The sequence below is a fragment of the Bufo bufo genome, chromosome 4, assembly GCF_905171765.1.
Source record: "Bufo bufo chromosome 4, aBufBuf1.1, whole genome shotgun sequence".
Classification (NCBI taxonomy): Eukaryota; Metazoa; Chordata; class Amphibia; order Anura; family Bufonidae; genus Bufo; species Bufo bufo.
Genome location: NC_053392.1, coordinates 14,369,881 through 14,441,969, shown reverse-complemented (window position 1 = coordinate 14,441,969; position 72,089 = coordinate 14,369,881). Strand labels below are relative to the sequence as shown.

Sequence of the window (72,089 nt, the reverse complement as noted above, 5' to 3'; positions counted from 1 at the left end):
TTTACTGTAAGAGCAGTGAATCTGTAGAATAGTCACCTCAGGAGCTAATTCTTTACTGTAAGAGCGGTGAATCTGTAGAATAGTCACCTCAGGAGCTAATTCTTTACTGTAAGAGCGGTGAATCTGTAGAATAGTCACCTCAGGAGCTAATTCTTTACTGTAAGAGCGGTGAATCTGTAGAATAGTCACCTCAGGAACTAATTCTTTACTGTAAGAGCGGTAAATCTGCAGAATAGTCACATCAGGAGCTAATTCTTTACTGTAAGAGCGGTGAATCTGTAGAATAGTCACCTCAGGAGCTAATTCTTTACTGTAAGAGCGGTGAATCTGTAGAATAGTCACCTCAGGAACTAATTCTTTACTGTAAGAGCGGTGAATCTGTAGAATAGTCACCTCAGGAGCTAATTCTTTACTGTAAGAGCGGTGAATCTGTAGAATAGTCACCTCAGGAGCTAATTCTTTACTGTAAGAGCAGTGAATCTGTAGAATAGTCACCTCAGGAGCTAATTCTTTACTGTAAGAGCGGTGAATCTGTAGAATAGTCACCTCAGGAGCTAATTCTTTACTGTAAGAGCGGTGAATTTGTAGAATAGTCACCTCAGGAGCTAATTCTTTACTGTAAGAGCGGTGAATCTGTAGAATAGTCACCTCAGGAACTAATTCTTTACTGTAAGAGCGGCGAATCTGTAGAATAGTCACCTCAGGAGCTAATTCTTTACTGTAAGAGCGGTGAATCTGTACAATAGTCACCTCAGGGGCTAATTCTTTACTGTAAGAGCGGTGAATCTGTAGAATAGTCACCTCAGGAGCTAATTCTTTACTGTAAGAGCGGTAAATCTGTAGAATAGTCACCTCAGGAACTAATTCTTTACTGTAAGAGCGGTGAATCTGTAGAATAGTCACCTCAGGAGCTAATTCTTTACTGTAAGAGCGGTGAATCTGTAGAATAGTCACCTCAGGAGCTAATTCTTTACTGTAAGAGCAGTGAATCTGTAGAATAGTCACCTCAGGAGCTAATTCTTTACTGTAATAGCGGTGAATCTGTAGAATAGTCACCTCAGGAGCTAATTCTTTACTGTAAGAGCGGTGAATCTGTAGAATAGTCACCTCAGGAGCTAATTCTTTACTGTAAGAGCGGTGAATCTGTAGAATAGTCACCTCAGGAACTAATTCTTTACTGTAAGAGCTGCGAATCTGTAGAATAGTCACCTCAGGAGCTAATTCTTTACTGTAAGAGCGGTGAATCTGTAGAATAGTCACCTCAGGGGCTAATTCTTTACTGTAAGAGCGGTGAATCTGTACAATAGTCACCTCAGGAGCTAATTCTTTACTGTAAGAGCAGTGAATCTGTAGAATAGTCACCTCAGGAGCTAATTCTTTACTGTAAGAGCGGTGAATCTGTAGAATAGTCACCTCAGGAGATAATTCTTTACTGTAAGAGCTGTGAATCTGTAGAATAGTCACCTCAGGAGCTAATTCTTTACTGTAAGAGCAGTGAATCTGTAGAATAGTCACCTCAGGAGCTAATTCTTTACTGTAAGTGCGGTGAATCTGTAGAATAGTCACCTCAGGAGCTAATTCTTTACTGTAAGAGCGGTGAATCTGTAGAATAGTCACCTCAGGAGCTAATTCTTTACTGTAAGAGCGGTGAATCTGTAGAATAGTCACCTCAGGAGCTAATTCTTTACTGTAAGAGCAGTGAATCTGTAGAATAGTCACCTCAGGAGCTAATTCTTTACTGTAAGAGCGGTGAATCTGTAGAATAGTCACCTCAGGAGCTAATTCTTTACTGTAAGAGCGGTGAATCTGTAGAATAGTCACCTCAGGAGCTAATTCTTTACTGTAAGAGCGGTGAATCTGTAGAATAGTCACCTCAGGAGCTAATTCTTTACTGTAAGAGCGGTGAATCTGTAGAATAGTCACCTCAGGAGCTAATTCTTTACTGTAAGAGCGGTGAATCTGTAGAATAGTCACCTCAGGAGCTAATTCTTTACTGTAAGAGCGGTGAATCTGTAGAATAGTCACCTCAGGAGCTAATTCTTTACTGTAAGAGCGGTGAATCTGTAGAATAGTCACCTCAGGAGCTAATTCTTTACTGTAAGAGCGGTGAATCTGTAGAATAGTCACCTCAGGAGCTAATTCTTTACTGTAAGAGCGGTGAATCTGTAGAATAGTCACCTCAGGAGCTAATTCTTTACTGTAAGAGCGGTGAATCTGTAGAATAGTCACCTCAGGACTAATTCTTTACTGTAAGAGCGGTGAATCTGTAGAATAGTCACCTCAGGAGCTAATTCTTTACTGTAAGAGCAGTGAATCTGTAGAATAGTCACCTCAGGAACTAATTCTTTACTGTAAGAGCGGTGAATCTGTAGAATAGTCACCTCAGGAGCTAATTCTTTACTGTAAGAGCTGTGAATCTGTAGAATAGTAACCTCAGGAGCTAATTCTTTACTGTAAGAGCGGCAAATCTGTAGAATAGTCACCTCAGGAGCTAATTCTTTACTGTAAGAGCGGTGAATCTGTAGAATAGTCACCTCAGGAGCTAATACTTTACTGTAAGAGCGGTGAATCTGTAGAATAGTCACCTCAGGAGCTAATTCTTTACTGTAAGAGCAGTGAATCTGTAGAATAGTCACCTCAGGAGCTAATTCTTTACTGTAAGAGCTGTGAATCTGTAGAATAGTCACCTCAGGAGCTAATTCTTTACTGTAAGAGCTGCGAATCTGTAGAATAGTCACCTCAGGAACTAATTCTTTACTGTAAGAGCGGTGAATCTGTAGAATAGTCACCTCAGGAGCTAATTCTTTACTGTAAGAGCGGTGAATCTGTAGAATAGTCACTTCAGGAGCTAATTCTTTACTGTAAGAGCGGTGAATCTGTAGAATAGTCACCTCAGGAGCTAATTCTTTACTGTAAGAGCGGTGAATCTGTAGAATAGTCACCTCAGGAGCTAATTCTTTACTGTAAGAGCAGTGAATCTGTACAATAGTCACCTCAGGAGCTAATCCTTTACTGTAAGAGCGGTGAATCTGTAGAATAGTCACCTCAGGAGCTAATTCTTTACTGTAAGAGCGGTGAATCTGTAGAATAGTCACCTCAGGAGCTAATTCTTTACTGTAAGAGCGGTGAATCTGTAGAATAGTCACCTCAGGAGCTAATTCTTTACTGTAAGAGCGGTGAATCTGTAGAATAGTCGCCTCAGGAGCTAATTCTTTACTGTAAGAGCGGTGAATCTGTAGAATAGTCACCTCAGGAGCTAATCCTTTACTGTAAGAGCGGTGAATCTGTAGAATAGTCACCTCAGGAGCTAATTCTTTACTGTAAGAGCGATGAATCTGTAGAATAGTCACCTCAGGAGCTAATTCTTTACTGTAAGAGCGGTGAATCTGTACAATAGTCACCTCAGGAGCTAATTCTTTACTGTAAGAGCGGTGAATCTGTAGAATAGTCACCTCAGGAGCTAATTCTTTACTGTAAGAGCGGTGAATCTGTAGAATAGTCACCTCAGGAACTAATTCTTTACTGTAAGAGCGGTGAATCTGTAGAATAGTCACCTCAGGAGCTAATTCTTTACTGTAAGAGCAGTGAATCTGTAGAATAGTCACCTCAGGAACTAATTCTTTACTGTAAGAGCGGTGAATCTGTAGAATAGTCACCTCAGGAGCTAATTCTTTACTGTAAGAGCTGTGAATCTGTAGAATAGTAACCTCAGGAGCTAATTCTTTACTGTAAGAGCGGCAAATCTGTAGAATAGTCACCTCAGGAGCTAATTCTTTACTGTAAGAGCGGTGAATCTGTAGAATAGTCACCTCAGGAGCTAATACTTTACTGTAAGAGCGGTGAATCTGTAGAATAGTCACCTCAGGAGCTAATTCTTTACTGTAAGAGCAGTGAATCTGTAGAATAGTCACCTCAGGAGCTAATTCTTTACTGTAAGAGCTGTGAATCTGTAGAACAGTCACCTCAGGAGCTAATTCTTTACTGTAAGAGCTGTGAATCTGTAGAATAGTCACCTCAGGAACTAATTCTTTACTGTAAGAGCGGTGAATCTGTAGAATAGTCACCTCAGGAGCTAATTCTTTACTGTAAGAGCGGTGAATCTGTAGAATAGTCACTTCAGGAGCTAATTCTTTACTGTAAGAGCGGTGAATCTGTAGAATAGTCACCTCAGGAGCTAATTCTTTACTGTAAGAGCGGTGAATCTGTAGAATAGTCACCTCAGGAGCTAATTCTTTACTGTAAGACCGGTGAATCTGTACAATAGTCACCTCAGGAGCTAATCCTTTACTGTAAGAGCGGTGAATCTGTAGAATAGTCACCTCAGGAGCTAATTCTTTACTGTAAGAGCGGTGAATCTGTACAATAGTCACCTCAGGAGCTAATTCTTTACTGTAAGAGCGGTGAATCTGTAGAATAGTCACCTCAGGAGCTAATTCTTTACTGTAAGAGCGGTGAATCTGTAGAATAGTCGCCTCAGTAGCTAATTCTTTACTGTAAGAGCGGTGAATCTGTAGAATAGTCACCTCAGGAGCTAATCCTTTACTGTAAGAGCGGTGAATCTGTAGAATAGTCACCTCAGGAGCTAATTCTTTACTGTAAGAGCGATGAATCTGTAGAATAGTCACCTCAGGAGCTAATTCTTTACTGTAAGAGCGGTGAATCTGTACAATAGTCACCTCAGGAGCTAATTCTTTACTGTAAGAGCGGTGAATCTGTAGAATAGTCACCTCAGGAGCTAATTCTTTACTGTAAGAGCGGTGAATCTGTAGAATAGTCACCTCAGGAGCTAACCCTTTACTGTAAGAGCGGTGAATCTGTAGAATAGTCTCCTCAGGAGCTAATTCTTTACTGTAAGAGCTGTGAATCTGTAGAATAGTCACCTCAGGAGCTAACCCTTTACTGTAAGAGCGGTGAATCTGTAGAATAGTCACCTCAGGAGCTAATTCTTTACTGTAAGAGCTGTGAATCTGTAGAATAGTCACCTCAGGAGCTAATTCTTTACTGTAAGAGCGGTGAATCTGTAGAATAGTCACCTCAGGGGCTAATTCTTTACTGTAAGAGCGGTGAATCTGTACAATAGTCACCTCAGGAGCTAATTCTTTACTGTAAGAGCGGTGAATCTGTACAATAGTCACCTCAGGAGCTAATTCTTTACTGTAAGAGCGGTGAATCTGTAGAATAGTCACCTCAGGAACTAATTCTTTACTGTAAGAGCTGTGAATCTGTAGAATAGTCACCTGAGGAGCTAATTCTTTACTGTAAGAGCGGTGAATCTGTAGAATAGTCACCTCAGGAGATAATTCTTTACTGTAAGAGCGGTGAATCTGTAGAATAGTCACCTCAGGAGCTAATTCTTTACTGTAAGAGCGGTGAATCTGTAGAATAGTCACCTCAGGAGCTAATTCTTTACTGTAAGAGCAGTGAATCTGTAGAATAGTCACCTCAGGAGCTGATTCTTTGCTGTAAGAGCGGTGAATCTGTAGAATAGTCACCTCAGGAGGTAATTCTGTACTGTAAGAGCAGTGAATCTGTAGAATAGTCACCTCAGGAGCTAATTCTTTACTGTAAGAGCGGTGAATCTGTACAATAGTCACATCAGGAGCTAATTCTTTACTGTAAGAGCGGTGAATCTGTACAATAGTCACATCAGGAGCTAATTCTTTACTGTAAGAGCGGTGAATCTGTACAATAGTCACCTCAGGAGCTAATTCTTTACTGTAAGAGCGGTGAATCTGTAGAATAGTCACATCAGGAGCTAATTCTATACTGTAAGAGCGGTGAATCTGTAGCATAGTCACCTCAGGAGCTAATTCTTTACTGTAAGAGCAGTGAATCTGTAGAATAGTCACATCAGGAGCTAATTCTTTACTGTAAGAGCAGTGAATCTGTAGAATAGTCACCTCAGGAGCTAATTCTTTACTGTAAGAGCGGTGAATCTGTAGAATAGTCACCTCAGGAGCTAATTCTTTACTGTAATAGCAGTGAATCTGTAGAATAGTCACCTCAGGAACTAATTCTTTACTGTAAGAGCGGTGAATCTGTAGAATAGTCACCTCAGGAGCTAATTCTTTACTGTAATAGCAGTGAATCTGTAGAATAGTCACCTCAGGAACTAATTCTTTACTGTAAGAGCGGTGAATCTGTAGAATAGTCACCTCAGGAGCTAATCCTTTACTGTAAGAGCAGTCAATCTGTAGAATAGTCACCTCAGGAGCTAATCCTTTACTGTAAGAGCGCTGAATCTGTACAAAAGTCACCTCAGGAGCTAATTCTTTACTGTAAGAGCGGTGAATCTGTAGAATAGTCACCTCAGGAGCTAATTCTTTACTGTAAGAGCGGTAAATCTGTAGAATAGTCACCTCAGGAGCTAATCCTTTACTGTAAGAGCGGTGAATCTGTAGAATAGTCACCTCAGGAGCTAATTCTTTACTGTAAGAGCGGTGAATCTGTACAATAGTCACCTGAGGAGCTAATTCTTTACTGTAAGAGCGGTGAATCTGTAGAATAGTCACCTCAGGAGCTAATTCTTTACTGTAAGAGCGGTGAATCTGTAGAATAGTCACCTCAGAGCTAATTCTTTACTGTAAGAGCAGTGAATCTGTAGAATAGTCACCTCAGGAGCTAATTCTTTACTGTAAGAGCGGTGAATCTGTAGAATAGTCACCTCAGGAGCTAATTCTTTACTGTAAGAGCTGTGAATCTGTAGAATAGTCACCTCAGGAGCTAATTCTTTACTGTAAGAGCGGTAAATCTGTAGAATAGTCACCTCAGGAGCTAATTCTTTACTGTAAGAGCTGTGAATCTGTACAATAGTCACCTCAGGAGCTAATTCTTTACTGTAAGAGCAGTGAATCTGTAGAATAGTCACCTCAGGAGCTAATTCTTTACTGTAAGAGCGGTGAATCTGTAGAATAGTCACCTCAGGAGCTAATTCTTTACTGTAAGAGCTGTGAATCTGTAGAATAGTCACCTCAGGAGCTAATTCTTTACTGTAAGAGCGGTGAATCTGTAGAATAGTCACCTCAGGAGCTAATCCTTTACTGTAAGAGCAGTGAATCTGTAGAATAGTCACCTCAGGAGCTAATTCTTTACTGTAATAGCAGTGAATCTGTAGAATAGTCACCTCAGGAGCTAATTCTTTACTGTAAGAGCGGTGAATCTGTAGAATAGTCACCTCAGGAGCTAATTCTTTACTGTAAGAGCGGTGAATCTGTAGAATAGTCACCTCAGGAGCTAATTCTTTACTGTAAGAGCGGTGAATCTGTAGAATAGTCACCTCAGGAACTAATTCTTTACTGTAAGAGCGGCAAATCTGTAGAATAGTCACCTCAGGAGCTAATTCTTTACTGTAAGAGCGGTGAATCTGTAGAATAGTCACCTCAGGAGCTAATTCTTTACTGTAAGAGCGGTGAATCTGTAGAATAGTCACCTCAGGAACTAATTCTTTACTGTAAGAGCGGTGAATCTGTAGAATAGTCACCTCAGGAGCTATTTCTTTACTGTAAGAGCGGTGAATCTGTAGAATAGTCACCTCAGGAGCTAATTCTTTACTGTAAGAGCAGTGAATCTGTAGAATAGTCACCTCAGGAGCTAATTCTTTACTGTAATAGCGGTGAATCTGTAGAATAGTCACCTCAGGAGCTAATTCTTTACTGTAAGAGCGGTGAATTTGTAGAATAGTCACCTCAGGAGCTAATTCTTTACTGTAAGAGCGGTGAATCTGTAGAATAGTCACCTCAGGAACTAATTCTTTACTGTAAGAGCGGCGAATCTGTAGAATAGTCACCTCAGGAGCTAATTCTTTACTGTAAGAGCGGTGAATCTGTACAATAGTCACCTCAGGGGCTAATTCTTTACTGTAAGAGCGGTGAATCTGTACAATAGTCACCTCAGGAGCTAATTCTTTACTGTAAGAGCAGTGAATCTGTAGAATAGTCACCTCAGGAGCTAATTCTTTACTGTAAGAGCGGTGAATCTGTAGAATAGTCACCTCAGGAGATAATTCTTTACTGTAAGAGCGGTGAATCTGTAGAATAGTCACCTCAGGAGCTAATTCTTTACTGTAAGAGCAGTGAATCTGTAGAATAGTCACCTCAGGAGCTAATTCTTTACTGTAAGTGCGGTGAATCTGTAGAATAGTCACCTCAGGAGCTAATTCTTTACTGTAAGAGCGGTGAATCTGTAGAATAGTCACCTCAGGAGCTAATTCTTTACTGTAAGAGCGGTGAATCTGTAGAATAGTCACCTCAGGAGCTAATTCTTTACTGTAAGAGCAGTGAATCTGTAGAATAGTCACCTCAGGAGCTAATTCTTTACTGTAAGAGCGGTGAATCTGTAGAATAGTCACCTCAGGAGCTAATTCTTTACTGTAAGAGCGGTGAATCTGTAGAATAGTCACCTCAGGAACTAATTCTTTACTGTAAGAGCGGCGAATCTGTAGAATAGTCACCTCAGGAGCTAATTCTTTACTGTAAGAGCGGTGAATCTGTAGAATAGTCACCTCAGGAGCTAATTCTTTACTGTAAGAGCGGTGAATCTGTAGAATAGTCACCTCAGGAGCTAATTCTTTACTGTAAGAGCGGTGAATCTGTAGAATAGTCACCTCAGGAGCTAATTCTTTACTGTAAGAGCGGTGAATCTGTAGAATAGTCACCTCAGGAACTAATTCTTTACTGTAAGAGCGGCGAATCTGTAGAATAGTCACCTCAGGAGCTAATTCTTTACTGTAAGAGCGGTGAATCTGTAGAATAGTCACCTCAGGAGGTAATTCTTTACTGTAAGAGCGGTGAATCTGTAGAATAGTCACCTCAGGAACTAATTCTTTACTGTAAGAGCGGTGAATCTGTAGAATAGTCACCTCAGGAGCTAATTCTTTACTGTAAGAGCAGTGAATCTGTAGAATAGTCACCTCAGGAACTAATTCTTTACTGTAAGAGCGGTGAATCTGTAGAATAGTCACCTCAGGAGCTAATTCTTTACTGTAAGAGCTGTGAATCTGTAGAATAGTAACCTCAGGAGCTAATTCTTTACTGTAAGAGCGGCAAATCTGTAGAATAGTCACCTCAGGAGCTAATTCTTTACTGTAAGAGCGGTGAATCTGTAGAATAGTCACCTCAGGAGCTAATACTTTACTGTAAGAGCGGTGAATCTGTAGAATAGTCACCTCAGGAGCTAATTCTTTACTGTAAGAGCAGTGAATCTGTAGAATAGTCACCTCAGGAGCTAATTCTTTACTGTAAGAGCTGTGAATCTGTAGAACAGTCACCTCAGGAGCTAATTCTTTACTGTAAGAGCTGTGAATCTGTAGAATAGTCATCTCAGGAACTAATTCTTTACTGTAAGAGCGGTGAATCTGTAGAATAGTCACCTCAGGAGCTAATTCTTTACTGTAAGAGCGGTGAATCTGTAGAATAGTCACTTCAGGAGCTAATTCTTTACTGTAAGAGCGGTGAATCTGTAGAATAGTCACCTCAGGAGCTAATTCTTTACTGTAAGAGCGGTGAATCTGTAGAATAGTCACCTCAGGAGCTAATTCTTTACTGTAAGAGCGGTGAATCTGTACAATAGTCACCTCAGGAGCTAATCCTTTACTGTAAGAGCGGTGAATCTGTAGAATAGTCACCTCAGGGGCTAATTCTTTACTGTAAGAGCGGTGAATCTGTACAATAGTCACCTCAGGAGCTAATTCTTTACTGTAAGAGCGGTGAATCTGTAGAATAGTCACCTCAGGAGCTAATTCTTTACTGTAAGAGCGGTGAATCTGTAGAATAGTCACCTCAGTAGCTAATTCTTTACTGTAAGAGCGGTGAATCTGTAGAATAGTCACCTCAGGAGCTAATCCTTTACTGTAAGAGCGGTGACTCTGTAGAATAGTCACCTCAGGAGCTAATTCTTTACTGTAAGAGCGATGAATCTGTAGAATAGTCACCTCAGGAGCTAATTCTTTACTGTAAGAGCGGTGAATCTGTACAATAGTCACCTCAGGAGCTAATTCTTTACTGTAAGAGCGGTGAATCTGTAGAATAGTCACCTCAGGAGCTAATTCTTTACTGTAAGAGCGGTGAATCTGTAGAATAGTCACCTCAGGAGCTAACCCTTTACTGTAAGAGCGGTGAATCTGTAGAATAGTCACCTCAGGAGCTAATTCTTTACTGTAAGAGCTGTGAATCTGTAGAATAGTCACCTCAGGAGCTAATTCTTTACTGTAAGAGCGGTGAATCTGTAGAATAGTCACCTCAGGGGCTAATTCTTTACTGTAAGAGCGGTGAATCTGTACAATAGTCACCTCAGGAGCTAATTCTTTACTGTAAGAGCGGTGAATCTGTACAATAGTCACCTCAGGAGCTAATTCTTTACTGTAAGAGCGGTGAATCTGTAGAATAGTCACCTCAGGAACTAATTCTTTACTGTAAGAGCTGTGAATCTGTAGAATAGTCACCTGAGGAGCTAATTCTTTACTGTAAGAGCGGTGAATCTGTAGAATAGTCACCTCAGGAGCTAATTCTTTACTGTAAGAGCGGTGAATCTGTAGAATAGTCACCTCAGGAGCTAATTCTTTACTGTAAGAGCGGTGAATCTGTAGAATAGTCACCTCAGGAGCTAATTCTTTACTGTAAGAGCAGTGAATCTGTAGAATAGTCACCTCAGGAGCTGATTCTTTACTGTAAGAGCGGTGAATCTGTAGAATAGTCACCTCAGGAGGTAATTCTGTACTGTAAGAGCAGTGAATCTGTAGAATAGTCACCTCAGGAGCTAATTCTTTACTGTAAGAGCGGTGAATCTGTACAATAGTCACATCAGGAGCTAATTCTTTACTGTAAGAGCGGTGAATCTGTACAATAGTCACATCAGGAGCTAATTCTTTACTGTAAGAGCGGTGAATCTGTACAATAGTCACCTCAGGAGCTAATTCTTTACTGTAAGAGCGGTGAATCTGTAGAATAGTCACATCAGGAGCTAATTCTATACTGTAAGAGCGGTGAATCTGTAGCATAGTCACCTCAGGAGCTAATTCTTTACTGTAAGAGCAGTGAATCTGTAGAATAGTCACATCAGGAGCTAATTCTTTACTGTAAGAGCAGTGAATCTGTAGAATAGTCACCTCAGGAGCTAATTCTTTACTGTAAGAGCGGTGAATCTGTAGAATAGTCACCTCAGGAGCTAATTCTTTACTGTAATAGCAGTGAATCTGTAGAATAGTCACCTCAAGAACTAATTCTTTACTGTAAGAGCGGTGAATCTGTAGAATAGTCACCTCAGGAGCTAATTCTTTACTGTAAGAGCAGTGAATCGGTAGAATAGTCACCTCAGGAGCTAATTCTTTACTGTAAGAGCGGTGAATCTGTAGAATAGTCACCTCAGGAGGTAATTCTTTACTGTAAGAGCGGTGAATCTGTAGAATAGTCACCTCAGGAGCTAATTCTTTACTGTAAGAGCGGTGAATCTGTAGAATAGTCACCTCAGGAGGTAATTCTGTACTGTAAGAGCGGTGAATCTGTACAATAGTCACCTCAGGAGCTAATCCTTTACTGTAAGAGCAGTGAATCTGTAGAATAGTCACCTCAGGAGGTAATTCTGTACTGTAAGAGCAGTGAATCTGTAGAATAGTCACCTCAGGAGCTAATTCTTTACTGTAAGAGCGGTGAATCTGTAGAATAGTCACCTCAGGAGGTAATTCTGTACTGTAAGAGTGGTGAATCTGTACAATAGTCACCTCAGGAGCTAATCCTTTACTGTAAGAGCAGTGAATCTGTAGAATAGTCACCTCAGGAGGTAATTCTGTACTGTAAGAGCAGTGAATCTGTAGAATAGTCACCTCAGGAGCTAATTCTTTACTGTAAGAGCGGTGAATCTGTAGAATAGTCACCTCAGGAGCTAATTCTTTACTGTAAGAGCGGTGAATCTGTAGAATAGTCGCCTCAGTAGCTAATTCTTTACTGTAAGAGCGGTGAATCTGTAGAATAGTCACCTCAGGAGCTAATCCTTTACTGTAAGAGCAGTGAATCTGTAGAATAGTCACCTCAGGAGCTAATTCTTTACTGTAAGAGCGATGAATCTGTAGAATAGTCACCTCAGGAGCTAATTCTTTACTGTAAGAGCGATGAATCTGTAGAATAGTCACCTCAGGAGCTAATTCTTTACTGTAAGAGCGGTGAATCTGTAGAATAGTCACCTCAGGAGCTAATTCTTTACTGTAAGAGCGATGAATCTGTAGAATAGTCACCTCAGGAGCTAATTCTTTACTGTAAGAGCGGTGAATCTGTACAATAGTCACCTCAGGAGCTAATTCTTTACTGTAAGAGCGGTGAATCTGTAGAATAGTCACCTCAGGAGCTAATTCTTTACTGTAAGAGCGGTGAATCTGTAGAATAGTCACCTCAGGAGCTAACCCTTTACTGTAAGAGCGGTGAATCTGTAGAATAGTCACCTCAGGAGCTAATTCTTTACTGTAAGAGCTGTGAATCTGTACAATAGTCACCTCAGGAGCTAATTCTTTACTGTAAGAGCGGTGAATCTGTAGAATAGTCACCTCAGGAACTAATTCTTTACTGTAAGAGCTGTGAATCTGTAGAATAGTCACCTGAGGAGCTAATTCTTTACTGTAAGAGCGGTGAATCTGTAGAATAGTCACCTCAGGAGATAATTCTTTACTGTAAGAGCGGTGAATCTGTAGAATAGTCACCTCAGGAGCTAATTCTTTACTGTAAGAGCGGTGAATCTGTAGAATAGTCACCTCAGGAGCTAATTCTTTACTGTAAGAGCAGTGAATCTGTAGAATAGTCACCTCAGGAGCTGATTCTTTACTGTAAGAGCGGTGAATCTGTAGAATAGTCACCTCAGGAGGTAATTCTGTACTGTAAGAGCAGCGAATCTGTAGAATAGTCACCTCAGGAGTTAATTCTTTACTGTAAGAGCGGTGAATCTGTACAATAGTCACATCAGGAGCTAATTCTTTACTGTAAGAGCGGTGAATCTGTACAATAGTCACATCAGGAGCTAATTCTTTACTGTAAGAGCGGTGAATCTGTACAATAGTCACCTCAGGAGCTAATTCTTTACTGTAAGAGCGGTGAATCTGTAGAATAGTCACATCAGGAGCTAATTCTATACTGTAAGAGCGGTGAATCTGTAGCATAGTCACCTCAGGAGCTAATTCTTTACTGTAAGAGCAGTGAATCTGTAGAATAGTCACATCAGGAGCTAATTCTTTACTGTAAGAGCAGTGAATCTGTAGAATAGTCACCTCAGGAGCTAATTCTTTACTGTAAGAGCGGTGAATCTGTAGAATAGTCACCTCAGGAGCTAATTCTTTACTGTAATAGCAGTGAATCTGTAGAATAGTCACCTCAGGAACTAATTCTTTACTGTAAGAGCGGTGAATCTGTAGAATAGTCACCTCAGGAGCTAATTCTTTACTGTAAGAGCAGTGAATCGGTAGAATAGTCACCTCAGGAGCTAATTCTTTACTGTAAGAGCGGTGAATCTGTAGAATAGTCACCTCAGGAGCTAATTCTATACTGTATGAGCGGTGAATCTGTAGAATAGTCACCTCAGGAGCTAATTCTTTACTGTAAGAGCGGTGAATCTGTACAATAGTCACCTCAGGAGCTAATCCTTTACTGTAAGAGCGGTGAATCTGTAGAATAGTCACCTTAGGAGGTAATTCTGTACTGTAAGAGCAGTGAATCTGTAGAATAGTCACCTCAGGAGCTAATTCTTTACTGTAAGAGCGGTGAATCTGTAGAATAGTCACCTCAGGAGCTAATTCTTTACTGTAAGAGCGGTGAATCTGTAGAATAGTCACCTCAGGAGGTAATTCTTTACTGTAAGAGCGGTGAATCTGTAGAATAGTCACCTCAGGAGGTAATTCTGTACTGTAAGAGCAGTGAATCTGTAGAATAGTCACCTCAGGAGCTAATTCTTTACTGTAAGAGCGGTGAATCTGTACAATAGTCACCTCAGGAGCTAATCCTTTACTGTAAGAGCAGTGAATCTGTAGAATAGTCACCTCAGGAGCTAATTCTTTACTGTAAGAGCGGTGAATCTGTAGAATAGTCACCTCAGGAGCTAATTCTTTACTGTAAGAGCGGTGAATCTGTAGAATAGTCACCTCAGGAGCTAATCCTTTACTGTAAGAGCAGTGAATCTGTAGAATAGTCACCTCAGGAGGTAATTCTGTACTGTAAGAGCAGTGAATCTGTAGAATAGTCACCTCAGGAGCTAATTCTTTACTGTAAGAGCGGTGAATCTGTAGAATAGTCACCTCAGGAGGTAATTCTTTACTGTAAGAGCGGTGAATCTGTAGAATAGTCACCTCAGGAGGTAATTCTTTACTGTAAGAGTGGTGAATCTGGTATTTAATTCTGTATCTATTGAGAATTTTTTTTATTGCAGACCTGTGGGTTCGGTTGAATCTACTTACTGGGGCCTGCAGTCTGTATTCTGCATGCTAGCACCATCTACTGGTAACAGAGAATATTACAGTAAAATGGGAAAACAGTCACATAAGTGAAAATTACATTAGTAAGCAGTAGTAAGACTTACTGATCTTACACAGTGAGGAAGCAGTCCGGAGTCTAATAGTACAGGGAGTTACAGATTGTGCAGTGAGGGAGCAGTTCTTTGGCAGTGCAGAGGTTACAGATGGTGCAGTGTTGGGTCTGGCAGTGCAGAGGTTACAGGTGACGCAGTGCTGGGTCTGGCAGTGCAGAGGTTACAGATAGTGCAGTGCTGCGTCTGGCAGTGCAGAGTTACAGATGGTGCGGTGCTGGTTCTGGCAGTGCAGGGGTTACAGATGGTGCTGTGCTGGGTCTGGCAGTGCAGAGGTTACAGGTGACGCAGCGCTGGGTCTGGCAGTGCAGGGGTTACAGATGCTGCAGTGTTGGGTCTGGCAGTGCAGAGGTTACAGATGATGCAGTGCTGGGTCTGGCAGTGCAGAGGTTACAGGTGATGCAGTGCTGGGTCTGGCAGTGCAGAGGTTACAGATGCTGAGGTGCTGGGTCTGGCAGTGCAGGGGTTACAGATGCTGCAGTGCTGGGTCTGGCAGTGCAGAGGTTACAGATTATGCAGTGCTTGGTGTGGCAGTGTAGAGGTTACAGATGATTCAGTGTTGGGTCTGGCAGTGCAGAGGTTACAGGTGATGCAGTGCTGGGTCTGGCAGTGCAGAGGTTACAGATGCTGAGGTGCTGGGTCTGGCAGTGCAGGGGTTACAGATGGTGCAGTGCTGGGTCTGGCAGTGCAGAGGTTACAGATGCTGAGGTGCTGGGTCTGGCAGTGCAGGGGTTACAGATGGTGCAGTGCTGGGTCGGGCAGGGCAGAGGTTACAGGTGATGCAGTGCTGGGTCTGGCAGTGCAAAGGTTACAGATGATGCAGTGCTGGGTCGGGCAGTGTAGAGGTTACAGGTGATGCATGCTGGGTCTGGCAGTGCAGAGGTTACAGATGCTGAGGTGCTGGGTCTGGCAGTGCAGGGGTTACAGATGTTGCAGTGCTGGGTCTGGCAGTGCAGAGTTACAGATGGTGCGGTGCTGGGTCTGGCAGTGCAGAGATTACAGGTGACGCAGTGCTGGGTCTGGCAGTGCAGGGGTTACAGATGATGCAGTGCTGGGTCTGGCAGTGCAGAGGTTACAGATGCTGTGGTGCTGAGTCTGGCAGTGCAAAGGTTACAGATGATGAAGTGCTGGGTCTGGCAGTGCAGAGGTTACAGATGATGCGGAGATGGGTTTGGCAGTGCAGAGGTTACAGAGGATGCAATGTTGTTTCTGGCAGTGCAGGGGTCACAGATGCTGCAGTGCTACATTTGGCAGTGCAGAGGTTACAGATGATTCAGTACTGGGTCTGGCAGTGCAGAGGTTACAGATGATTCAGTACTGGGTCTGGCAGTGCAGAGGTTACAGATGATTCAGTACTGGGTCTGGCAGTGCAGAGGTTACAGATGGTTCGGTGCTGGGTCTGGCAGTGCAGAGGTTACAGATGCTGCGGTGCTGGGTCTGGCAGTGCAGAGGTTACAGGTGATGCACTGCTGGGTCTGGCAGTGCAGGGGTTACAGATGTTGCAGTGTTGGATCTGGCAGTGCAGAGGTTACAGATAGTGCAGTGCCGGGTCTTGCAGTGCAGAGGTTACAGATGACTCAGTGCTGGGTCTGGCAGTGCAGAGGTTTCAGATGGTGCAGTGTTGGGTCTGGCAGTGCAGAGGTTACAGATGGTGCAGTGCTGGGTCTGGCAGTGCAGAGGTTACAGATGATGCAGTGCTGGGTCTGGCAGTGCAGAGGTTACAGATGCTGCGGTGCTGGGTCTGGCAGTGCAGATGTTACAGATGGTGCAGTGTTGGGTCTGGCAGTGCAGAGGTTTCAGATGGTGCAGTGCTGGGTCTGGCAGTGCAGAGGTTACAGATGGTGCAGTGTTGGGTCTGGCAGTGCAGAGGTTACAGATGGTGCAGTGCTGGGTCTGGCAGTGCAGAGGTTACAGATGATGCAGTGAGGGAGGGCAGTGTAGTTTTCCAGGGAGGAGTTGTGGCTGCACAGAGCAGATGACAGAGGTTTGCAGAGAGGAGGTAAGTGCCACGAATACAATTATTACATTCTTCTAATGCTGCAGAGATTCTTCTATATAATGTAAGAGGGGAGACAGTAATCTGAAGATCTACAATATACTGGTCACATGACCAATAGACTGCACAGTCTCCGGTCTACTACAACCCTCAACATGACCGGTGGACATAATACTATGTATGCTCTTGTACTCTATACATAGAACCCCATAACCTCCAACATGACTATATATATTACCATTATACTGTATACATACAGCACTACAACCCCCAACATATACCAGTAATACAATTCTATTGTATCTATGCATAGAGCACTACAAACCCCAACATGCCAGTAATATAGTTTTATTATATTGTATATATACAGCACCACAACCCCCAACATGAACATAATGCAATTCTATTATACAGTAGATGTACAATTCTCCAGTAGATGTAGACACCTGTCCTCATTGGAGTGCTTCTTCTCCATTAGATGTAGACACCTGTCCTCATTGAAGTGCTTCTTCTCCAGTAGATGTAGACACCTGTCCTCATTGAAGTGCTTCTTCTCCAGTAGATGTAGACACCTGTCCTCATTGAAGTGCTTCTTCTCCAGTAGATGTAGACACCTGTTCTCATTGAAGTGCTTCTTCTCCAGTAGATGTAGTTGCCTGTCCTCATTGAAGTGCTTCTTCTCCAGTAGATGTAGACACCTGTCCTCATTGAAGTGCTTCTTCTCCTGTAGATGTAGACACCTGTCCTCATTGAAGTGCTTCTTCTCCAGTAGATGTAGACACCTGTCCTCATTGGAGTGCTTCTTCTCCAGTAGATGTAGACACCTGTCCTCATTGAAGTGCTTCTTCTCCAGTAGATGTAGACACCTGTCCTTATTGAAGTGCTTCTTCTCCTGTAGATGTAGACACCTGTCCTCATTGAAGTGCTTCTTCTCCAGTAGATGTAGACACCTGTCCTCATTGAAGTGCTTCTTCTCCTGTAGCTGTAGACACCTGTCCTCATTGAAGTGCTTCTTCTCCAGTAGATGTAGACACCTGTCCTCATTGAAGTGCTTCTTCTCCAGTAGATGTAGACACCTGTCCTCATTGAAGTGCTTCTTCTCCAGTAGATGTAGACACCTGTCCTCATTGAAGTGCTTCTTCTCCAGTAGATGTAGTTGCCTGTCCTCATTGAAGTGCTTCTTCTCAAGTAGATGTAGACACCTGTCCTCATTGAAGTGCTTCTTCTCCAGTAGTTGTAGACACATGTCCTCATTGGAGTGTCCCTTTTTCACCAGTTGTAGTCACCTGCCCTCATTGGGGTGCTCCTTCTCCAGGCTTGGAACAAAAGACTAGATAAATTTAAACCTGTCTAGGATGAACACTTATATGTTAAGATAAATAATACAGCTTAAGACCACTTGAAAAATGCCAAAAAATCATATTTAGCATGGCTGGATCTTAACAAGGTTCCAAGTAGAGCTTCAACATGCAACAAGAAGAAATGGGAGTGAGACAAAACATTTTTTGAGCATTCAATTTAATGAAAACAACTAATAAACTGAAACAGGCTGTTTTTCAGCTGATCAAAAGTTTAGGACCACACCTCCACAGACGAGGGCCCTCAGTCATGAGGAATGCTCTCTGCAACATCTGGACATAGCCAGCAGCCGTTTGACGCCCCTGCACTTCCTGAAGCTCCATTGTTCCACTGAAGGCAAAAGCACCCCGACCATTATGGTGCCCCCTCCACTGTGGCGCGTAGAAAACATCTCAGGTGGGATCTGCTTGTCAGGCCAGTAACGTTGGAAACCATCAAGGTAAAAAAAATTCTCATCAGAGAATAAAACTTTCTTCCACCTTTGAATGTCCCATGTTTGGTGCTCTCTTGCAAAGTCCAAACGAGCAGTTCTGTGGCGTTCAAGGAGACAAGGTCTTTGAAGACGTTTTTTGTTTTTGAAGCCCCTCAGTCTCAGATGCCGTCTGATGGTTATGGGGCTGCAGTCTGCACCAGTAAGGGCCTTAATTTGGGTCGAGGATCGTCCAGTGCCTTGACGGACAGCCAATTGGATCCTCCGGCTCAGTGCTGATGACATTTTTTTGGGTCTTTCACTTGACTTTTTTGTTCCATAACCCTCAGGATCATTTAAGAAATTCCAAATGACTGTCTTACTGCGTCCCACCTCAGCAGCGATGGCGCGTTGTGAGAGACCCTGCTTATGCAGTTCAACAACCCGACCGCGTTTCGAAAAGGGAGAGTTTTTTTTTGCTTTTGCCATCACAACGTGTGACTACCTGACAGAAAATGACAATGAATCCACATCTTTGTACAGATTTGGCCTTTTAAAGGCATGTGGTCCTAAAATTTGGATCAGCTGAAAAACAGCCTGTTTCAGTTTAATCGTTATTTTCAATTAATTGAATGCTCAAAAAATGTTTTGTCCCACTCCCATTTCTTCTTGTTGCATGTTGAAGCTCTACTTGGATCCTTGTTAAGATCCAACAATGTAAAATATGATTTTTTGCCATTTTTCAAGTGGTCTTAAACTTTTGATCAGGACTGTAATATAAGGGCAGACTAGATGGCCTCCTAGGTCTGCAGAATTCTCTCTCTGAACCAGATCCATGTTCTTGATATTAATTTTTTTTCTGGTCCTCCTGTAGACGTCTCATATTAATTTCATCTGTTGAGGTGTTGGTTGATTTGCTGTGCTTTGTAGTCGTGTCCTTGTCAATGGATGTATAAAAGAAGCCATGTTGGTTCCCCCAGCCACAGTGGCCACATGTGCTAGAGGCAGATCTTCTTATTTAATCTCCTCTCATGCTGCAGGTTTTTTTACTTGTCCAGATGACATGGACATTCCAACCTCTAACACAAGACAATTCTCCCTAAGTTCAGAGATTCTGCCACATCTTCCCACCCCATAAAATTTTGATAAAGTTCCAGTCCACAATGTGAGGCTGCTCCGTTGAGATCTCTTGAAGTTTGCAGGTCGCCTCCTGATTACGGTCAGTCACAATATGGTCAGAAAGGGACCATCGATATCAATATGTACATCCAGCGTGACCTGACTAGAGGAAGCTATAGGTCTGCATGTGTGGACACTACTGTAGATGGTGGGGACGTTGCCATGAGAGTCCCTCAGTGGTGCAGTCTAAGGCATTAGATCTAGAATATTCAAATCAAAGGCCTGGTGGAGTAGTTGAGAATAGAAGAAGTCCAGTTACATTGCCCCCACTCCCCCCATCCATGGGTTTGTCTGGTATTACAGCTCAGCTCCTCTGCTCTCTTTAAACCCCTTCAATGTGGGGTGATTTAGTGCTGACACCCTGAGGTCTAAGGTGGAGTGGGCTCCACTATGACCGACGCGACGCTCCCCAATATTTGGGACTGTCAGGTTGACTCTGGGGCTCCTGTCACTTTCTGCTCTGATTACTTCTCATGCTCCTTGGTTTAATCATTAACCCTTGAGGTTGTAGGAGGAGACTTCACGCTTGTCTTATCTGGGAACAAGAAACTTAGTAAACAAAGTCCAAGAGCCTCCGTGTTCAGGTCCTGCACTTCCTGGAACATTCCTACACACAAATGATGAGAGTTAGGCTCCTGTTTATTCTGGAAGAAAAAACTAGATATCAGTGGCAGTCCAGTCATACTCCACCCATCTTGGGATAATGTTGTAGACATGTGAGTGGTCAGTGGGTTCTGGAGCAGTCAGCGTTGGTCTCGTGTCCTCAGCACGCGGCTCAGACAGACACTGATATGTCTTTTCTTTTGCAGGGACTCCACCATGAGAGGTCTGGTTCTGGTTCGGCTGCTGCCTCTGCTCTTCAGTCATGGACTTGCAGCTCCCAGGACAGAAAGCAGGTATAGTAATTTGGATGATATGGAGAGTGCGGCTTATCTACAAGATAAAATCCAGTGGATGAAAGCCAGAGGCATATTTGGATCAGACCATCACACCAATGATGACTGTCACCTTGTGGTTTAGCTCTCAAGCTCCTTCGACTGCACCAGGATTCTTCTGCCATTCACCTCTATGATACTTCTGTCCTCCTCCACCGAAATAATACTGCCCAAATGCAAGATTCTCCTGCCGTCTTCTGCCAATTTAATATTGCCCTTTTCGTCCAAGATACTCCTGCCATTCTATCCAAGTTACTTGTGCTCAAATCCTCCAAAATTCTCCTGCCCATCTTCCCCATAGCTGGCCATAGATCTTCCATAGCTGTGGGCTGAATGCTCATTTGGACAACTACAGCCATTCCCATACACATGCATTGTGTGTGGACCCTCCAGACTTTTCTGTCCCCTCCAAACTGCATTGTACCCAATCCAGACACCTCTGTCCTCCCTAGACTCCTCTTTCCCATCCAGATTCCTCTGTTCTGTTCCCCCCAGAAACCTGTGGCAGTGACTTGTCTTCCATTACAACAAAAGATCTGCTTGATCCTTCAATCCCCCCTCCCCCCTCCCATAGACATACCACGTTATTCGGGAGAATGTTTGCTGATGAGGATCCAGTACATGTCCGTGACGCTCATGTGTCTTGTCATGAAGGTTTTTGATATATGGTGTTCTTCAACAAACATCTGTGCGGACAGATAATCTGGATTGATATCTGCAATGCATATAAATGCTGCACAATGATGAGGGTCATCCTCCATGTCATCATCCTTACTCCATGTATGAATCCCAGCTCTTTGTTTCCAGGTCCAGGCAGTCTGACAACATCAACATGTCAAACCCATTTACCCCAGGAGAAGAACATCTGAGGTGAGAGACATTTTGGATGTGATGCAGACCTCGACCATCTAATGTTAGTGATCCTGCATACATCACTAGTGATGAAACTGCTGGCTCCTTTGAACCCGAGGATCCAAGAACACACATTACATAATGGAGATGCAGAGAGTGATTCTACATTAATAAAATGTAGTTCTGAATGGAGTATGACTCCCATCAGGGCTCACACAACATGTTAATCAGAAGAATATGAGATATATGTCACATTAGACACAAGAGGCTCCTGTAGAGCGGTGACCTTCTAGTATAGGTAGTTGCTTTTCTGTGTCAGGGCTAGACAAAACGTGAGATGATGGGAGTTGGTGTAGTTGTTTATACAGGTGATGGAGATCTACTGGTTCCGGATCTATAATATTTTCTTCAGGTTACATGTTCCTCCATGCAGGATTGGATTCTTAGTGAGATGTCTTATCATGGAGGAGGCAGATATGTGTGTGCAGGGTCTGGAGGACAGGATACATCATGTATGTCACATATGCTTCTACGTCCTCTCTTCTCAGTATCTTACATGGATATCTACAGGATAAAGATCCACTGGGAGAAAATGACACAAACATGAGCCGAGAGACAGGTGAGTGCAAGAGATCTCCACCATGCTCATCATCGCCAGAGTCTTCTACATCCTCCTCATCCTCTGCTCTTCTGATAATATGGTGTCTTCTGTTTCCTCCTTATCCTCTGTTCTCCTGATAATATGAGGTCTCCTACATGCTAATCATCCTCTGCACTCCTGATAATATGGTGTCTTCTGTATTCTCATCCTCTGCTCTCCTGATAATATGGCGTTTCCTGTATCCTCCTCATCCTATGATCTCCTAATAATATGTGGTCTCCTACATCCTCCACATCGTATAATCTCCTGATAATATGAGGTCTCCTACATCCTCCTCATCGTATAATCTCCTGATAATATGAGGTCTCCTACCTCCTGCTCATCCTCTGCTCTCCTGATAATACCAGGTCTCCTATATCCTCCCTAATCCTGATCTCCTAACTAGCAGGGGAGTAGACTGACCATGGGGTATCATTTTCTGTAGATGACACCTAGGATTGGAATGGGGCTGACCACGGCCCTTGTACTTCAGAAATCATTAAAGTTTCTCCTTTCTCTGTTTTCAGCCATTTTACGCCTCTTTGTGCTCCATGACTATGACAAGAGTGGACTTCTGGATGGTCTGGAGCTCATGCAGCTGCTACATGGAGTCTTGACAAGGGGTCTGCAGGAGAAACCAACTGAAGACTCGGTAAATGTCTGGTTATTGTTGTATTTCTTATCCCATCATTTCGAGTGATTAATATATCATTGATTTTTAAAGGGAAACTCCACTAAGCAAAATCTGTTTTTGTTAGAGAGGTCTGACCACTGGATGTCCTGCCTCTGTCTCCCAGTAGCCCCCCTGCTAAACAATTGATGGATGCTGCTGGGCAGTTGTCATAGAAGCTAGGGCCTACTGAAGGCCCCCAGGCCTACCATGTTGGTACTCCTATTACACCTTGCTTCAAGGTACAATAGGATTATGGTACCTCCCTTTCTCTTCTTATGGTGTATGTACTGTATGCTTTATAATGTGATTATATAGGTGATCCCTATAGAGGCACCTCAGCATCCTCCATTGTCCATCACTACTGGAGTCTATTATAATGGGGTCTTCATATATTGAGGCCTAAGTGATCTTGATAGAGCTAGACTGCAAGTTCTCGATGGCCTGAGTAACATAAGTTGTTGTTCTTTCCTCAGGTGATTTCTGTGGTTGATGATGTCCTAGAAAGACAAGATGTGAACCTGGATGGACTCCTGAGTGCACAAGAACTTGTGAATTCTCCGATTTATAAAAAGAAGGAGATTTCAGATCCTGCTCACATTGTAATTCCACCTCCTATGGGAGTTCCAGCTGAAGAGCATTCTGCTCCTGTGGACAGTGACCTTGCAAATAAAGAGGAAACTGAGGAACCAGAGCAACCAGAGGAAGTCCACGATGTACCTCCGGGGCAAACCAATGACCCAGCTGCTCCACCTGCAGAGGTCATGAGCAGTCAAGAAGAAGCTGATGAGATACACAATGAGGATGTGGTGGAGGAGGTCGCCAGTGTAGAAGTGGTAGAGATGGCAGGAGTAGATAAAGCAGACGATGAGATGTGAGCATTGTGTCCCTCAAATGATCAAATACTTGAAATCAAAGAGCATTCCACCTGAATTCCAGAGACCCCCAGTAGATACTGGATTCGGCCTTTTCTTGAAGGTTCTTAGTTTTATTCAGCGGTTTCTTTGTTACATTTCCAGTGGGTGACTATTATGGCTGACATCACATCTTTCAGAGGTCAACTCAAAAGTGCCTCAGCAGAACCAGGCAGATGCCCTGTGGCAGCTGGAGGTCTTTCACCCACTAATAGATATGGCCAAGAAATGGCAGAATAAACCTAACAACATGGCAGAAAAGAACAACTTGCTGTTTGATATTGACTGGGGATCCCGTTATTTTAAGTGGAATGCCATTTATACTGATTGAGTTTGCACGTTGACTCTTCGTACCATGTCCACAAGGTGATGCCTTATACTACCGGGGACATCATGTGCCTGTCATGACTGATTGGATTTCATCCATCTGGCAGGATTCACTCCGCCAACATCTTAACTTATTGTCTGATACACGATGCAAAGATTATCAAAGATTCTGCTCATCGGCCTTTAACCTGTAGTTATGGATCTGAAACCAATGCAACTCTATCTGTTCTCAGTAGTCTTACATCACCTCCTCGGTGTCATGCGTCCACCATGGTGGACACTTCTCTTCAGTCGTATTAATGTAGACATAGTTCTTATAGAAAACTGAAGACCGCACCGAACTACCTACCGCCAACTCTAGAAACTGGCTTCTTCCAGGAATGTGCCCATCCAATCTGGACATACATGAGATAAAAGTTGGCAACCATCTAGCATGTGTTGAGTCTCCCATCTCTCTTATGGTTCATGCACACGAATGTCTGCGCCCCATGCTGTGGACAGCAAATAGCAGTCTGCAATGCACGAGCACCAAATGGGTTCGCGATCTGCAAAATTCAGTCTTTGCATGTTCTCTATTTTGCCGTTGCGGAAGCACAGACCGAAATCCCACAGAAACACTCCATAGTCCTTCCGCTCAGTATGTTGCGGATTGCAGATCCATTCAAGTAAATGAGTCGCATCCGTGATATGGAGTGCACACAGCTGGTGCCTGTATATTGCGGACAGCGATACGGGTATGGGGCACACACGTTTGCACCTGGTTTTGAATCAGTGACAAATGTGGCTGCGTAGTGTAACCTTTTTTTGTCATGTGACACGTTGCCATCTAGCCCGAGCCCAATTCTCTGTTTTGATGGTCACCCACAGGGCGTTCTCCCTTGTGTTACTTTCCTAGGTCATTTTTAGCCCCTGGGAATTTTCTTTTTGATTCCAACAGCCTAAAAGATCACAAAAATGACAGGAGCCGGAGGTCGTGAGAAATCTGCTGCAGTCCTGTGTCCATCTGCCGAGTGGTGACTAACGTGTCAATCCTGATATCCTACTAATAAATATAAAAGCCACAGAACGTAAAGAACAAATACACTAAGCTGGTATTTCATTATTTCTTACAACTGTATTGCGACAATAAAAAAAATGGGGTAAGAAAGTACAGACTCAGTAAGTAAGGGCTCCAAAAGTACAGACTCAGTAAGTAGAGACTTTGTAAGTAAGAGCTCCGCAAGTAAGGGCTCCAAAAGTACAGACTCAATAAGTAAGGGCTCCAAAAGTACAGACTCAGTAAGTAAAGACTTTGTAAGTAAGAGCTCCGCAAGTAAGGGCTCCAAAAGTACAGACTCAATAAGTAAGGGCTCCAAAAGTACAGACTCAGTAAGTAAAGACTTTGTAAGTAAGAGCTCCGCAAGTAAGGGCTCCAAAAGTACAGACTCAGTAAGGGCTCAGAAAGTAAAGACTCAGTAAGTAAGGGCTTCACAAGTAAGGGCTCAGAAAGTAAAGACTCAGTAAGTAGAGACTCAGTAAGTAAAGGCTCAGAAAGTATACTCAGAAAGTAAAGTAAATAAGGGTTCAGTATATATAGACACAATAAGAAATTGCCCAGGAAGTATAAACTCTGTAAGGGTTCAGTTAGTAAGGGCTCAGTAAGTAAGGGAACAGTAAGTAAAAGTACAGTCTCAGTAGATAAGGACTCAGCAAATGTAGACTCAGTAAGTAAGGGCTCAGTAATTATAGACTCCGTATATAAGGGCTTAGTAACTATAGACTCAGTAAGTAAGGGCTCAGAAGCTAAGGGTTTAGTAAGTATAGACTCAGTAAAAAATGGCTCAGTAAGCATAGACTCAGGGGTCTGTAATTATAGACTCGGTATGTAAGGGCTCAGTAAGTATGGACACAGAAAGGGGTCAGTAAGAAAAAGCTCAGTGAGTATAGACTCAGAAGGAAAGGGCTCAATAACTATAGACTGATTAAGTATAGACTCAGTAATTAATGGCTCAGTAGGTATAGATACCTATGCATTTTCAGTAAGGGTCAACCGACAACCATTCTTGTGTTCTCCATGGAGAGAGGAAGGTAAGTTACTGTCGGACATTGGAGACTTACTGTACCTTCCCTGAGAAGAAAAGGATGTTGAATGATGAAACTTAACCTTATTGTACTCCCCCCCCCCCACAACTGTCCGTAGAGAGGAAAACACGCCCGTACACATGGGTAAATTATCTATTCCCACCTATATCGGCAGGTTCAGACTGTACTGTAACGTGGATGTCCACCTGGGTGTACCTACAGAGGTCATAAATACTGTAGTCATTCTTGGTTAGACGCCAACCTGAATCCAGCATTGTTGGATTCTACCGGTCATTGCCAGATCCTCATTGACTATCATGGGGTCCGGCGATGGTCCAGCTACTTTCCGGCATAAATTCCGGGTTTCAAACGGACAAATACTGCTGCATGCAACGTTTATTGTAGGCCGACGGTCTGCATTTTTGCCGGAACAGGCTACCAGAAGAACCTGTGAACGTACCCTTACTTGGCAGCCCTTAGTAACAGTTGCTGGACGTGGATGGACCCCCCACGGAGCCGTCTAGGAGCTGCTGTGTTGTGCATTGCTGGAGTCTGGAGGAGAAGCAGCAGACAGGGATTCTCCTGCCCTGTGAGCCAAGAGCAGCCAGAAACTATTGTAGAAAGTACCTACCTCTAGGAGAGAGATACCGAGCCTAAAAGAGGGATAAGCGGCCATACAAGGAAGAGTGCAGAGTATCTGTCAAATAAGGTAATGTCTATACTTTGGCTACAGACTTCACTGCATTTTGGTTGAGTGATAAGCTTCAGGGTCCTCACCATATTAAACGGCTTTTCTGAGATTTTAATGCTGATGACCTATACGCTGGAGAGGCCATCAGTATCTGATTGTTGGGGGTCTTCACACCTGGGACTTCCGGCAATCAGCTGTTTGAGAAGGCAGCGGCGCTCACAGTGGCTTTCCCTAGGCCAGTGACGACAAGTTCATCAGTCACGTGGCCTAGGCATAGCTCTGCCACATTCATTCACGGAGAAGGGGTGCAGCGCTCAAATGGAGTGAGTACGGGTGTCGGACCCCCACTGATCAGATACTGATGACCTATCCAGAGGGTAGGTTATCAGTATTAAAATCTCGTAAAACCCTTTTCAAGAGCGAGACTGGCCATCTATTGGAGGACTGCATCCTGCTGAGGGGACGGAGGAAATAGAGAGATAGAGAGAGAAAGGATACACCCATTGGACGAATTGGGGGGGAATGTGCAGGTTATCTGGAGAGGAACTCAGAGGGGACCGTTATACTGTCTACACCCCTATACACAGCCTTGGTGAAAGCTGCCTATGCAATGTGTATGATAAGACTGTACCTGCCCTCGCCACCACATGTATTTGTGAACTGCGGAAGTTACTAGTAAATCAGTTCACCTGTTTCCTCTGAAACCGGCCTCGTCATTGCATGCACCAAGACCTGCATTGCCATGGCATGATACTTTGCCACCTTCACGGGACGGTGAATGGTATGTGCTGGAAACACTAGTCCACGTCATGGAGATCCCACCTAGATACTAGAAGGATCTGCTGGGGGTCGGTGTACTACCACAAGGTTACTTTACCTGACCGTCTTCCAGTATACTCATGGTTATACCTGACGAGAGACAAGGGCTCAGGGATATTAGTGCAACGTACAGCAGAGCAACCCGTGCCAGGCAGCTGCTGCCAAGGCAAATAAGATCATGGGATGGATAAGAGGAGCTGTTTACTCTGGAGTCGAGTCCACAGAGGTGACCTTATGTACTGCAGGAACAGAGATGAAACACACACGTCCACTATGGGAAACGATATGGACAACACACAGAGCTCACCTTCTTCCCGCCCAGTAACCTATTACTACATCATAGAAGGAGGCTGCTCACGCTGACGCTCCACTCTAATGGCCATGCATGGAGAAGAACATCTGATCCCATCCACTTAACCCCTCAGATGCCACAGGCAATGCTGACCTCAGTAGAGATGAGCAAATTTCTTGACATTAATTTTGGGTCCAATTCTGACGAATCAGTCCAAATTTTTTTTTATTTGGGTCCGAATCAGTTCTACCCGAATCTAAAGTACTTCAGTTGGCTTGAAAATTGGTATGTGACACTCTGAGGTCTCCTAGGACACATATTTTTCTCTTTAAAAAAAAATAATAATTCTGTCTTTCTCCTTTAAAGCTCTTGAATATAATGACAGCAATAGTAAATAATGTCAGAGTGACACTGACATACATGGCTATGGGTAAATGCAGGTTTGACGATGTTGACAGCCTGTTTAAATGCACACTGCATAGTCGGATTTGTTATATATCCAAAAATTGTCCCTTACTGAGTTACTGGATAACAGGATGGACTGGGGGTCTTTTTTTCAGCCTTACAAACTATGTTACTATTTGGTACTGTCTACCTGTCGACTTTTAGTTTTTTAGGACAAATTTGTTTCTAGCCCGCCTCTGGAATAGATAATAGCTGATCGTCACAGCTCGCTTCCCTCCCTGCAGGCTGACTTCTGCACAGGTCACAGCACATGCCCACTACATTCTTCCATAGTAGTCAATAGATGATGGGGCCAGTTTACCTCCTCCCCCTCCCTGCATGGTGACCTCTGCACAGGTCACAGCACATGCCCACTACATTCTTCCATAGTAGTCAATAGATGATGGGGCCAGTTTTCCTCCTCCCCCTCCCTGCGTAGTGACTTCTGCACAGGTCACAGCACACGTCCACTACATTCTTCCATAGTAGTCAATAGATGATGGGGACAGCTTACCTCCTCCCCCTCCCTGCATGGTGACCTCTGCACAGGTCACAGCACATGTCCATTCGACTCTTCCATAGTAGTCAATAGATGATGGGGACAGCTTACCTCCTCCCCCTCCCTGCGTAGTGACTTCTGCACAGACAACACATGCCCACTACACTCTTCCATAATAGTCAATAGATGATGGGGACAGCTTACCTCCTCCCCCTCCCTGCGTAGTGACTTCTGCACAGACAACACATGCCCACTACACTCTTCCATAATAGTCAATAGATGATGGGGACAGCTTACCTCCTTCCCCTCCCTGCGTAGTGACTTCTGCACAGGACACAACACATGCCCACTACATTCTTCCATAGTAGTCAATAGATGATGGGGACAGCTTACCTCCTCCTCCTCCCCCTCCCTGCATGGTGACCTCTGCACAGGTCACAGCACATGCCCACTACATTCTTCCATAGTAGTCAATAGATGATGGGGACAGCTTACCTCCTTCCCCTCCCTGCGTAGTGACTTCTGCACAGGACACAACACATGCCCACTACACTCTTCCATAATAGTCAATAGATGATGGGGACAGCTTACCTCCTCCCCCTCCCTGCGTAGTGACTTCTGCACAGGTCACAGTGCATGCTCACAACACTTTTCCATAAAAGTCAAAAGGTTTTGTGGTCAACTCACCTCCTCTCCCTTTTTGCACAGTTGATGTTTAATGGCTGAGGTTTTCACTGTAAGAATGGTCAGAACGAGCACTGAATGGACTGATTTGTAATGTTCACCTTCACTGTGATTTACTAACGTTTTAATATTCAGAATTTTCTGACAGTTGCTCCTCAGCATCTGAAGACTTGTTCCCCCATTGTCACTGGCCTTTTGCATGTCAGGTGACAGTTGTAGATATTTAGCCATTATTATTTTTGAGGGTCGTATAAATTAAAGTAAAATATTGGTGACATTTTTAGAACAGAAGAACTCACAAGTACGCATTTTAGCCATGGTTACTTTATTACGTATTTTATGTTGTTTGCCACTATTTCGTTTTTGCTTCCCCACGTCCAGTTTCGGTTCTCCAAGGTTGCATAATTTTATATAAATGAGACGTTCCGGAAACCCAACATGTATCTGGTGATCTTGGTGATCTGTGGCAGAGGTCAGTTGGATTGTTTTTTTCTTCTTGGCCTTGTTGGCCAATGTCTAGTTGTGAAGGTTCTGCACGTTTTGGATGGAGTTGAGTGTGAGTGGAGATGGCCAATACTGTATGAAGGTGCCCATCTTTACAGAGCACTCATGACTCAGCCATGTTTGTTGCTGGGCTCATTAACTAGCCGGCTTCTCTAAACTCTGAATGGGTTAGATGTGACAGGCCCAGGCCAAATTCAGGATGCAGTGGCTTAATCAGGACATGATGTGTTTATCCCATGCATGACTTCGAGCAGCCAAAAAAGTAAGTTGGAAATATTAAAATGTTGCTGCTGAACATTCCTGATGTACAGTACAGACCAAAAGTTTGGACACGCCTTCTCATTCAAAGAGTTTTCTTTATTTTCATGACTATGAAGGCATCAAAACTATGAATTAACACATGTGGAATTATATACATAACAAACAAGTGTGAAACAACTGAAAATATGTCATATTCTAGGTTCTTCAAAGTAGCCACCTTTTGCTTTGATTACTGCTTTGCACACTCTTGCCATTCTCTTGATGAGCTTCAAGAGGTAGTCCCCTGAAATGGTCTTCCAACAGTCTTGAAGGAGTTCCCAGAGATGCTTAGCACTTGTTGGCCCTTTTGCCTTCACTCTGCGGTCCAGCTCACCCCAAACCATCTCAATTGGGTTCAGGTCCGGTGACTGTGGAGGCCAGGTCATCTGGCGCAGCACCCCATCACTCTCCTTCATGGTCAAATAGCCCTTACTTTCAAAGTTTTCCCAATTTTTCGGCTGACTGACTGACCGACCTTCATTTCTTAAAGTAATGATGGCCACTCGTTTTTCTTTACTTAGCTGCTTTTTTCTTGCCATAATACAAATTCTAACAGTCTATTCAGTAGGACTATCAGCTGTGTATCCACCTGACTTCTCAACGCCACTGATGGTCCCAACCCCATTTATAAGGCAAGAAATCCCACTTATTAAACCTGACAGGGCACACCTGTGAAGTGAAGACCATTTCAGGGGACTACCTCTTGAAGCTCATCAAGATAATGCCAAGAGTGTGCAAAGCAGTAATCAAAGCAAAAGGTGGCTACTTTGAAGAACCTAGAATATGACATATTTTCAGTTGTTTCACACTTGTTTGTTATATATATAATTCCACATGTGTTAATTCATAGTTTTGATGCCTTCAGTATGAATCTACAATTTTCATAGTCATGAAAATAAAGAAAACTCTTTGAATGAGAAGGTGTGTCCAAACTTTTGGTCTGTACTGTACATGGAGCAGGAAACATGGGCAATCACCATAAACGTCTCTATAATGACATCATCAAGTGATGAGAATTTATTATATAAATGGGCTACTTCTGTACATGATTATTGGGGGTGTAGCACTGTGCTGAGGAGGTTCTCATTCTCCAGGTCTGTGAAGTCATGTTCCAGTAAAAAATGATCGAAGATCTCAGGAGACAATACCATCATAGCCTTGTATCCCACACTTCTTCCCTGCTATACGGCAACCAAACGTAATGGCCTCTTCCATAGTTTGACCTGACAAGAAGGACGAAACCAAGAACCAAATAAATGTTCCTTTGGTGCAATTCAAATAAAACAATGAATGTGGTGGAAATCTCTCTTATAGGTTGAAGACGATGTTCTCCATAACTCACATAGAAACGGTCACCTATCCCCTCCCTTACTGTTGGTAATAATTTTAAAAAAAAACTTAAAAAAAAAACTACTGTATGTCCTAGTATCATAAGTATAAAAATAATAATGAAATGTCTAAAAACCTCACAGCCCAAGCACACACCAGAAATGCCCTAAGGAGACAAAGTCAAGAAAACAGTGTAGTGCGGGGGTTCAGATGATTATTCTTTTCCATGTCTAATCCTGACACTTCAGGGGGATCTTGGCTATTGTTTTATAGTACATGAGGACATTTCAACATATCTGGTGGGGGAGACTTACCTTTAGCAAGGGCATAAATTACGGAAGCGTTGAAGGTGTCCCCAGCACCAAGCGTGTCCACAATTTCCTCTGGGGGAAAGGAAGGAGAATGGAGGATGCGTCCGTCTGGTCCCAGAGCGTCAGCACCTTGTTCAGCCCAAGCACACACCAGATATGCCCTACAGAGAGTCAAGAAAGTCAAGAAAACAGTGTAGTGCGGAGATTCAGGTGAGGGCCATCCACCATAAATGAAAACATTTCTCCATGTCCAATTCTAAAACTTAAGGAGAAAAAGCCCCATCTATACTTGGTGGATTCCAACATGACCATTAGACCAAGTTCTCCATTTCTGCAATATTGGGCTTGTGTATTCCTTATATTATATAGTTGTAGTAGCTTCACAGATTATAAATGGTTGCTCACCCATTCTTTACACGTGGGTACAGTCCAACAATAGCTTCAGCTGCAGAGGTAAATCCAAAATGTTTCGCAACATCTTTACTAACAAACACCTACGAAGGCAGAAAATAAAAAGAATCATGTGAGAAGAGCACGTAATGGCCTCCCACCTAAAGACTCCTCAGCAAAGTGATCGACTAATGATCACCTCTCATATCACCATCCGGTGTAATGGGGGGAGGGCCATTATTTAGGACGTATGACCTACTTGTGAATCACTTTCCTGCATGAAACTATACTTGCTCACATCATAACTTTTCTGTATGATGATATAGAGACCTCCTGCCTCTGTAGGATGGTATATGGACCTCCTGCCGCTGTAGGATGGTATATGGACCTCCTGCCTCCGTAGGATGGTATATGGACCTCCTGCCTCCGTAGGATGGTATATGGACCTCCTGCCTCCGTAGGATGGTATATGGACCTCCTGCCTCCGTAGGATGGTATACGGACCTCCTGCCTCCGTAGGATGGTATACGGACCTCCTGCCTCCGTAGGATGGTATACGGACCTCCTGCCTCCGTAGGATGGTATACGGACCTCCTGCCTCCGTAGGATGGTATACGGACCTACTGCCTCCGTTGGATGGTATACGGACCTCCTGCCTCTGTTGGATGGTATATGGACCTCCTGCCTCTGTTGGATGGTATATGGACCTCCTGCCTCTGTAGGATGGTATATTGACCTCCTGCCTCTGTAGGATGGTATATGGACCTCCTGCCTCTGTAGGATGGTATATGGACCTCCTGCCTCTGTAGGATGGTATATGGACCTCCTGCCTCTGTAGGATGGTATATGGACCTACTGCCTCTGTAGGATGGTATATGGACCTACTGCCTCTGTTGGATGGTATATGGACCTCCTGCCTCTGTTGGATAGTATATGGACCTCCTGCCTCTGTTGGATGGTATATGGACCTCCTGCCTCTGTAGGATGGTATATGGACCTCCTGCCTCTGTTGGATGGTATATGGACCTCCTGCCTCTGTAGGATGGTATATGGACCTCCTGCCTCTGTACGATGGTATATGGACCTCCTGCCTCTGTACGATGGTATATGGACCTCCTGCCTCTGTACGATGGTATATGGACCTCCTGCCTCTGCTGTGTTATTATTTGTCATACAGTAAGAAAACTCAGTGGGAAGGAGATGATCAGACTGTTATGCAAAAAGGGAACCATTTCTAATGGCATTTTTTTAAGTCCATCCTTCCTCCTTCTCATCAGTTCTTCCTTCAGATAAATCAGTAACCTTCCTCCTTACCAGTCCTTCATTCTCTATGGACAGTAACCTTCCTCCTCACCAGTCCTTCATTCTCTATGGACAGTAACCTTCCTCCTCACCAATCCTTCATTCTCTACGGACAATAACCTTCCTCCTCACCAGTACTTCATTCTCTACAGATAGTAACCTTCCTCCTCACCAGTCCTTCATTCTCTATGGACAATAACCTTCCTGCTCGCCAGTCCTTCATTCTCTACAGATAGTAACATTCTTCTTTCCTTCTTTATGAACAGCAGCCATCTTTCTTATCAGTCCTTCCTTTCCTTCTCTATGACCAGTAACCTTCTTCCCTATGAACACTAACCTGCTTCGTTACCAGTTCTTTCTTCCCTATGGACAGTACAGCAGGTGTAGAAGGAATAACATAACTTTTTTTTTGTTATTCTTAAATAATCATGAAATGAATAATAGTATAGACATGGGTTTGGTATAGTAGGTACCTTTGCTGGGTTCTGCTAAACATTCTCTAACCCACCATTGGCAAAGTGGAGCACTCGCCATTACAACAGCGACCCCAGTCAATCCTCACACCTAAACTCTAACTCTAGAAAGACCATATGTGCTCCTCCTCTGAAACCAGAGGCCACTGCCCCTCTCTGAAGTCCTGATGCACATAACATGCTCTTGGTTACTCCCTGATTAGCCAACACTGGTAAAATACATAGAAGGAGGAGCGCATATCGTCTTTCTAGAGTTAGGGTGTTATCAGGTTAGGTTTTAGGTATGAGGCCAACCTTTCTCCTTCGTTCTTTATGAAAAGTAACCTTCCTTACCAATTCCTTATCAGTTCTTCCTTCTCTATGGATAAAAAACTTCATCTTCACCAGTTCTTCTGTTTCTATGGACAGTAACTTTCCTCCTCACCAGTTTTTCTTTCTCTATGGACAGTAATCTTCTTCCTTAGCAATGCTTCCCTCCCTATGGACAGTAACCTTCTTCCTTCTTTATGGACATAGTAACTTTCTTTCTTACCAGTTCTACCTGCTCTATAGAAAGAAATGTTCATTCTCACCAGTTCTTCCTTTTCTACGAACAGTAGCCTTCCTCCTCACCAGTTCTTTTCTTTCTTCCTTACTCGCTCTTCCTTCTCAAAGGACATATCAACCTTCTTCCTTACTAGTTCTTTCTTTTATATGGAAAGTAATCTTTTTTCTCATCAGTTCCTCCTTCTCTATGAACAGAAATCTCTCTCACTAGTTCTTCCTTCTCTATGGACAGTAACCTTTTATTTCTTACTGGTTTTTCCTTCTCTATGGACAGTAACCCTTCTCACAGGTTCTTCCTTTTCCATGGACAGTCACCTTTCTCACCAGTTCTTCCTTCTCTATGGACAGTCACCTTTCTCACCAGTTCTTCCTTCTCTATGGACACTCACCTTTCTCACCAGTTCTTCCTTCTCTATGGACAGTCACCTTTCTCACCAGTTCTTCCTTCTCTATGGACAGTAACCCTTCTCACAGGTTCTTCCTTCTCTATGGACAGTAACCCTTCTCACATGTTCTTCCTTCTCTATGGACAGTAACCCTTCTTACATGTTCTTCCTTCTCTATGGACGGTAACCCTTCTCACAGGTTCTTCCTTCTATATGGACAGTAACCCTTCTCACATGTTCTTCCTTCTCTATGGACGGTAAGCTTTTTTTTCTCACTGGTTCTTCCTTCTCTATGGACAGTAGCCTTTCTCACCAGTTCTTCCTTCTCTATGGACAGTCACATTTCTCACCAGTTCTTCCTTCTCTATGGACAGTAACCCTTCTCACAGGTTCTTCCTTCTCTATGGACAGTAACCCTTCTCACAGGTTTTTCCTTCTCTATGGACAGTAACCTCTCTCACAGGTTCTTCCTTCTCTATGGACAGTAGCCTTTCTCACCAGTTCTTCCTTCTCTATGGACGGTAACCTTCTCTTAGAAGGACTTGGTATCTGATGATAAGATCGTACCCACTTCCTTACCACTTCACCATACTGGAACAATTGGTACAAATCTTCTCGCTCTTTTTCGATCTCTACGGAGATAGTGATCCTCTGGTCTGTAGGGCAGCTTTTATTATAATTGCTTACTCGTTGGATCATTTTTATCTGTTCATCTGCATTTCTTCCCTGGAAATGAAAAGATTGTATATTACAAAGCTCAGCTGCTCATTTAGCTTCAGACACAAATAAAACCAGTCACCCTTTCTGACCACACCATCAGCAAACATGAAACCATAGAAATATTACATCAAACTTCAACAGAATACCACATGTCCATGGAACATCCATTTTCTTTTCCAAAAATAATAAGCTATTTATCTGTCTAAACTAGCGTGTCTCCCATTCAACAAAACACCAGACTACTGACTCCAACACTACACTCTCCAACTACTGTACATCTCCATCATCCCAGAAGACAAGACCCAGTATTAAAAATAATCTAAGCAACCCAATGACTTTCATGAACACCTCACAACCAATCATCTTATCCCTTCCAACCAAATTATTACCCTACAAAATATAAAATCCCACCCAACCCATTGTAATATTCACAAATACCCTATACTGTACTGTAGCCTATAAACCCTGATGACCAAGACCCTCTAACCTATACACGCTGATGACCAGTGCCCTCTAGACCAGTGTTTCTCCAGTCCTTAGTGCCCACCTGCCGGTCATCATTTGAGAATAACCCACAGAATGAATACCGATGGTAAGATCCAACGCATTGTCAATTACGATATCACCTGGAAATCCTGAATACAGAGCATGCTGGGGGGTTGTTGGTACTGGAGCTGAGAGACACTGCTCTAAACTATACTTACTGATGACCTGTATCCTCCACACAGTGCACTCTGGTGTCCAGCATGCCATAGACTATGCACACTGATGACCAGCACCCTCTGTTCTATGCACACAGCGACCAGCACCCTCTAAACGATGCACTCTTGATGACCAGCACCCTCTATACCATGCACACTGATGACCCGCACCCTCTAGAACAGAAGTTCCTAACCTGTGGTACATGTACCCCAAGGGGTACGTGCCCCACGGAGGGGGGTTACACAGGACTACTGTAGCAGCCAGTAATGTTTCGGTGCTGGTTGCTATGACCTCTACATTTGAATGCTGCAGCGAGGCACAGGGACCAATGTCTTATAGGGGTATTATTATTTCTGGAGCACAATGGGGCACAGTAATTACCATTGGGGCCACTGTAGGGGTACTAAGCGCACTCTTGGAGAGAATTATTACTATTGGTGGGACTTTTGGGACCACTATTACTGTGGTGGGGGGCACCCTGGCACAGTATCAGCGTAGCACAATTATTTTTAGGGGACACTATGTTTATGGCACTGTTACTCTCAGGGGCACTAATTGCTGGGCACAATAATTTTTGAGGGCACTGTGTGGAAATATTTATTGAAGATGGCACCATCTGTGTGGTGCTAGTATTTTTCTGTAGTATAGTATTGGGAAGAACAGCGGGAACAGTATTGGGGATGGCAAGAGGGGGGTTGAAAAGGTGGGAAGGTGTTTGTCAAAGAGACATGGCTGAAAGAAGTCATCATGGCGGTCTGGTCTGAATGGAGAAGAGAGAATGTCTACATCACAGGAGACATCACTAAATGTAAGAGGTATGTGGTGCTGTATTCTCCTATATGTTTGGTAGTGCAGAATGTAGTTTAAAAGTAATGGTCATCTATCGGGGGGCCTGGATGTGGTGTCTTGTCGAGTCTATGACTGCGGTGTTAGAATAGCTTTATTATGTTAACATTTATCACAGATCGCTTCCTTGGTGGTACTGGGTTGGAATTTCCTGTCACTAAGGGGTACTTGGCATAAAAAGGTGGAGAACCACTGCTCTAGTCCATACCCCCTGATCATCATCTGTCTGTTCTTCGTCTTTCTCTTACCTCCCAGTGAATCCATTTATACTGTGTCAGATCTACCTTCTGGAAGTCATCTGCTGTTACGTCAGGAAGATTCCTGTCAGGGGGAATAGTGTAGACTGTAAGTTCACAAACTCTAGGCATGATATACAGGGTGGGCCATTTATATGGATACACCTTAAGAAAATGGGAATGGTTGGTGATATTAATTTCCTGTTTGTGGCACATTAGTATATGTGAGGGGGGAAACTTTTCAAGATGGGTGGTGACCATGGCGGCCATTTTGAAGTCGGCCATTTTGAATCCAACTTTTGTTTTTTCAATAGGAAGAGGGTCATGTGACATCAAACTTATTGGGAATTTCACAAGAAAAACAATGGCGTGCTTGGTTTTAACGTAACTTTATTCTTTCATGAGTTATTTACAAGTTTCTGACCACTTATAAAATGTGTTCAATGTGCTGCCCATTGTGTTGGATTGTCAATGCAACCCTCTTCTCCCACTCTTCACACACTGATAGCAACACCGCAGGAGAAATGCTAGCACAGGCTTCCAGTATCCGTAGTTTCAGGTGCTGCACATCTCGTATCTTCACAGCATAGACAATTGCCTTCAGATGATACGAGATGTGCAGCACCTGAAACTACGGATACTGGAAGCCTGTGCTAGCATTTCTCCTGCGGTGTTGCTATCAGTGTGTGAAGAGTGGGAGAAGAGGGTTGCATTGACAATCCAACACAATGGGCAGCACATTGAACACATTTTGTAAGTGGTCAGAAACTTGTAAATAACTCATGAAAGAATAAAGTTACGTTAAAACCAAGCACACCATTCTTTTTCTTGTGAAATTCCCAATAAGTTTGATGTGTCAAATGACCCTCTTCCTATTGAAAAAACAAAAGTTGGATTCAAAATGGCCGACTTCAAAATGGCCGCCATGGTCACCACCCATCTTGAAAAGTTTCCCCCCTCACATATACTAATGTGCCACAAACAGGAAGTTAATATCACCAACCATTCCCATTTTATTAAGGTGTATCCATATAAATGGCCCACCCTGTACTATGAGGGCATGCAATAATACAAGGGCATATACAAATACTGTATACTATGAGAGCATGCAATAACACAAGGGCATATACAAATACTGTATACTATGAGAGCATGCAATAACACAAGGGCATATACAAATACTATGAGAGCATGCAATAACACAAGGGCATATACAAGTACTATATACTATGAGGGCATGCAATAACACAAGGGCATATAAAAATACTATGAGAGCATGCAATAACACAAGGGCATATACAAATACTATGAGAGCATGCCATAATACAAGGGCATATACAAATACTATATACTATGAGAGCATGCAATAACACAAGGGCATATACAAATACTATATACTAGAAGGGCATACAATAATACAATAAGCCAAGGGCATGTGTTAATACAAAGATATGTAATAATACAGAGTGTGCAGCATGGACAGAAGCTAGGTGGGCTGGGGGGGGGACTCCATAAGGTCCGGGTAGGCTGTCACAGGTATCTGGAGCCATGCTCACTGCAGTGCAGCCCACAGCTGGTGGAAAGGCCGTGGGGGGAGGATCCATAGGCCGAACACGACCATCAAGGTGGTCCCACGGATCCTTAATTGTGGCCAGGTCTGGGGAACTAGTGGGCCAGGGTAGTACTTGGAAGTCTTGGTCATGCTCTTCCAACCAATGTCAGACATTTCTAGCCATGTGATATGTCGCATTGTCATGCTGGAAGATCCCATCTGCCCCAGGGAAGACAATCGGCATGTATGGGTGTACGTGATCTGCAAGGATAGATTGATACCCATATCGGTGGAGAGTGCCTTGCAAATGGATGAGTGGCCCAGAGAATGCCAGGAAAACCTTCCCCGGACCAGAAAGCTGCCCCCACCAGCTTGTGTTCTTCCAGCAATGATTGTAGGGGGTTTGTTCTCTGATGTTTCTCGCCAATGTCCATCCATTCCATGAAGCAGAAAACGTGACTCATTGGAGAAGGCAAGGTTCAATTCTCATACGGCCACAAAAATTGAATCTTTTTCTGCTGATGCAACTTCGTTATCAGAGGTGCAGTGACTGTCCGTCTGCTCCGGAGCCCAATACGCAGTAGGATTTGCTGAACTGTTATGTTAGACACAAGTCTGGTGTTCCTGGGTCATTTTGGTGGTGAGCTTCTCCCCTGTAGAGTGTTGCTCTGCCCTTGTGTACCTCCATAGCTGACGTTCACCTCTCACATCAATGGCACGTTTTGCTCCACAGTTTCCACGTCACTTCTTCATAATGTTGCCATTTGTCAGTACATGATACACTATGACCACAGCAGCAGCAAACAATCCAGAAACTGTACAGTTACAGAATTACCACCACCCTTGGTCCAAAGGCCAATAATTATCCCTCCTTTTCTGCAACTCTAAAAAATTGCGCATTTTACCCAGGACGAGGGATATGTGTGCAGACAGCCTATCACACCTTATATACCCACCGAGGGATATGTGTGCAGACAGCCTATCACACCTTATATACCCACCGAGGGATATGTGTGCAGACAGCCTATCACACCTTATATACCCACCGAGGGATATGTGTGCAGACAGCCTATCACACCTTATATACCCACCGAGGATATGTGTGCAGACAGCCTATCACACCCCTTATATACCCACCGAGGATATGTGTGCAGACAGCCTATCACACCTTATATACCCACCGAGGATATGTGTGCAGACAGCCCATCACACCCCTTATATACTCACCGAGGGATATGTGTGCATACAGCCTATCACACCTTATATACCCACCGAGGGATATGTGTGCAGACAGCCTATCACACACCTTATATACCCACCAAGGATATGTGTGCATACAGCCTATCACACCTTATATACCCACCGAGGATATATGTGCATACAGCCTATCACACAGCTTATATACCCACCAAGGATATGTGTGCATACAGCCTATCACACCTTATATACCCACCGAGGATATATGTGCATACAGCCTATCACACCTTATATACCCACCAAGGGATATGTGTGCAGACAGACTATCACACCTTATATACCCACCAAGAGATGTGTGCAGACAGCCTATCACACCCTTATATACCCACCGAGGGATATGTGTGCAGACAGCCTATCACACCTTATATACCCACCAAGGAATATATCTGCAGACAGCCTATCACACCTTATATACCCACCGAGGGATATGTGTGCGGACAGCCTATCACACCTTATATACCCACCAAGGGATATATGTGCAGACAGCCTATCACACACCTTATATACCCACCGAGGGATATGTGTGCAGACAGCCTATAACACACCTTATATACTCACCGAGGGATATGTGTGCAGACAGCATATCACACCTTATATACCCACCGAGGGATATGTGTGCAGACAGCCTATAACACACCTTATATACCCACCGAGGGATATGTGTGCAGACAGCCTATAACACACCTTATATACTCACCAAGCCAACTCCTTCATGAGCTACACGCTGCCGACATCAAGGAAGTAGAAAGTGGTCAGAATAACATGACAAGCATGTGTAACAATACAAGGAAGAAACAATAGAAGGGTGTGTAATAATACAGACATGTAATAACACAAAGACAAGTAATAATGCAAAAAAATACACTGCCTGTCCAAAAAGTCACCACCCCCCCCCCCCCCCCAAAAAAAGGTCACACACTCTGATATTTCGTTGGACCGCCTTTAGCTTTGATTACGGCACGCATTCGCTGTGGCATTGTTTCGATAAGCTTCTGCAATGTCACAAGATTTATTTCCATCCAGTGTTGCAGTAATTTTTCACCAAGATCTTGCATTGATGATGGTAGAGTCTGACTGCTGTGCAAAGCCTTCTCCAGCACATCCCAAAGATTCTCAATGGGGTTAAGGTCTGGACTCTGTGGTGGGCAATCCATGTGTGACAATGATGTCTCATGCTCCCTGAACCACTCTTTTACAATTTGAGCCCGATGAATCCTGGCATTGTCATCTTGGAGTATGCCCGTGCCATCAGGGAAGAACAGATCCATTGCTGGAATAACCTGGTCATTCAGTAGGTTCAGGTAGTCGCTGACCTCATTCTTGGAGCACATACTGTTGCTGAACCTAGACCTGACCAACTGCAGCAACCCCAGATCCTAGCACTGCCCCCACAGGCTTGTACAGTAGGCACTAGGCATGATGGGGGCATCACTTCATCTGCCTCTCTTCTTACCCTGATGCGCCCATCACTCTGGAACAGGGTAAATCTGGACTCATCAGACCACATCATCTTCTTCCATTACTCCAGAGTCCAATCTTTATGCTCCCTAGCAAATTTAAGCCTTTTTTCTGGTTTCCTCACTGATTAGTGGTTTTCTTACGGCTACACATCTGTTCAGTCCCAATCCCTTGAGTTCCCTTCGCATTGTGCGTGTGGAGATGCTCTTACTTTCACTATTAAACATAGCCCTGAGTTCTACTGTTGTCTTTCTTCGATTTGATTTCACCAAACGTTTAAGTGATCGCCGATCACGATCATTCAGGATTTTTTCCCCGCCACATTTCTTCCTCGAATACGATGGGTCCCCACTATACTTCCAGTTTTTAATAATGAGTTGGAAAGTTCTTAACCCAAATTTAGTAGTTTCTGCAATCCCCTTAGATGTTTTCTCTGCTTGATGCATGCCAATGATCTGACCCTTCTCAAACAGACTAACATCTTTTCCACGACCACGAGATTTGTCTTTCGACATGGTTGTTTAAGAAATGAGAAGCAACTCATTGCACCAGTTGGGGTTAAATAACCTGTTGCCAGCTGAAAGATAATCCCCCATGCAGTAATTATCCAATAGGAGGCGACTTTTTTTTTGGACAGGCAGTGTATAATACAGGACTTGTAATAATATACCGACATGTAATAATATACCGACATGTAATAATATCAAGGTGCGCATTAATTTAAAACCATGTATACAAGGGTGTGTAATAATACAAGGACACCTAAGAGACCACATTATGGACACAAGAGCCTCATGTTTGAGTTTTCTTTTAACCTTTTGCGAGAAAATCTGATTTCTGATTGCAGACGGCTAGTGGTGCTTGGCCACTGATCACACAAGGTGGTGCACACTTTGTTTTGGGTTCTGCAGCAGGGTATATGGTGAGGCAGGGTCAAATTATTACTGGGTGGTATCTTCCCTTGCTGCCATATAGGCTACCCCCCCTCTGACCTGGTGGCAGTCATACAGATGCAGAATATCCGCCTGTGAGTCATTCCAAGCTCTTTCATAGGTCACCCAAGCTGGCTGTTGGCTGATGTGCATGGGACATCCATTGCCCGATCTAGTCTCAGATATTCTCAATGGGGGAGAAATGATGATAGAGCTGGCTGAGGGAGATGCTTTATACCCCGAAGAGCACGTTGTGTAGCACCGGTAGTGTGTGGGCAGGCATTATCTTGTTTGAACATCATCATCTTGTTGGAACCAGCATGCCTGGTTACACAATGTTCTGGACATACTTAAGGCTGGTCAACGTTCGCTCCACGAATACCAGTTGGGTATAGCCATGGTATGTAATGGTGCCCCGATACTACGATACCTGGTGTTGGTCCTGTGTGTCTCCGCACTATGCATGATGCCAGAAGGTACTCTCTAGCACTCCTGTGGACTCTGATGTGGCCATTATCAGTACCAAGGCAGAGCCCGCTTTTATTACCGAACACTACTGTTTGCCAGTCAGGCCTCCAATGGGCTCTCTCACGGTACCAATGCAGATGCTCTTGTCGATTATAAAAAGTTGCAAATGAGCAGGTGTGTGAATGCAGTCCAAATTCAAGTAGATGGTTTCTTCCAATCCAATTTGTGATGCCGTGGCTGCGCACTGAGATACAGTAGCTCTTGGTGTGCATCTGTCTTGACTGTCCAGAACCCTCTCTACGTGAGTGCCCTCCAACAAAGTACAGAAACTTCTGGTCCAATTCTTTACGAGATTTGACGGATGGACCACCCAGCTTTTTGCAGTCCCACTATTTAGCCCTTTTCAAAGTCTTTTAATTGCACAAATGGAGCACGCCTTCATCGGGAAGTCAGCGCCACAACTACACAGCTCCGTCAACCTTTCAGCAGACAGCGCTCGTCAACTGCAGTGCTGTTCACATTGACGTCAACAGGAGCAGTGGTAGGACTGTACACTACAAGGGTGATGGAGCTGTGTAGACCTCTGGCAATGGAGCTACACCTAACCTCGGACCTCCACTGATTATTTAGTGATGGCCTATCCTGAGGAAAGCCTGGACAACCCATTTAACTCCTTCTAGGTGTTCTTTTTACATCATGGGCATGCACCGCATCATTCACTTACCTTATGCCTGGCCGCCAGACTCCTGTGTGCAAGGCCTCCATTTGTGTGTGTATTACAGAGAACTGTAAGGGCTAATCTGTAAGGGCTAATCTATACTCAGCCATCAAAATTCTAAAATACCGTATGTGTTTGGTGTCTCCAGAGTGCCACTATATGTACTCATTGTCTTCAGAGTATCACTGATTGTACTCGCTGTCTCCAGAGTGCTGCTACACGTACTTGTTCTCTCCAGGGTGTCGCTACATGTACTCATTTTCTTGAGAGTGCCAGTATATCTACTTGGAGTCTCTAGAGTGCCACTATCTATACTTTGTGCCGCTACATGTACTCACTGTCTCCAGAGTACCCTTGTCAGTATTTTGAGGCTCTAGAGAGCTGCTACATGTACTCGTTGTCTCCAGAGTGCCGGCGTATGTACTCGTTGTCTCCAGAGTGCCGGCGTATGTACTCGTTGTCTCCAGAGTGCCGGCGTATGTACTCGTTGTCTCCAGAGTGCCGGCGTATGTACTCGTTGTCTCCAGAGTGCCGGCGTATGTACTCGTTGTCTCCAGAGTGCCGGCGTATGTACTCGTTGTCTCCAGAGTGCCGGCGTATGTACTCGTTGTCTCCAGAGTGCCGGCGTATGTACTCGTTGTCTCCAGAGTGCCGGCGTATGTACTCGCTGTCTCCAGAGTGCCGGCATATGTACTCGCTGTCTCCAGAGTGCCGGTATATGTACTCGTTGTCTCCAGAGTGCCGGTATATGTACTCGTTGTCTCCAGAGTGCCGGTATATGTACTAGTTGTCCCCAGAGTGTCGGCATATGTACTCGCTGTCTCCAGAGTGCCGGTATATGTACTCGCTGTCTCCAGAGTGCCGGTATATGTTCTCGTTGTCTCCAGAGTGCCGGCATATGTACTCGCTGTCTCCAGAGTGCCGGTATATGTACTCGTTGTCTCCAGAGTGCCGGTATATGTTCTCGTTGTCTCCAGAGTGCCGGCATATGTACTCGCTGTCTCCAGAGGGATGCTATCTTCTTCCCTTGCAGAGAGGTTATCACTTTGTGGATAAGGTGAAGTCTTTGCTCTGACACATCCCTGATAAGGAAATGCGTACAGTATTTGGTGACTGACGCCAGACTGTGTCCACTCTATAGGCCGGAACATGAGAGGGAGAATACATAGTGCTGGTCATTAGATAGGGAACAGTAAATAGTATAGTGATGGTCATGAGGGAGTGAACAATATATAGTATATACTACTGCGGGAGAATCTGCTGACAATTACACCTGTAGATTAACCCATAGGAATCAGGGACTGTCTAGCAGAGATTTTGGGAGGTCATAATAGCACCCCTTGTCCTTACGTGTCATATAGTGTGACAGTCCGACAGCCATTGCTGATGTTTACCAGGCAGCAAGCGCAGGGAGTGTCGCCCCAGGTCTGCCAGCTTACAGCCGATGCCTCAATGTTCCTCCTGGAGAAATCTGACATGATGAAGCTATGGAGCAGCAGGGGAAGAAACAGGTTAGACTGAGAAGTGGACCTGTGCTGAGGACTGAGAAGTGGACCTGTGCTGAGGACTGAGAAGTGGACCTGTGCTGAGGACTGAGAAGTGGACCTGTGCTGAGGACTGAGAAGTGGACCTGTGCTGAGGACTGAGAAGTGGACCTGTGCTGAGGACTGAGAAGTGGACCTGTGCTGAGGACTGAGAAGTGGACCTGTGCTGAGGACTGAGAAGTGGACCTGTGCTGAGGACTGAGAAGTGGACCTGTGCTGAGGAATGAGAAGTGGACCTGTGCTGAGAGCACTGGGGTTTCCTGAAATCCAGTTATGGAGGAGAGTCTGACAAGTCCTGCGGTGTAGAAACCCTATAATGGAGCACCTGCTCACTGACACCGGCACAGTTGAGCTGTCACAGTGCTGCGTTCAGGGGGCTATTCACCAGTAGAGCAGCAGAATGAAGCCACCACACCCAGCATGACATCACAACATATAGCACAACATGCTGGTCTATAGCAGCCCCCTATGTCCATACGTACCCCACCGTCCCCCTCGACACAAACCTGTTCATGTGAAGGATGGTACGACTCCCATTTCTAATGTTGCTGATGACTATGGAGGCCGGGAAAGAAGAACCGGGATGAGAGACAACATGTTCTACATCAATGCCGTAACTTGTCAGACTGTCCAACGTAAAACTGTGGAGTGGAGGGACAGGGGCACAGAGCGGGGGCAATTAATGACCAATTATCTGACAGAGAAAAGGCACATCAAGATTACACAAGAGAACACGGATCTAGATAATACACACTGGAAAGTATAGCAAAAGTGTAGATGTCCTAGATCAGGTATGCTCAACCTGAGGCCCTGCAGCTGTTGCAAAATTACAATTCCCAGCATGTCCTAATAGCTGTAGGCTGTTGAGGCATACTCGGAGTTGTAGTTTTGCAACGGCTGCAGGGCAGCAGGTTGGGCATCTCTGTCCTAGATCATAGGGAAATTAAGGTGAAAAATGTAGTGACTATGTTGATGTTCTAGATCAGGAATGGCCAACCTGTGGCTCTCCAGCTGTTGTAAAACTACAATTCCCACCATGCCCTGCTGTAGGCTGATAGCTGTAGGCAGTCTGGGCATGCTGGGAGTTGTAGTTTTGCAACAGCTGGGGAGCCGCAGGTTGGCCATCCCTGTTCTAGATGATCAGGTACTGGGTAGGTTACTAAAACCATAGATGTTCTACATCATCTGTATACTGAATAGTGTAGAAGTTCTAGATCATGGCACTAGATAGTATAATGAAAGTGTAGATGTACAGTACAGACCAAAAGTTTGGACACACCTTCTCATTCAAAGAGTTTTCTTTATTTTCATGACTATGAAGGCATCAAAACTATGAATTCACACATGTGGAATTATATACATAACAAACAAGTGTGAAACAACTGAAAATATGTCATATTCTAGGTTCTTCAAAGTAGCCACCTTTTGCTTTGATTACTGCTTTGCACACTCTTGGCATTCTCTTGATGAGCTTCAAGAGGTAGTCCCCTGAAATGGTCTTCCAACAGTCTTGAAGGAGTTCCCAGAGATGCTTAGCACTTGTTGGCCCTTTTGCCTTCACTCTGTGGTCCAGCTCACCCCAAACCATCTCGATTGGGTTCAGGTCCGGTGACTGTGGAGGCCAGGTCATCTGGCGCAGCACCCCATCACTCTCCTTCATGGTCAAATAGCCCTTACTTTCAAAGTTTTCCCAATTTTTCGACTGACTGACTGACCTTCATTTCTTAAAGTAATGATGGCCACTCGTTTTTCTTTACTTAGCTGCTTTTTTCTTGCCATAATACAAATTCTAACAGTCTGTTCAGTAGGACTATCAGCTGTGTATCCACCTGACTTCTCCTCAATGCCACTGATGGTCCCAACCCCATTTATAAGGCAAGAAATCCCACTTATTAAACCTGACAGGGCACACCTGTGAAGTGAAAACCATTTCAGGGGACTACCTCTTGAAGCTCATCAAGAGAATGCCAAGAGTGTGCAAAGCAGTAATCAAAGCAAAAGGTGGCTACTTTGAAGAACCTAGAATATGACATATTTTCAGTTGTTTCACACTTGTTTGTTATGTATATAATTCCACATGTGTTAATTCATAGTTTTGATGCCTTCAGTGTGAATCTACAAATTTCATAGTCATGAAAATAAAGAAAACTCTTTGAATGAGAAGGTGTGTCCAAACTTTTGGTCTGTACTGTATATTACAGAAAGCATAGATGTTCTAGATCATCAACGGCTGGATAGGTTACGGAAAGCATAGTTGTTCTGTTTGTTCAGTATACTGAATAGTGTAGATGTTCTAGATCATGGTACTATGAAGAAAGTGTAGATGTTCTAGGATCATATGGTACTTAGAGTATATGGAAAGTGTATAGTTCTAGATCATACAGTAGTGGATATTATAATTAAAATGTAGATGGTCTAGATCGTGAGTAATGGAAAGTATAGTAAAAGTGAATGTGCACTGGATAGGATACTGAACATGTATATGTTCTGTTTAGATTGTAGGGTACTAGATTGTTATGGAAGAGTAAAAAGACTACATAATGCAGAGCTGGAGAGAGAGTAAATATTCTAGAATGAACTGGAATGGAGAAGTTCTGCACTGGACAGGAATGGAGAGGATCTGGACTGGACTAAAATGCAGAAGTTCTGCACTGTATAGAAGTTCTGAACTAAAACAGGTCCAGGATAGTGGACAATGTAGACTCAACCGTGAGGACTGAGAAAACTGATAAGAGGACAAGGATCTGGAATGATAGATGACGGAGACATTGACATAGAGATTTGGAGAACGAGAACTGGAGTCTGAGAAACTTGAGGAGATGACAGAGCAGGAAGGAGGATGATAGGAGTCCGGTCATCAGTCCCTCATGTATCTCTGTTCCTGAATGTTCTCTGGAGACCTCATGTGTGGATAATGTCAGGTTCTCGGCTGACATTTCGATGCAGGGTATGTGTTACCACAGCAGTTGTGGAGTTCAGCCCTCATGTTAACATAGTGCTTCTAGAAGTAATCGGTTCTTCTCTAGCTCTGACTCTCTAAATATTCTCGATTCTGATCCTCACATTTTTCTGTGTATACAGCTCCGATCCAGACCTTTGTGTTCCCATGGTAACAGACGACAAACAAACTCTGTGTAGTCTGACCCTACAGACATACGCCTTCCATCTGCCCCCTACTTCCTGGAGATATATATATATGTCTGTAACCGTGGAGACACAGAGCTCTGCAGACACTAAGTGAGAGTTTATTTTATATGCGTACTTGGTTGTAAAGCTGGAGATAAGAAATTCTCAGGGAACATGCAACTAATGTACAGAATCCACTGAAGAGGACACTCGGATAAGGGTGGAGCATGACTCCACCACAGAAAGAAGTCATGCTCCGCCTCCTCAGGCCTCGCACTGGTCAGAACACGGAGTATTGGTTTACCTAAGGAACTGAGAGGAACTGCTCCATGGAAACTGTCAGCAACGGCAACTTGCTGATGGGTTCCATGTACCAATAAGCGCCAATGTGTAATACTGTTATTTTACATGACCTCACTGTGCGACTGACTGGCCTTGGGGCCACCACCACCCTTAAATGTAGTATAAGATCCGCCAGTGAAAGAACATTCGGATGGAGGTTGTACAGATCTAGTGCCGTTCAGGGTGTGAGACTGACGAGTGGACTCCAAGTGATTGGTTCATCATCAGACGTGCAGGAGGATAGGGAGGGGGGCGTCGGGCTCATGTAGGATCTCACAGGAAAGTAAGGAAGAGTAAATGAAGAAAGACCCCCCCCCGCCAACCTGTTCAGAAAAGATTAACTCCACCTCTAAATAAAATGACCCCGCCTATCTTACTCAGGCTCCACCCTCTGCCTCTGGGTTCATCCCCTTCTGCACACTGTCAATCTATTCCCAGGTGGGGGCAGCAGAGAGCAATAATAAAATGAATCACATCCCACCCCCAATGGGGGAGAATCGAATGGCGGCAGCGGAGGTAAAATCATGGATAAATGAGTGGCCGCTCTGCAACTCTGAAGCCCCCACTGTTCCCAGTACATATTTCTGCAGGACCACCAGTGTAAATCGTGATGGATCTGCATCGATCCTGATCCTGTCCACACACGCGGGTGCACACCCAACTCATGGAGATGCCCTGCAGCCTGTCATGGTGACAAGGGTTCATGTCACCGAGTGCTGTCATGTCAACCATGAAGAATACATAAAGACTACTGACCAAGAGAGGCTGCAGAACTACAGATGTAAGAACCAGGAGAGGCCGCAGAACTACAGATGTAGATGTAAGAACCAGGAGAGGCCGCAGAACTACAGATGTAGATGTAAGAACCAGGAGAGGCCGCAGAACTACAGATGTAGATGTAAGAACCAGGAGAGGCCGCAGAACTACAGATGTAGATGTAAGAACCAGGAGAGGCTGCAGAACTACAGATGTAGATGTAAGAACCAGGAGAGGCTGCAGAACTACAGATGTAGATGTAAGAACCAGGAGAGGCTGCAGAACTACAGATGTAAGAACCAGGAGAGGCCGCAGAACTACAGATGTAGATGTAAGAACCAGGAGAGGCTGCAGAACTACAGATGTAAGAACCAGGAGAGGCCGCAGAACTACAGATGTAGATGTAAGGACCAGGAGAGGCTGCAGAACTACAGATGTAAGGACCAGGAGAGGCCGCAGAACTACAGATGTAGATGTAAGAACCAGGAGAGGCCGCAGAACTACAGATGTAGATGTAAGAACCAGGAGAGGCCGCAGAACTACAGATGTAGATGTAAGAACCAGGAGAGGCTGCAGAACTACAGATGTAGATGTAAGAACCAGGAGAGGCCGCAGAACTATAGATGTAGATGTAAGAACCAGGAGAGGCTGCAGAGCTACAGATGTAGATGTAAGAACCAGGAGAGGCTGCAGAACTACAGATGTAGATGTAAGAACCAGGAGAGGCTGCAGAGCTACAGATGTAGATGAGAACCAGGAGAGGCCGCAGAACTACAGATGTAGATGAGAACCAGGAGAGGCCGAAGAACTACAGATGTAAGAACCAGGAGAGGCCGCAGAACTACAGATGTAGATGTAAGGACCAGGAGAGGCCGCAGAACTACAGATGTAAGAACCAGGAGAGGCCGCAGAACTACAGATGTAAGAACCAGGAGAGGCCGCAGAACTACAGATGTAGATGTAAGAACCAGGAGAGGCCGCAGAACTACAGATGTAGATGTAAGAACCAGGAGAGGCCGCAGAGCTACAGATGTAGATGTAAGAACCAGGAGAGGCTGCAGAACTACAGATGTAGATGTAAGAACCAGGAGAGGCTGCAGAACTACAGATGTAGATGTAAGAACCAGGAGAGGCCGCAGAACTACAGATGTAGATGTAAGGACCAGGAGAGGCCGCAGAACTACAGATGTAAGAACCAGGAGAGGCCGCAGAGCTACAGATGTAGATGTAAGAACCAGGAGAGGCCGTAGAACTACAGATGTAGATGTAAGAACCAGGAGAGGCGGCAGAGCTACAGATGTAGATGTAAGAACCAGGAGAGGCTGCATAACTACAGATGTAGATGTAAGAACCAGGAGAGGCTGCAGAACTACAGATGTAGATGAGAACCAGGAGAGGCCGCAGAACTACAGATGTAAGAACCAGGAGAGGCGGCAGAACTACAGATGTAGATGTAAGAACCAGGAGAGGCTGCAGAACTACAGATGTAGATGTAAGAACCAGGAGAGGCTGCAGAACTACAGATGTAGATGTAAGAACCAGGAGAGGCTGCAGATCTACAGATGTAGATGTAAGAACCAGGAGAGGCCGCAGAGCTACAGATGTAGATGTAAGAACCAGGAGAGGCGGCAGAACTACAGATGTAGATGTAAGAACCAGGAGAGGCTGCAGAACTACAGATGTAGATGTAAGAACCAGGAGAGGCTGCAGAACTACAGATGTAGATGTAAGAACCAGGAGAGGCTGCAGAACTACAGATGTAGATGTAAGAACCAGGAGAGGCCGCAGAACTACAGATGTAGATGTAAGAACCAGGAGAGGCCGCAGAACTACAGATGTAAGAACCAGGAGAGGCCGCAGAACTACAGATGTAGATGTAAGAACCAGGAGAGGCTGCAGAGCTACAGATGTAGATGTAAGAACCAGGAGAGGCCGCAGAACTACAGATGTAGATGTAAGAACCAGGAGAGGCTGCAGAACTACAGATGTAGATGTAAGAACCAGGAGAGGCCGCAGAGCTACAGATGTAGATGTAAGAACCAGGAGAGGCTGCAGAACTACAGATGTAGATGTAAGAACCAGGAGAGGCTGCAGAGCTACAGATGTAGATGTAAGAACCAGGAGAGGCCGCAGAACTACAGATGTAGATGTAAGAACCAGGAGAGGCTGCAGAACTACAGATGTAAGAACCAGGAGAGGCCGCAGAACTACAGATGTAGATGTAAGAACCAGGAGAGGCCGCAGAACTACAGATGTAAGAACCAGGAGAGGCCGCAGAACTACAGATGTAGATGTAAGAACCAGGAGAGGCCGCAGAACTACAGATGTAGATGTAAGAACCAGGAGAGGCTGCAGAACTACAGATGTAGATGTAAGAACCAGGAGAGGCCGCAGAACTACAGATGTAGATGTAAGAACCAGGAGAGGCTGCAGAACTACAGATGTAGATGTAAGAACCAGGAGAGGCCGCAGAACTACAGATGTAGATGTAAGAACCAGGAGAGGCTGCAGAACTACAGATGTAAGAACCAGGAGAGGCTGCAGAACTACAGATGTAGATGTAAGAACCAGGAGAGGCCGCAGAGCTACAGATGTAGATGTAAGAACCAGGAGAGGCTGCAGAGCTACAGATGTAGATGTAAGAACCAGGAGAGGCCGCAGAACTACAGATGTAGATGTAAGAACCAGGAGAGGCTGCAGAACTACAGATGTAAGAACCAGGAGAGGCCGCAGAACTACAGATGTAGATGTAAGAACCAGGAGAGGCTGCAGAACTACAGATGTAGATGTAAGAACCAGGAGAGGCTGCAGAACTACAGATGTAGATGTAAGAACCAGGAGAGGCCGCAGAACTACAGATGTAGATGTAAGAACCAGGAGAGGCTGCAGAACTACAGATGTAGATGTAAGAACCAGGAGAGGCCGCAGAGCTACAGATGTAGATGTAAGAACCAGGAGAGGCGGCAGAACTACAGATGTAGATGTAAGAACCAGGAGAGGCCGCAGAACTACAGATGTAGATGAAAGAACCAGGAGAGGCCACAGAACTACAGATGTAAGAACCAGGAGAGGCCGCAGAACTACAGATGTAAGAACCAGGAGAGGCCGCAGAACTACAGATGTAGATGTAAGAACCAGGAGAGGCTGCAGAACTACAGATGTAGATGTAAGAACCAGGAGAGGCGGCAGAACTACAGATGTAGATGTAAGAACCAGGGGAGGCTGCAGAACTACAGATGTAGATGTAAGAACCAGGAGAGGCCGCAGAGCTACAGATGTAGATGTAAGAACCAGGAGAGGCCGCAGAACTACAGATGTAGATGTAAGAACCAGGAGAGGCTGCAGAACTACAGATGTAGATGTAAGAACCAGGAGAGGCTGCAGAACTACAGATGTAGATGTAAGAACCAGGAGAGGCCGCAGAGCTACAGATGTAGATGTAAGAACCAGGAGATGCCGCAGAACTACAGATGTAAGAACCAGGAGAGGCTGCAGAACTACAGATGTAAGAACCAGGAGATGCCGCAGAACTACAGATGTAAGAACCAGGAGAGGCCGCAGAACTACAGATGTAGATGTAAGAACCAGGAGAGGCTGCAGAACTACAGATGTAGATGTAAGAACCAGGAGAGGCCGCAGAGCTACAGATGTAGATGTAAGAACCAGGAGAGGCTGCAGAACTACAGATGTAGATGTAAGAACCAGGAGAGGCCGCAGAACTACAGATGTAGATGTAAGAACCAGGAGAGGCTGCAGAACTACAGATGTAAGGACCAGGAGAGGCTGCAGAACTACAGATGTAGATGTAAGAACCAGGAGAGGCTGCAGAACTACAGATGTAAGAACCAGGAGAGGCCGCAGAACTACAGATGTAGATGTAAGAACCAGGAGAGGCTGCAGAACTACAGATGTAGATGTAAGAACCAGGAGAGGCTGCAGAACTACAGATGTAGATGTAAGAACCAGGAGAGGCTGCAGAGCTACAGATGTAGATGTAAGAACCAGGAGAGGCCGCAGAACTACAGATGTAGATGTAAGGACCAGGAGAGGCTGCAGAACTACAGATGTAAGAACCAGGAGAGGCCGCAGAACTACAGATGTAAGAACCAGGAGAGGCTGCAGAGCCCCAGATGCAGGAAAGATACCCCCAGAAGCCTGTCTCCCCTCGCGGTGACTCTCCCATGGGTAAAGTGTGCACCCGCGGTGACAGAACAGCACGTGTCCAGCGCGTAATAAGACTACATGGATTTCTGCCACCCACTTAGGATAAGATCTCAATGGCCTCTGGGGTATGGCTGGATATGGAGGCCCTGCCCAAACGTCAACTGCACCGGACCCCACTAGGTCCCAGGTACTTACTCTGCGATGTAGCCAGGAGCCAAGGAGCCCATGAAGGCACAGGGGGCCCCCAGCAGAGACAGCACGGTGCAGGAGTTGGAGGCATTACCGCCTCGCTGCCAGCGCTGAGATAAGCACCTGCAACAGAGACATGACATGAGGACAGACAGCACACGGCGGGCACATACATACCGCCAGTGTGTGCTTACAGTGACCAGATTGTAGTAGACATGTATGTAAATGTGCCCGGTGAGGGTGATTGTCCTCCGAGGATGCCTCTCACCTGGAGCAGATCTAGCTAGACGCTAAAGATGGCCCCCGGTCTGAAGAAAACATGATAACTGCAGAAAACGGCAACATACCGTATTCCCCCCCCCCCCCTTTTTTCTGCGTCTTATGGGGCGAATGCTGCCTTTTTACATTGCAGTCTGCGATGTATCAGCTGGAGGGGGAGGGGGGAGGGGCCGGTGTCATACAAATGCGGCGGGGGGTCCGGTGCGGTCTCTGTACTCCGCTCCGCCGCTCACTCACTGCTTTATTGCCTAAACCTTTTATAATAATAACTTTCATTGAAGTTCCGATCCCCAGCCCCATCTGTACTACTTACTAAATGTCCTGTAGCAGAGCAGGGCGGGCGCCCGGAACTCACTGACGTCACTTGCCTGCGCCGCCTACTTTATGAATGAAGTAGGCGGCGCAGGCAGGTAACGTCAGTGAGCTCCGGCCGCCTGCTCTGCTACAGGACATTTAGTAAGTAGCACAGATGGGGCTGGGGATCGGAACTTCAATTAAAGTTATTATTATAAACCGTTTGGGCAATAAGGAAGCAAGTGAGCGGCGCATTTGTATGACACCGGTCCCTCCCCCCTCCCCCAGGTTTAGCTCCGGTATATTAGGGCATCTGTGGATGCCACTATTATGGGGTGGGGGATATGTGGGTGACACATATATAACAGTGCCATCCACAGATCCACCCCCATAACAGTGCCATCCACAGATCACCCCCCCATAACAGTGCCCTCCACAGATCCCCCCCATAACAGTGCCATCCACAGATCACCCCCCCCCCATAACAGTGCCCTCCACAGATCTCCCCCATAACAGTGCCATCCACAGATCCCCCCATAACAGTTCCACGCACAGATTCCCCCCATAACAGTTCCACCCACAGATTCCCCCCATAACAGTTCCACCCACAGATTCCCCCCATAACAGTGCCACCCACAGATCCCCCCCATAACAGTGCCACCCACAGATTCCCCCCATAACAGTGCCACCCACAGATTCCCCCCATAACAGTGCCACCCACAGATCCCCCCATAACAGTGCCACCCACAGATCCCCCCATAACAGTGCCACCCACAGATCCCCCCATAACAGTGCCACCCACAGATTCCCCCCATAACAGTGCCACCCACAGATTCCCCCCATAACAGTTCCACCCACAGATTCCCCCCATAACAGTTCCACCCACAGATCCCCCCCATAACAGTGCCACCCACAGATTCCCCCCATAACAGTGCCACCCACAGATCCCCCCATAACAGTGCCACCCACAGATCCCCCATAACAGTGCCACCCACAGATCCCCCATAACAGTGCCACCCACAGATCCCCCCATAACAGTGCCACCCACAGATCCCCCCATAACAGTGCCACCCACAGATTCCCCCCATAACAGTGCCAGATCCACAGATCCCCCCCATAACAGTGCCACCCACAGATCCCCCCATAACAGTGCCACCCACAGATTCCCCCCATAACAGTGCCACCCACAGATTCCCCCCATAACAGTTCCACCCACAGATCCCCCCATAACAGTGCCACCCACAGATTCCCCCCATAACAGTGACACCCACAGATTCCCCCCATAACAGTGACACCCACAGATTCCCCCCATAACAGTGCCACCCACAGATCCCCCCATAACAGTGCCACCCACAGATCCCCCCATAACAGTGCCACCCACAGATCCCCCCATAACAGTGCCACCCACAGATCCCCCCATAACAGTGCCACCCACAGATCCCCCCATAACAGTGCCACCCACAGATCCCCCCATAACAGTGCCATCCACAGATCCCCCCATAACAGTGCCATCCACAGATCCCCCATTAGTTCAAAGCACACCTTTTGGTTAAAACACTTTTTTTTCTTATTTTCCTCCTCAAAAACATAGGTGCGTCTTATAGGGCGAAAAATACGGTATATGTAACCACAGGCCGCGATTCATGGAGCACATGTATACATGTAACATGTGATCACACGTCTCTATCCGGTACATACATGTAACATGTGATCACACATCTCTGTCCGGTACATACATGTAACATGTGATCACACGTCTCTCTCCGGTACATACATGTAACATGTGATCACACGTCTCTATCCGGTACATACATGTAACATGTGATCACACATCTCTATCCGGTACATACATGTAACATGTGATCACACGTCTCTATCCGGTACATACATGTAACATGTGATCACACGTCTCTATCCGGTACATACATGTAACATGTGATCACACGTCTCTATCCGGTACATACATGTAACATGTGATCACTCGTTTCTATCCGGTACATACATGTAACATGTGATCACACATCTCTATCCGGTACATACATGTAACATGTGATCACACGTCTCTATCCGGTACATACATGTAACATGTGACCACACGTCTCTATCCGGTACATACATGTAACATGTGACCACACGTCTCTATCCGGTACATACAGTCATGTGAAAAAATTAGGACACCCTTTGAAAGCATGTGGTTTTTTGTAACATTTTTAATAAATGGTTATTTCATCTCCGTTTCAACAATACAGAGAGATTAAAGTAATCCGACTAAACAAAGAAAACTGAAGAAAAGTCTTTTCAAGATCTTCTGTAAATGTCATTCTACAAAAATGCCTATTCTAACTGAGGAAAAAGATAGGACACCCTTGCCCCTAATAGCGAGTGTTACCTCCTTTGGCTGAAATAACTGCAGTGAGACGGTTCTTGTAGCCATCTACCAGTCTTCGACATCGGTCTGAGGAAATTTTACCCCACTCCTCAATGCAGAACTTTTTCAGCTGTGAGATGTTTGAGGGGTTTCTTGCACGTACAGCCCTTTTCAAGTCACCCCACAGCATCTCAATGGGATTCAAATCTGGACTTTGACTTGGCCATTCCAGGACTCTCCATTTCTTCTTTTTCAGCCAATCTTTGGTTGATTTACTAGTATGTTTTGGGTCATTGTCATGTTGCATGGTCCAGTTCCGCTTCAGCTTTAATTTTCTAACTGATGGTCTCACATGTTCTTCAAGCACCTTCTGATACACAGTAGAATTCATCGTGGATTCTATGATGGTGAGCTGACCAGGTCCTGCTGCAGCAAAGCAGCCCCAAACCATGACACTTCCACCTCCATGCTTCACAGTTGGTATGAGGTTCTTTTCTTGGAATGCTGTGTTTGGTTTACGCCAAACATGTCCTCTGCTGTTGTGTCCAAATAATTCAATTTTGGACTCATCTGTCCAAAGAACATTATTCCAGAAGTCCTGGTCTTTGTCAACTTTATCTCTGGCAAATGTCAGTCTGGCCTCGATGTTTCTCTTGGAAAGCAAAGGTTTCCTCCTTGCACACCTCCCATGCAAGTTAAACTTGTACAGTCTCTTTCTGATTGTAGAGGCATGTACTTCTACATCAACAGTAGCCAGAGCCTGCTGTAGTTCTCGAGATGACACTTTAGGGTTTTTGGAGACCTCTTTTAGCATCTTGCGGTCTGCTCTTGGGGTGAACTTGCTGGGGCGACCAGTCCTGGGCATGTTGGCAGTTGTTTTGAAAGCCCTCCACTTGTAGACTATCTTCCGGACAGTGGAATGGCTGATTTCAAAATCTTTTGAGATCTTTTTAAATCCCTTCCTAGACTCATAGGCTGCTACAATCTTTTTTCTGAAGTCCTCTGACAGCTCTTTTGCTCTCACCATGGTGCTCACTCTCACTTCAACAGTCAGGAGCACACCAAACTAAATGTCTGAGGTTTAAATAGAGCAAGCCTCATTCAACATGCAGAGTAACGATCTACTAATTATGTGCACCTGGTGTGATATACCTGTGTGAGATCTGAGCCAATTTAAGAGGGAATACATGTGAGGGTGTCCTATCTTTTTCCTCAGTTAGAATAGGCATTTTTGTAGAATGACATTTACAGAAGATCTTGAAAAGACTTTTCTTCAGTTTTCTTTGTTTAGTTGGATTACTTTAATCTCTCTGTATTGTTGAAACGGAGATGAAATAACCATTTATTAAAAATGTTACAAAAAACCACATGCTTTCAAAGGGTGTCCTAATTTTTTCACATGACTGTACATGTAACATGTGATCACACGTCTCTATCCGGTACATACATGTAACATGTGACCACACGTCTCTATCCGGTACATACATTTAACATGTGATCACACGTCTCTATCCGGTACATACATGTAACATGTGATCACTCGTTTCTATCCGGTACATACATGTAACATGTGATCACACATCTCTATCCGGTACATACATGTAACATGTGATCACACGTCTCTATCCGGTACATACATGTAACATGTGACCACACGTCTCTATCCGGTACATACATGTAACATGTGACCACACGTCTCTATCCGGTACATACATGTAACATGTGACCACACGTCTCTATCCGGTACATACATGTAACATGTGACCACACGTCTATCCGGTACATACATTTAACATGTGATCACACGTCTCTATCCGGTACATACATGTAACATGTGATCACACGTCTCTATCCGGTACATACATGTAACATGTGATCACACGTCTCTATCCGGTACATACATGTAACATGTGACCACACGTCTCTATCCGGTACATACATGTAACATGTGATCACACGTCTCTATCCGGTACATACATGTAACATGTGATCACACATCTCTATCCGGTACATACATGTAACATGTGATCACACGTCTCTATCCGGTACATACATGTAACATGTGACCACACGTCTCTATCCGGTACATACATGTAACATGTGATCACACGTCTCTATCCGGTACATACATGTAACATGTGATCACACGTCTCTATCCGGTACATACATGTAACATGTGATCACACGTCTCTATCCGGTACATACATGTAACATGTGATCACACGTCTCTATCCGGTACATACATGTAACATGTGATCACACGTCTCTATCCGGTACATACATGTAACATGTGATCACACGTCTCTATCCGGTACATACATGTAACATGTGACCACACGTCTCTATCCGGTACATACATGTAACATGTGACCACACGTCTCTATCCGGTACATACATGTAACATGTGACCACACGTCTCTATCCGGTACATACATGTAACATGTGACCACACGTCTCTATCCGGTACATACATGTAACATGTGATCACACGTCTCTATCCGGTACATACATGTAACATGTGACCACACGTCTCTATCCGGTACATACATGTAACATGTGATCACACATCTCTATCCGGTACATACATGTAACATGTGACCACACGTCTCTATCCGGTAAATACATGTAACATGTGATCACACGTCTCTATCCGGTACATACATGTAACATGTGATCACACGTCTCTATCCGGTACATACATGTAACACGTGATCCCACGTCTCTATCCGGTACATACATGTAACACGTGATCACACGTCTCTATCCGGTACATACATGTAACATGTGATTACACGTCTCTATCCGGTACATACATGTAACATGTGATCACACGTCTCTATCCGGTACATACATGTAACATGTGATCACACGTCTCTTTCCGGTACATACATGTAACATGTGATCACACGTCTCTATCCGGTACATACATGTAACATGTGACCACACGTCTCTATCCGGTACATACATGTAACATGTGACCACACGTCTCTATCCGGTACATACATGTAACATGTGATCACACGTCTCTATCCGGTACATACATGTAACATGTGACCACACGTCTCTATCCGGTACATACATGTAACATGTGATCACACGTCTCTATCCGGTACATACATGTAACATGTGATCACTCGTTTCTATCCGGTACATACATGTAACATGTGATCACACGTCTCTATCCGGTACATACATGTAACATGTGATCACACATCTCTATCCGGTATATACATGTAACATGTGACCACACGTCTCTATCCGGTACATACATGTAACATGTGACCACACGTCTCTATCCGGTACATACATGTAACATGTGATCACACATCTCTGTCCGGTACATACATGTAACATGTGATCACACGTCTCTCTCCGGTACATACATGTAACATGTGATCACACGTCTCTATCCGGTACATACATGTAACATGTGATCACACATCTCTATCCGGTACATACATGTAACATGTGATCACACGTCTCTATCCGGTACATACATGTAACATGTGATCACACGTCTCTATCCGGTACATACATGTAACATGTGATCACTCGTTTCTATCCGGTACATACATGTAACATGTGATCACACATCTCTATCCGGTACATACATGTAACATGTGATCACACGTCTCTATCCGGTACATACATGTAACATGTGACCACACGTCTCTATCCGGTACATACATGTAACATGTGACCACACGTCTCTATCCGGTACATACATGTAACATGTGATCACACGTCTCTATCCGGTACATACATGTAACATGTGACCACACGTCTCTATCCGGTACATACATGTAACATGTGATCACACGTCTCTATCCGGTACATACATGTAACATGTGACCACACGTCTCTATCCGGTACATACATGTAACATGTGATCACACGTCTCTATACGGTACATACATGTAACATGTGATCACACGTCTCTATCCGGTACATACATGTAACATGTGATCACACGTCTCTATCCGGTACATACATGTAACACGTGATCCCACGTCTCTATCCGGTACATACATATAACACGTGACCACACGTCTCTATCCGGTACATACATGTAACACGTGATCACACGTCTCTATCCGGTACATACATGTAACATGTGATCCCACGTCTCTATCCGGTACATACATGTAACATGTGATCCCACGTCTCTATCCGGTACATACATATAACATGTGATCCCACGTCTCTATCCGGTACATACATATAACATGTGATCCCACGTCTCTATCCGGTACATACATGTAACATGTGATCCCACGTCTCTATCCGGTACATACATATAACATGTGACCACACGTCTCTATCCGGTACATACATGTAACATGTGATCACACGTCTCTATCCGGTACATACATGTAACATGTGATCCCACGTCTCTATCCGGTACATACATGTAACATGTGATCCCACGTCTCTATCCGGTACATACATATAACATGTGATCCCACGTCTCTATCCGGTACATACATGTAACATGTGATCACACGTCTCTATCCGGTACATACATGTAACATGTGATCACACGTCTCTATCCGGTACATACATGTAACATGTGATCCCACGTCTCTATCCGGTACATACATATAACATGTAGTATACGGTGACCCGCTTGCATGTAGATAGTGGCGGTATGTCTCTACCTGGTGTCCGTGTCCTCTTCTGGATAACGATCGACCACATTAATGATATCCAGACAGACCAGCCCGATACACAGGATCCGTTTCTCACCCATACTGCTCCTTAGGAGACAACTGGAGGTACGAGACACCCTGCTGTAAGAGACACCCAGATGTATAAGACACCCTGCTGTAAGAGACACCCAGACGTATGAGACACCCCGCTGTATGAGACACCCGGCTGTATGAGACACCCGGCAGTTTCTGCAAGAAGAAAACAACAATGTGAACTTTGCTCTGTGCGGTCGCTGTGTCAGCAGAATGTGCTGCAGCCGAGTCATGACTGTCTCCATATCTACTGCAGTCTCTGTGCATTCTGACAGCAGCCTCTCTCTCTGGACCTGTGCTCTCCCTCACTTGGGATCCTCTGCCCTCTCTCAGCATCCCCTACGCTCTCTCGGTCCTATGCTCTCTCTCTCTCAGGATCTTATGCTCTTTCTCTGGATCCTGTGGTCTCTTTCTTTGGATTCTGTGATCTCTCTGGATCATGTGCTCTCTCACTCTGGATCTTGTGGTTTTTCTTAGTACCGTGTGGTCTCTCTCTGGATCCTGTGCCCTCTGTATTATGAATCCTGTGATCTCTCTGGATCACGTGCTCACGCTTTCTCTGGATCCTGTGCTCTCTCTAGATCTTGTGCACTCTGTATTTTAGATCCTGTGCTCACTCTTTCTGTGGATCCTGTGCTCTCTTTAGATCCTGTGCCCTCTGTATTATGGATCCTGTGATCTCTCCGGATCATGTGCCCTCTGTATTTTGGATCCTGTGATCTCTCCGGATCATGTGCCCTCTGTATTTTGGATCCTGTGATCTCTTCGGATTATGTGATCTCTCTAGATCATGTGCCCTCTGTATTATGGATCCTGTGATCTCTCTAGATCCTGTGCCCTCTGTATTATGGATCCTGTGATCTCTCCGGATCATGTGCTCTCTCTTTCTCTGGATCCTGTGGTCTCTCTAGATCTTGTGCACTCTGTATTTTGGATCCTGTGATTACTCTTTTTGTGGATCCTGTGGTCTCTCTCTCTAGATCCTGTGCCCTCTGTATTATGGATCCTGTGATCTCTCTAGATCCTGTGCTTTCTGTATTATGGATCCTGTGCCCTCTGTATTTTGGATCCTGTGATCTCTCTAGATCCTGTGCCCTCTGTATTATGGATCCTGTGATCTCTCTAGATCCTGTGCCCTCTGTATTATGGATCCTGTGATCTCTCCAGATCATGTGCTCTCTCTTACTCTGGATCCTGTGGTCTCTCTAGATCTTGTGCACTCTGTATTTTGGATCCTGTGATTACTCTTTTTGTGGATCCTGTGGTCTCTCTAGATCCTGTGCCCTCTGTATTATGGATCCTGTGCCCTCTGTATTATGGATCCTGTGATCTCTCTAGATCCTGTGCCCTCTGTATTATGGATCCTGCGATCTCTCCGGATCATGTGCTCTCTACTCTTTTTGTAGATCCTGTGGTCTCTCTCTCTCTCTAGATCCTGTGCCCTCTGTATTATGGATCCTGTGATCTCTCTAGATCCTGTGCCCTCTGTATTATGGATCCTGTGATCTCTCTAGATCCTGTACCCTCTGTATTTTGGATCCTGAGATCTCTCTAGATCCTGTGCCCTCTGTATTATAGATCCTGTGATCTCTCTAGATCCTGTGCTTTCTGTATTATGTATCCTGTGCCCTCTGTATTTTGGATCCTGTGATCTCTCTAGATCCTGTGCCCTCTGTATTTTGGATCCTGTGATCTCTCTAGATCCTGTGCCCTCTGTATTATGGATCCTGTGATCTCTCTAGATCCTGTGCCCTCTGTATTATGTATCCTGTGCCCTCTGTATTTTGGATCCTGTGATCTCTCTAGATCCTGTGCCCTCTGTATTCTAGATCCTGTGATCTCTCTAGATCCTGTGCCCTCTGTATTATGGATCCTGTGATCTCTCTAGATCCTGTGCTTTCTGTATTATGTATCCTGTGCCCTCTGTATTTTGGATCCTGTGATCTCTCTAGATCCTGTGCCCTCTGTATTATGGATCCTGTGATCTCTCCGGATCATGTGCTCTCTACTCTTTTTGTGGATCCTGTGGTCTCTCTCTCTCTAGATCCTGTGCCCTCTGTATTATGGATCCTGTGATCTCTCTAGATCCTGTGCCCTCTGTATTATGGATCCTGTGATCTCTCTAGATCCTGTGCCCTCTGTATTATGGATCCTGTGATCTCTCTAGATCCTGTGCCCTCTGTATTATGGATCCTGTGATCTCTCTAGATCCTGTGCCCTCTGTATTATGGATCCTGTGATCTCTCTAGATCCTGTGCTTTCTGTATTATGGATCCTGTGCCCTCTGTATTTTGGATCCTGTGATCTCTCTAGATCCTGTGCCCTCTGTATTTTGGATCCTGTGATCTCTCTAGATCCTGTGCCCTCTGTATTTTGGATCCTGTGGTCTCTCTCTCTAGATCCTGTGCCCTCTGTATTATGGATCCTGTGCACTCTGTATTTTAGATCCTGTGCTCACTCTTTCTGTGGATCCTGTGCTCTCTTTATATCCTGTGCCCTCTCTTTGGATCCTGTGATCTCTCCGGATCATGTGCCCTCTGTATTTTGGATCCTGTGATCTCTCCGGATCATGTGCCCTCTGTATTTTGGATCCTGTGATCTCTTCGGATTATGTGATCTCTCTAGATCATGTGCCCTCTGTATTATGGATCCTGTGATCTCTCTAGATCCTGTGCTTTCTGTATTATGGATCCTGTGCCCTCTGTATTTTGGATCCTGTGCCCTCTGTATTTTGGATCCTGTGATCTCTCTAGATCCTGTGCCCTCTGTATTTTGGATCCTGTGATCTCTCCGGATCATGTGCTCTCTACTCTTTTTGTGGATCCTGTGGTCTCTGTCTCTAGATCCTGTGATCTCTCTAGATCCTGTGCCCTCTGTATTATGGATCCTGTGCACTCTGTATTTTAGATCCTGTGCTCACTCTTTCTGTGGATCCTGTGCTCTCTTTATATCCTGTGCCCTCTCTTTGGATCCTGTGATCTCTCCGGATCATGTGCCCTCTGTATTTTGGATCCTGTGATCTCTCCGGATCATGTGCCCTCTGTATTTTGGATCCTGTGATCTCTTCGGATTATGTGATCTCTCTAGATCATGTGCCCTCTGTATTATGGATCCTGTGATCTCTCTAGATCCTGTGCCCTCTGTATTATGGATCCTGTGATCTCTCCGGATCATGTGCTCTCTCTTTCTCTGGATCCTGTGGTCTCTCTAGATCTTGTGCACTCTGTATTTTGGATCCTGTGATTACTCTTTTTGTGGATCCTGTGGTCTCTCTCTAGATCCTGTGCCCTCTGTATTATGGATCCTGTGATCTCTCTAGATCCTGTGCTTTCTGTATTATGGATCCTGTGCCCTCTGTATTTTGGATCCTGTGATCTCTCTAGATCCTGTGCCCTCTGTATTATGGATCCTGTGCCCTCTGTATTATGGATCCTGTGATCTCTCTAGATCCTGTGCCCTCTGTATTATGGATCCTGTGATCTCTCCAGATCATGTGCTCTCTCTTACTCTGGATCCTGTGGTCTCTCTAGATCTTGTGCACTCTGTATTTTGGATCCTGTGATTACTCTTTTTGTGGATCCTGTGGTCTCTCTAGATCCTGTGCCCTCTGTATTATGGATCCTGTGATCTCTCTAGATCCTGTGCCCTCTGTATTATGGATCCTGTGATCTCTCCGGATCATGTGCTCTCTACTCTTTTTGTAGATCCTGTGGTCTCTCTCTCTCTCTAGATCCTGTGCCCTCTGTATTATGGATCCTGTGATCTCTCTAGATCCTGTGCCCTCTGTATTATGGATCCTGTGATCTCTCTAGATCCTGTACCCTCTGTATTTTGGATCCTGAGATCTCTCTAGATCCTGTGCCCTCTGTATTATGGATCCTGTGATCTCTCTAGATCCTGTGCTTTCTGTATTATGTATCCTGTGCCCTCTGTATTTTGGATCCTGTGATCTCTCTAGATCCTGTGCCCTCTGTATTTTGGATCCTGTGATCTCTCTAGATCCTGTGCCCTCTGTATTATGGATCCTGTGATCTCTCTAGATCCTGTGCTTTCTGTATTATGTATCCTGTGCCCTCTGTATTTTGGATCCTGTGATCTCTCTAGATCCTGTGCCCTCTGTATTATGGATCCTGTGATCTCTCTAGATCCTGTGATCTCTCTAGATCCTGTGCCCTCTGTATTTTGGATCCTGTGATCTCTCTAGATCCTGTGCCCTCTGTATTATGGATCCTGTGATCTCTCTAGATCCTGTGCTTTCTGTATTATGTATCCTGTGCCCTCTGTATTTTGGATCCTGTGATCTCTCTAGATCCTGTGCCCTCTGTATTTTGGATCCTGTGATCTCTCTAGATCCTGTGCCCTCTGTATTATGGATCCTGTGATCTCTCTAGATCCTGTGCTTTCTGTATTATGTATCCTGTGCCCTCTGTATTTTGGATCCTGTGATCTCTCTAGATCCTGTGCCCTCTGTATTATGGATCCTGTGATCTCTCTAGATCCTGTGATCTCTCTAGATCCTGTGCCCTCTGTATTATGGATCCTGTGATCTCTCTAGATCCTGTGCTTTCTGTATTATGTATCCTGTGCCCTCTGTATTTTGGATCCTGTGATCTCTCTAGATCCTGTGCCCTCTGTATTTTGGATCCTGTGATCTCTCTAGATCCTGTGCCCTCTGTATTATGGATCCTGTGATCTCTCTAGATCCTGTGCTTTCTGTATTATGTATCCTGTGCCCTCTGTATTTTGGATCCTGTGATCTCTCTAGATCCTGTGCCCTCTGTATTATGGATCCTGTGATCTCTCTAGATCCTGTGATCTCTCTAGATCCTGTGCCCTCTGTATTATGGATCCTGTGATCTCTCTAGATCCTGTGCTTTCTGTATTATGTATCCTGTGCCCTCTGTATTTTGGATCCTGTGATCTCTCTAGATCCTGTGCCCTCTGTATTATGGATCCTGTGATCTCTCCGGATCATGTGCTCTCTACTCTTTTTGTGGATCCTGTGGTCTCTCTCTCTCTAGATCCTGTGCCCTCTGTATTATGGATCCTGTGATCTCTCTAGATCCTGTGCCCTCTGTATTATGGATCCTGTGATCTCTCTAGATCCTGTGCCCTCTGTATTATGGATCCTGTGATCTCTCTAGATCCTGTGCCCTCTGTATTATGGATCCTGTGATCTCTCTAGATCCTGTGCCCTCTGTATTATGGATCCTGTGATCTCTCTAGATCCTGTGCTTTCTGTATTATGGATCCTGTGCCCTCTGTATTTTGGATCCTGTGCCCTCTGTATTTTGGATCCTGTGATCTCTCTAGATCCTGTGCCCTCTGTATTTTGGATCCTGTGATCTCTCCGGATCATGTGCTCTCTACTCTTTTTGTGGATCCTGTGGTCTCTCTCTCTAGATCCTGTGATCTCTCTAGATCCTGTGCCCTCTGTATTATGGATCCTGTGATCTCTCCAGATCATGTGCCCTCTGTATTATAGATCCTGTGCCCTCTGTATTATGGATCCTGTGATCTCTCCGGATCATGTGCTCTCTCTTACTCTGGATCCTGTGGTCTCTCTAGATCTTGTGCACTCTGTATTTTGGATCCTGTGATTACTCTTTTTGTGGATCCTGTGATCTCTCTAGATCCTGTGTCCTCTGTATTATGGATCCTGTGCCTTCTGTATTATGGATCCTGTGATCTCTCTAGATCCTGTGCCCTCTGTATTATGGATCCTGTGATCTCTCTAGATCCTGTGCCCTCTGTATTATGGATCCTGTGATCTCTCCGGATCATGTGCTCTCTACTCTTTTTGTAGATCCTGTGGTCTCTCTCTCTCTAGATCCTGTGTCCTCTGTATTATGGATCCTGTGATCTCTCTATTTCCTGTGCCCTCTGTATTATGGATCCTGTGATCTCTCTAGATCCTGTGCCCTCTGTATTATGGATCCTGTGATCTCTCTAGATCCTGTGTCCTCTGTATTATGGATCCTGTGCCTTCTGTATTATGGATCCTGTGATCTCTCTAGATCCTGTGCCCTCTGTATTATGGATCCTGTGATCTCTCTAGATCCTGTGCCCTCTGTATTATGGATCCTGTGATCTCTCCGGATCATGTGCTCTCTACTCTTTTTGTGGATCCTGTGGTCTCTCTCTCTAGATCCTGTGCCCTCTGTATTTTGGATCCTGTGATCTCTCTAGATCCTGTACCCTCTGTATTTTGGATCCTGTGATCTCTCTAGATCCTGTGCCCTCTGTATTATGGATCCTGTGATCTCTCCGGATCATGTGCTCTCTACTCTTTTTGTAGATCCTGTGGTCTCTCTCTCTCTCTCTCTAGATCCTGTGCCCTCTGTATTATGGATCCTGTGATCTCTCTAGATCCTGTGCCCTCTGTATTATGGATCCTGTGATCTCTCTAGATCCTGTACCCTCTGTATTTTGGATCCTGAGATCTCTCTAGATCCTGTGCCCTCTGTATTATGGATCCTGTGATCTCTCTAGATCCTGTGCTTTCTGTATTATGTATCCTGTGCCCTCTGTATTTTGGATCCTGTGATCTCTCTAGATCCTGTGCCCTCTGTATTTTGGATCCTGTGATCTCTCTAGATCCTGTGCCCTCTGTATTATGGATCCTGTGATCTCTCTAGATCCTGTGCTTTCTGTATTATGTATCCTGTGCCCTCTGTATTTTGGATCCTGTGATCTCTCTAGATCCTGTGCCCTCTTTATTATGGATCCTGTGATCTCTCTAGATCCTGTGATCTCTCTAGATCCTGTGCCCTCTGTATTATGGATCCTGTGATCTCTCTAGATCCTGTGCTTTCTGTATTTTGTATCCTGTGCCCTCTGTATTTTGGATCCTGTGATCTCTCTAGATCCTGTGCCCTCTGTATTATGGATCCTGTGATCTCTCCGGATCATGTGCTCTCTACTCTTTTTGTGGATCCTGTGGTCTCTCTCTCTCTAGATCCTGTGCCCTCTGTATTATGGATCCTGTGATCTCTCTAGATCCTGTGCCCACTGTATTATGGATCCTGTGATCTCTCTAGATCCTGTGCCCTCTGTATTATGGATCCTGTGATCTCTCTAGATCCTGTGCCCTCTGTATTATGGATCCTGTGATCTCTCTAGATCCTGTGCCCTCTGTATTATGGATCCTGTGATCTCTCTAGATCCTGTGCTTTCTGTATTATGGATCCTGTGCCCTCTGTATTTTGGATCCTGTGATCTCTCTAGATCCTGTGCCCTCTGTATTTTGGATCCTGTGATCTCTCCGGATCATGTGCTCTCTACTCTTTTTGTGGATCCTGTGGTCTCTCTCTCTAGATCCTGTGATCTCTCTAGATCCTGTGCCCTCTGTATTATGGATCATGTGCACTCTGTATTTTAGATCCTGTGCTCACTCTTTCTGTGGATCCTGTGCTCTCTTTATATCCTGTGCCCTCTCTTTGGATCCTGTGATCTCTCTGGATCATGTGCCCTCTGTATTTTGGATCCTGTGATCTCTCCGGATCATGTGCCCTCTGTATTTTGGATCCTGTGATCTCTTCGGATTATGTGATCTCTCTAGATCATGTGCCCTCTGTATTATGGATCCTGTGATCTCTCTAGATCCTGTGCCCTCTGTATTATGGATCCTGTGATCTCTCCGGATCATGTGCTCTCTCTTTCTCTGGATCCTGTGGTCTCTCTAGATCTTGTGCACTCTGTATTTTGGATCCTGTGATTACTCTTTTTGTGGATCCTGTGGTCTCTCTCTCTAGATCCTGTGCCCTCTGTATTATGGATCCTGTGATCTCTCTAGATCCTGTGCTTTCTGTATTATGGATCCTGTGCCCTCTGTATTTTGGATCCTGTGATCTCTCTAGATCCTGTGCCCTCTGTATTATGGATCCTGTGCCCTCTGTATTATGGATCCTGTGATCTCTCTAGATCCTGTGCCCTCTGTATTATGGATCCTGTGATCTCTCCAGATCATGTGCTCTCTCTTACTCTGGATCCTGTGGTCTCTCTAGATCTTGTGCACTCTGTATTTTGAATCCTGTGATTACTCTTTTTGTGGATCCTGTGGTCTCTCTAGATCCTGTGCCCTCTGTATTATGGATCCTGTGCCCTCTGTATTATGGATCCTGTGATCTCTCTAGATCCTGTGCCCTCTGTATTATGGATCCTGTGATCTCTCCAGATCATGTGCCCTCTGTATTATAGATCCTGTGCCCTCTGTATTATGGATCCTGTGATCTCTCCGGATCATGTGCTCTCTCTTACTATGGATCCTGTGGTCTCTCTAGATCTTGTGCACTCTGTATTTTGGATCCTGTGATTACTCTTTTTGTGGATCCTGTGATCTCTCTAGATCCTGTGTCCTCTGTATTATGGATCCTGTGCCTTCTGTATTATGGATCCTGTGATCTCTCTAGATCCTGTGCCCTCTGTATTATGGATCCTGTGATCTCTCTAGATCCTGTGCCCTCTGTATTATGGATCCTGTGATCTCTCCGGATCATGTGCTCTCTACTCTTTTTGTAGATCCTGTGGTCTCTCTCTCTCTCTAGATCCTGTGTCCTCTGTATTATGGATCCTGTGATCTCTCTATTTCCTGTGCCCTCTGTATTATGGATCCTGTGATCTCTCTAGATCCTGTGCCCTCTGTATTATGGATCCTGTGATCTCTCTAGATCCTGTGCCCTCTGTATTATGGATCCTGTGATCTCTCTAGATCCTGTGCTTTCTGTATTATGGATCCTGTGCCCTCTGTATTATGGATCCTGTGATCTCTCTAGATCCTGTGCCCTCTGTATTATGGATCCTGTGATCTCTCTAGATCCTGTGCCCTCTGTATTATGGATCCTGTGATCTCTCTAGATCCTGTGTCCTCTGTATTATGGATCCTGTGCCTTCTGTATTATGGATCCTGTGATCTCTCTAGATCCTGTGCCCTCTGTATTATGGATCCTGTGATCTCTCTAGATCCTGTGCCCTCTGTATTATGGATCCTGTGATCTCTCCGGATCATGTGCTCTCTACTCTTTTTGTGGATCCTGTGGTCTCTCTCTCTAGATCCTGTGCCCTCTGTATTTTGGATCCTGTGATCTCTCTAGATCCTGTACCCTCTGTATTTTGGATCCTGTGATCTCTCTAGATCCTGTGCCCTCTGTATTATGGATCCTGTGATCTCTCCGGATCATGTGCTCTCTACTCTTTTTGTGGATCCTGTGGTCTCTCTCTCTCTCTAGATCCTGTGATCTCTCTAGATCCTGTGCCCTCTGTATTATGGATCCTGTGATCTCTCCGGATCATGTGCCCTCTGTATTATGGATCCTGTGCCCTCTGTATTATGGATCCTGTGCCCTCTGTATTATGGATCCTGTGCCCTCTGTATTATGGATCCTGTGATCTCTCTATCCTTTGCCCTCTGTATTTTGGATCCTGTGATCTCTCTAGATCCTGTGCCCTCTGTATTATGGATCCTGTGATCTCTCCGGATCATGTGCCCTCTGTATTATGGATCCTGTGCCCTCTGTATTATGCATCCTGTGCCCTCTGTATTATGGATCCTGTGATCTCTCTATCCTTTGCCCTCTGTATTTTGGATCCTGTGATCTCTCTAGATCCTGTGCCCTCTGTATTATGGATCCTGTGATCTCTCCGGATCATGTGCTCTCTACTCTTTTTGTGGATCCTGTGGTCTCTCTCTCTAGATCCTGTGATCTCTCTAGATCATGTGCCCTCTGTATTATGGATCCTGTGCCCTCTGTATTATGGATCCTGTGCCCTCTGTATTTTGGATCCTGTGATCTCTCTAGATCCTGTGCCCTCTGTATTATGGATCCTGTGATCTCTCCGGATCATGTGCTCTCTACTCTTTTGTGGATCCTGTGGTCTCTCTCTCTAGATCCTGTGATCTCTCTAGATCCTGTGCCCTCTGTATTATGGATCCTGTGATCTCTCCGGACCCTGTGCCCTCTGTATTATGGATCCTGTGCCCTCTGTATTATGGATCCTGTGCCCTCTGTATTATGGATCCTGTGCTCCCTCTTACTCTGGATCCTGTGGTCTCTCTCCATCCTTTTTATAGATCTTGTGCTCTCTCTGGATCATGCAGGGTCTCTCTCGCTCCTTCTCTCTGCAGTCTGTCTCTCTCACTCTCTCTCCTATTACACCAGATAACAGTTGCAGATAATGATCATAGACAGTATTTTTCGACTCTTTGTGCTTCTTACATAGAGATGTAGCAGAGCTAACAGCGTGTTCTCTGGATGTGACCGCACGGCGATGTCCGTTTGTACTTTAGATGTACAGACGCTGCCGGCTTCAGGAGGAACGTCTCCCCGTGATCTGCCCGGAGAGGACTCCGCATTATACCGAGGAACCGCGACAGATCACGGCTGGCGAGCAGCTCGTACTTATTACGTCTCGCGAGGCTCCTTCAATGTCAGTCGTATTAATGACATTCGCTCCGTCTAATACAGGTGTAAGCACTCTGGTCGCTCTCTCTATAAATCCTATAGTCTGTCTCTTCCTGGATTCTGATTTGTCTCTG

General features: G+C 44.8%; 2 protein-coding genes across 5 annotated transcripts; one reads left to right on the top strand and one right to left on the bottom strand.

Moving 5' to 3' along the window:
* Window positions 1-16,453: 16,453 nt before the first annotated feature.
* On the top strand, window positions 16,454-24,057 carry CGREF1 (cell growth regulator with EF-hand domain 1). 3 transcript variants are annotated; one of them, XM_040426853.1, is made up of 6 exons: window positions 16,454-16,549; window positions 20,303-20,389; window positions 21,236-21,298; window positions 21,829-21,899; window positions 22,448-22,578; window positions 23,067-24,057. In XM_040426853.1, the coding sequence occupies exons 2-6, from the start codon at window positions 20,313-20,315 to the stop codon at window positions 23,466-23,468; spliced, it is 744 nt and encodes a 247-aa protein (XP_040282787.1). In that variant the 5' UTR covers window positions 16,454-16,549; window positions 20,303-20,312; the 3' UTR covers window positions 23,469-24,057. The 3 variants fall into 3 exon arrangements, with proteins under 3 accessions (XP_040282787.1, XP_040282786.1, XP_040282785.1); XM_040426852.1 differs by lacking the exon at window positions 16,454-16,549 and adding an exon at window positions 20,058-20,209 and having other exon boundaries at window positions 22,448-22,572; XM_040426851.1 differs by lacking the exon at window positions 16,454-16,549 and adding an exon at window positions 20,058-20,209.
* A 7,014-nt stretch (window positions 24,058-31,071) lies between these two features.
* On the bottom strand, window positions 31,072-61,901 carry KHK (ketohexokinase). Of its 2 annotated transcripts, none has more exons than XM_040426850.1 (8): window positions 61,472-61,901; window positions 53,879-53,995; window positions 45,802-45,936; window positions 37,379-37,451; window positions 35,442-35,588; window positions 32,171-32,259; window positions 31,769-31,926; window positions 31,072-31,348 (listed from the first exon to the last, which is right to left on the bottom strand). In XM_040426850.1, the coding sequence occupies exons 1-8, from the start codon at window positions 61,798-61,800 to the stop codon at window positions 31,260-31,262; spliced, it is 1,137 nt and encodes a 378-aa protein (XP_040282784.1). In that variant the 5' UTR covers window positions 61,801-61,901; the 3' UTR covers window positions 31,072-31,259. The 2 variants fall into 2 exon arrangements, with proteins under 2 accessions (XP_040282784.1, XP_040282783.1); XM_040426849.1 differs by lacking the exon at window positions 45,802-45,936 and adding an exon at window positions 45,102-45,236 and having other exon boundaries at window positions 61,472-61,883.
* Between the last annotated feature and the right edge of the window lie 10,188 nt (window positions 61,902-72,089).

Bases quoted from the DNA above. Each gene is read 5' to 3' on its own strand.
- CGREF1 (XM_040426851.1), top strand. The intron at 21,900-22,447 runs GTGAGTGCAAGA...CTCTGTTTTCAG, and splicing joins AAACATGAGCCGAGAGACAG to CCATTTTACGCCTCTTTGTG. The intron at 22,579-23,066 runs GTCTGGTTATTG...TTCTTTCCTCAG, and splicing joins CAACTGAAGACTCGGTAAAT to GTGATTTCTGTGGTTGATGA.
- KHK (XM_040426850.1), bottom strand. From the start codon at position 61,800: ATGGAGACAGTCATGACTCGGCTGCAGCACATTCTGCTGACACAGCGA. The intron at 45,937-53,878 runs GTAAGTACCTGG...TCCACTCCACAG, and splicing joins GCTCCTGGCTACATCGCAGA to TTTTACGTTGGACAGTCTGA. The intron at 37,452-45,801 runs GTTTGTGTCGAG...TCCCCCTGACAG, and splicing joins ACCATCCTTCACATGAACAG to GAATCTTCCTGACGTAACAG.